Source organism: Pinus tabuliformis, chromosome 2_1 (assembly GCF_031772625.1).
Source record: "Pinus tabuliformis cultivar Carrire ecotype Pingquan chromosome 2_1, CPIR1, whole genome shotgun sequence".
Taxonomy (NCBI): Eukaryota; Viridiplantae; Streptophyta; class Pinopsida; order Pinales; family Pinaceae; genus Pinus; species Pinus tabuliformis.
Genome location: NC_142299.1, coordinates 294,329,001 through 294,401,089, shown reverse-complemented (window position 1 = coordinate 294,401,089; position 72,089 = coordinate 294,329,001).

Below are 72,089 nucleotides of genomic sequence, written 5' to 3'. Positions count from 1 at the left end.
GTAGTGGAAGGGTCAATGGGGAGAAGTCTTCAAAAGGATGTCTCCAAGATCACATTCAAAGGCATGTTTTTATTCAATAATGATCTTCCCCTCACACATAAACATTTCATCAATGATTCCATGGATATGGGAAACCCCACGGTCTGTGAATCATGGGAGTTCCTTGAATTTTATAAGAGTTTTCTCTACCCTCCCGCATGGAAGTGAACAAATCCAAATCTTATGTCTGCTTTCTTTAACACTCCATCAACCATCCAGGGTCACATAGCTAACATTTTGGGTTTCCAAAAATGAAAGGTTCCCTCGAAATATTTAGGAGCCCCACTAGATAATAACTCCTTTAGATGGGGATTATGGGAGGACCTCTTATCCAAAATCAATATTAATTTAGCAGGATGGGCTTCTCGCTCTTTAAATAATGCTGGTAGACTAGTCCTTCTAAAAGAAGTTCTCCAAGCCCTTCCCATTTTCTTGTGTTCAACATTATTGGGACCATCGTTGATAGTCGAGGAACATTGGTGAATCCAACACAAATTCCTTTGGGGGGGATCCAATATCGAACATAAATGTTCCCTAGTGGCATGGGACAAGCTCTGTAAGCCAAGAAGTAAAGGAGGAGTTGGTTTTTGTGATGCCACCACTATGGTGATGGTCTTGGGTGAAAAACGTTTGTGGAAATGGATCCAATGTGACCCTGATCTCTAGAAATGCATTTTTCACCATAAATATTCCCTTCACACACCATCAAATCTCTTGGTCTGCATATGCACCATTTCTCCTAGTTCATCTATATGGCCTTTATTAAAGAAAGGAATGCACTTAATCTAATAGAACTTATTTTGGGAAATTAAAGACAATTGCAATGTTATGTTCTGTGAAGACTCTTGGAAGTAGCTCCCAAAGGTTAGTGAAAATATACAACTTAATAATATGAGAGAAAAAATGAAAACTCAGGGTCTAACACAACTTGCAGGCTATTGGAACATAACTAAGCCCATCCAACAATGGTGTTGATGACTACCACCAACATCATGGCAACCCAAAATAGTAGAAGAAAAATCACAATAATTGTATGGAAGCCTTAAATAGAGGTTGATTCCTTGTTCAACTCAACTTGACATGATTCGATGTGGCTATGGTGTAGAAGGAACCTTATATATTCAGGAGGCCTACAGTTTGGAAGTAGGTCATGAAGGTCTACCAACAAAGAAGGTATGGGTTAAAATATGGAAACAAGACAGTGACACACCTAGCCAAAAATACCCTTCTTCCTGTAGTTTTTGGCTAAAAATAAAACTGATCTGAAAATGATGATCTTAGATTAGTTTTAAGGTATTACAGACTCAAGTGCATGGATTTACCTATATTACTTAGTGCAACGAATTGATAAGATTGCGAATAATATAGACAATTGAGCAGTTAGAGAAGCATAATAGACAAACACACATAAACACAACAAGTTTAATACGGAGTTCACCCAAAACTCTTGGACTACGTCTCCTGGTCCAGCCTTCAGTGATGACCGCTCGATTATGTCTTCAAGAGTAGAGTTTTACAAAATGTGAGCTAAAATTGAGTCTTAACACAAAGATACAAACAACAGGAGTTTGCTCGAGTCCCTCAAGCCTCTCTGAGTACACAGACTCTTTCTTTCACTATTTGTATCTATTTTCTCTCTGTCTCAGTACTGCTTCCTCTCTATCTCTGCCAGTCTGTGGCTTTAAAGCCAATCAACGTTGTCTGTTCATTTCCCCTTCTCAGGCTCTCTGGCTCCTGGCCTCTGTCCACTCGAATCCCCTTCTAAGTGTTAGAAATCATGGCATAACATCTTCAAGGAAGGTGGCCACATGTTCTGCAATGGAAGGGACCATCGAGCCTTTGAAATCCCCAAAAATACCATTTTTTGTTTACACAGAGAAACACTGTAAAACACAGGAAAAATCTGCCAAATCACTGCTCATCGAACTTCAAATATTATGAATTCTTCCCTATATTCCATTGGGTCTGCCTTTAAATCACTATCTCATATCCACCGTTGATCTGTGTTATCCTAATCCAATGGTTGAGATTCATTTCGTGCAGTGAAGGTGTACGAAGATTACCCACCTGAAAAGGCGGTTTTCTCACGCCACGTGTCGGCTAGTGGATGGGATTGGGCAGAGCCTATCCAATACCACATATCGCCTAAGGCCCGCCCAAAATCCTGCTCATTACAGAACTCAAAACATCTATATCTACATGTATATTTTTTTCGGGTCCAGATTCATTGCTTTATTCGCATTTCCTTTGCATTTCATTTATTTAATGAAAATGTGAAATACAAAGGAAAATGTCGTTTTTCGGATCTCAAATTCTATAAAATATCATCTATAACTCCATCGAGTCTGGCTATTGCAAGTCATATGCATATCGGCCCCGCTTCATTGTACTGCTCCGACACGATATTGTGATGCGATTGATCTCAATCGCATATCACATAAACCCCGGGCGATTCAGTAAGCGCTCCTTATATTTGCCGATTGCGATGTTGCGAGTTAACCTGGGCTGTCGATCTGCGTGCTTGATCGACGGTCCTCATTGACCCGCACTGATCACGATCGAACCTGTCACATGGTCACCTTCGATAGCCTTTGCATGTTACTACCGATTACGATATGTCGATCGGATCTAGACCGTTGATTCGCCAGATCTGACGGCTCCTGTGCAAAGTTGTTTTGACCTCCGATAGGTTCTATTTCTGTTGTTTCCTTGTGTTTTTCACTCCTGATAGTGTAATCCGTGATTTTTAAAGGTTCCTCTTATGCGATATTTTTCGATATTTGAAGACTTAGAGGGTGTTCTAGGATCCATTTTGGATCACGCCTTCCCACTGAAAAAGCTTTTGGACCACCAAAATTTTGTTTTAAGCATCAATCAAGTGAGGATATAGCATCCTTACTTTCCCCATCTCTATCCATCTTGCACTGCTTGGTTTTGAACCTTTGAGTCCAATTCTGAGGTACTCAACATCCCCTTTGTGCGTAGTTCTCACCTTCCTGTCCAAAACTGTATCTTCTTGTAACTCATTGATATATTCAGGCAACAGATCATCAATAGAAGCAACTAACTTTTCTCTTCGAGATCTTCAGTCAATGAAGGTTCATATAGTCTCAAGTTCTCTACATTAATGACTGAATAGATATGTATATAGGCTGGAAAATCAAGGCGAAAAGCATTCTCACCAATTTTCTGAAGTATCTTGAAAGGCCCATACCTTATTGGCTTCAGCTTCTTTCCTTCACCTTGCATTTTGTCTTTGCTAATGTACAGCCAGACTTGATCACCAACTTGGAAGCTATGCTCAATTCAACGCTTATCATGCCTTGCCTTGTACTTGGCATGGCTCTTTTCCAGTTGTTCCTGCACTGCCTGGTGAATTTCTTGGATTTGTTCAATGAACTTGGTTGCTTTGTCCACATCAATGTGTCCATCAACTTCTATGTCTTTTCCAAAGACAAAATCCAAGGGTGACCTTGGTGTAAAACCAAAACAAGTGTAAAAATGAGATCTTTATGTACAAGAGTGCTTAGCACAATTGTAAGCATGCTTCACATAACACAAATGTTCATCCCAAAGTTTGGGATGCTTGCTGCAAAAGCCCCTGAGCAACTAGATCACTGTTGACCACCTCTGTTTGGCCATATGTTTGTGGATGAAAGGTTGTGTTCTTCTTCAGTCTAGTTTGCATGAATTCCCACAGACTTGACCAAAACATGCCGACAAATCTGGAATCTCAATCAGATACGATGGAAGTGGGTAACTCAAAATGAACCCATACATGCTGAAAAAGCAATTTCACTGTTTGTTCAGCTATAATCTACTTGTTACAAGGTATTAAAATACACATTTTGTTGAACCTGTCCACAATAACATATAAATAGTCATGACCTTTTCTAGATTTTGTCAACCCCCCAACAAAGTCCATCAAAACACTTTCCCAAGGACGAGAAGGAACTAGTAGTGGAGTGTACAAGCATAATTTTCTATTGTTGGAATTGCTTTTAGCACACATGGTACACCCTTTAATATATCTAGAAATTGTTTCATGCATTCTTGGCCAATAGCAGAACCTCTGCAATTGTGCAACTGTTTTACTTACACCAAAATGACCTAATATAAGAGAAGTATGTGCTTCTTGGATTATGTTAACTCTTTTAGTTTGTGGAATGCATAACTTTCCCAAATGATACAAGAGTTGGTCCTTAACATAATAATCCAATTCTTCTACTTGTTTGCCATGACTTAAAGTTGCATATACATCTTTAAAATCTATATCTTGAGCATATTGTTCAATGTAGCTTTCATGCTTTATTGAGTTATGCTTAAGTATAGTAGATGCATATATGATTGGTCTTGACAGCATATCTGCAACTCTATTGTGTATGCCCCTCTTATATCTGATGACTAGATGAAACTATTGTAGAAAAGCCATCCACCTATAGTGTCTTGATTGTTGCAATTTAGTTTGTGAGTGCAAATATTGAAGTGGTTGATGATCTGTATGGCTGATTGTTTCTTTGCCCATTAAGTAATTTTTCCACTTTTTCACACTCTGTACTAATGCATACAATTCTTTATCATATGTGGGATAATTAACCACTGTAGAATTAAATGTCTCAGAATGATAGCATATGGGTTTATCATCTTGCATCAACACTACTCCCATGGCATAGTCATTGGCATCTGTTTCAATCTCAAATGGTCATTGAAGATCTGGAAATGCTAGTACTGGTGTTGTACTCATTTTTTCTTTCAAGGTGTCGAAGGTTTTCTGCTATTTTCCTCCCCACTAAAACACCTTATTCAATCCTGTTAAATCATGTAAGGGAGCTGCAATCAAGGAAAAGTTAGCAATAAACTTTCTCCAATATTGTGTGGCTCCTAGGAAATTCCTAACTTCTATAGCAGATTTGGGTTTAGGCTAGTTCATAATGACTTCAACCTTAGAGGGATCTATCTTCAATTCACCAACCCCTACAATATGATCCAAATAGTTTAAAGATGTTTTGCCGAATTCACATTTTGACATTTCACATAGAGATTTTCTCTTTTCAAAACAACTAAAGTCTGCTTTACATGCTTCAAATGTTCTTCCCATTTTTTACTAAAAACAAGAATGTCATCTAAATATACAATTACAAAATCATCAATAAAAGGCCTGAGTACATCATTCATAACTCTCATGAAAGTAGCAGGACCATTAGTTAAGCCGAAAGGCATAACCAACCATTCATACAGCCCTTGCTTTGTTTTGAAAGCAATCTTCCATGCATCTTGTTCTACTACTCTGACCTGATGATAGCCACTACGCAAATCCAACTTGGAAAAGTAAACAGCCTCTTTCAGCTGATCTAATAGATCATCAATGCGAGGAAGAGGATAACAATTCTTGATCGTTATTTTATTCATTGCTCTGTAATCAATGCACATCCTCCACGAACCATCTTTCTTTCTCACCAACACGATTGGAGATCCACATGGTGATGTGCTTGGCCTTATGAATCCTTTATCGAGCAGCTCCTGTACCTGCTTCTTGATCTCTGCATTCTCTAAAGTGGATAACCTGTACATTTCGATGTTAGGCAATAGAGCATATTGCTGCAAATGAATATCATGTACAATTTCCCTTTTGAGTGGCAGACCTTTAGGTTCTTGAAATAGGATATCATATTCTGAAACAATTTTTTCTAAATCAGCTTTCTGTTTAGCATCACAACCCTCAAATACATTGGTTTTATCAGGGTTATTTTCCTTTACAACCATTAGTAAAAATTACTTGCATGAATTTACATTTCTTTTCATCTGCCCTGAGTTTATGAGAGTGTAATTATTTTTGAGTTTATGAGCTCTTAGAATATATTCTATTCCATCTTTGGTGAGTTGATACTTATTTTCAGCTCTATAGAAAATGGCTTTTCTATCATACAAGTAAGGACTTCCTAAAACAATACCACATATATCCAAGGGAACTATATCTAACTCAACCTCATCTACAAATGTTGACCCAAATGAAAATCTAAGTTTACATTGTCTAGTCACTTGTAGCTTTTCTTTATCACATACCCAACCTAATAGATATGGCTTCTTGTGAGGTGTGGTTAGTATCCCAACTTCTTTACAGTTGCTTCAGAAATCAAGTTTACTTGTGATCCACTATCAAATAAAGTATCAATCTTTTGATGCTTGGAAATAAGTCTAATATGAAAAATCTCATGTATTTTCCTCTCATTTTCTTCATTATCAATAGATTGTGCAGAATTACTAGTAGATGCTTCAGAATTTTTACCTTTTATACCTATGGCTGTGACTGTTGCTTCATCACCTGATTCTAACCCAAAATCCTTCTAAATAGCAGCAACAGTCTTCTTCTTCTTGCCATCGAACTTCTTGGGTTACAGCTCCTGATGCAAAGACCAGCAATGTGCATAATCATGTCCATCCTTCTTGCAGTGAGTGCATGAAGGTTTGTCTTTCTGTACAATGTTTGCCTTCCTCTCTTTCCATTTTTAGTTCTTCTTTTCCTTGTGCTTGCTTGCAGTGGGTTTGATGATCCCCCAATCTTTGGGTTCACATTCTTGCCTCTAGCCTCTAGATGTGTAGCCTGAATGGATACCTCATCTATGCTAGTGGGTTTAAACATGAGAATAATGTGCCTCAAATAGCTATGCAGACCACCTATATACTTCAACAAAGTTTCAGGTGAGTCTAGAGAAATGCCTAGAATTAAAGCTCTTTTTCTAAATTCCTGGGTATAGATTTGTACACTTTGCCCCTTTAATTGGCGAAGAGTTTGCCAACTCATCATTGCTTGCTGCATATAAGCTAGTGGATAGAATTGTTTTTTAATGGCAGAAACAAATTCATTCCAGGTAGAAAGAATTTTACCATGCTTCTTCAAATTAGCTTGCGTCCTGCCTTCCCACCACACTAGGGTAGCTCCTCCAAGGCGAAGGCTAGCTAGCTGAATTTTACTCCTTTCTGAATCAATGTTCTACACCTTGCAATACACATCAATCTGTCTAATCCAGTTATCTAGCTTTTCTGCATTTAAGTCTCCATCATAGATTGGGAAATCAAAGTTTACATGTAATTTAATCAAAGATGTTTTCTTCTTTTTCTTTTCAGGGCTATAAGGAGGAGTTGACGGAGGAGGCTCTTCCCCTTTCCCTTTGCCTTCAGAATGGGCAACTAGAAGAGGTTCCTCTACTCCCTTGCCTTGTTTGGGTATTGAGGTTCTTTCTCCTCGATCCTTCTTAAATTCTCGATACATTTCTTCCACCATGGCTCTCATGGTCATGAAGCTGCCCATGAACTGAGATTCTGATTCCAATGGGACTTCTCTGTCCATTCTCCTCTGAGCGTAGACTCTTCAAATATTTGGATTAGTCTCAGCAAGCTCTCCTCCTCCTAGTTTGAGCTTTGACCTAGTTAGCATTCAACAATCCAGCACAAGCTTGTCTAACCTTAGCAAACCTAAATCTTTGATACCACTTGATCTGAAAATGATGATCTTAGATTACTTTTAAGGTATTACAGACTCATGTGCATGGATTTGCCTATATTACTTAGTGCAACGGATCGATAAGATTGTGAATAATATAGACAATTAAGAAGTTAGAGAAGCATAATAGACAGACACACATAAACACAACAATTTTAATATGGAATTCACCCAAAACTCTTGGGCTATGTCTCCTGGTCTAGCCTTCAGTGGTGACCTCTCTATTATGTCTTCAAGAGTAGAGATTTACAAAATGTGAGCACAAATTGAGTCTCAACACACAAATACAAACAACAAGAGTTTGCCTGAATCCCTCAAGCCTCTCTTAGTACACAGACTCTTTCTTTCACTCCTTGTCTCTGTACTGATTCTTCTCTGTCTCTGTCAGTATGTGGCTTTAAATCCAATCGGTGTTGTTTGTTCATTTCCCTTCTCGGGCTCTCTGGCTCCCAGCCTCTGTCCGCTCGAATCCCCTTCTGAGCATTATAAATCATGGCATAATGTCTTCAGGGAAGGTGGCCACCTATTCTGCAATGGAAGGGACCATCGATCCTTTGAAATCCCCAAAAATAGCATTTTCTGTTTACACAGAGAAACATTGTAAAACACTACAAAAATCTGCCAAATCACTGTTCATCGGACTTCAAATTTTATGAATTCCACCCTATATTCCATCGGGTCCACCTTTAAATCACTATTGCATATCCACCATTGATCTGCGTGATCCTGATCCAACGGATGAGATTCATTTCGGGTGGCGAAGGTGTACGGAGATTACCCACTTGAAAAGGCAGTTTTCTCATGCCACGTGTCGGCCAGTGGATGGGATCGGGCAGAGCCCGTCCAATATCACTTACCCCCTAAGGCCCACCTAAAATCCTGCCCATTACAGAACTCAAAACATCTATATGTGCATGTATATCCCTTTCGGGTCCGATTCATCGCTTTATTCACATTTCCTTTGCATTTCATTTATTTAACGAATATGTGAAATACAAAGGAAAATGTCATTTTCCGGATCTCAAATTATACAAAATATCATCTATAACTCCATCGAGTCTGGCTATCACAAGTCATATATATATTGGCCCCGCTCCATTGTACTGCTCCGAGGCGATATTACGATTCGATTGATCGCAATCGCATATCGCATAGACCCCGAGCTGTTTGGTAAGCACTCCTTGTATTTTCCGATTACGATGTTATGAGTTAACCTGGGTCGTTGATCTGAATGCTTGATCGACAGTCCTCGTTGACCCACACTGATCGCGATCACAACTGTCACATGGTCACCTTCAATAGCCTCCACCTGTTGCCGCCGATTGCGATATGTCGATCGGATCTGGACCGTTGATCAGCCAGATCTGACGACTCCTATGCAAAGTTGTTTTGACCTCCGATAGGTTCTATTTCCGTTGTTTCCTTGTTTTTTTCACTCCCAATAGTGTAATCCGCCATTTTTAAAGGTTCTTCTTATGCGATAGTTTTTGATATTTGAAGAATTAGAGGGTGTTCTAGGATCCATTTTCGATCAAAAACTCTAACATGGGACAACATTCTAAAGCATAATTATCAAGTGCCATCTATATGCCTACATTCCTTCTCCACTTGGAAATTCAAGAGCATCTCTACAACAACTAACTTTTCCTCCTTCCTTTTGGCTCACTTAGAAGAGCATCTTTATTTCTCAAATAGAGACCCCATCATCATTACTGACATTATTTCTAATTAGTCAAAATGTGTTTTGTCAAATCTAGTTCTTAATCACATTTGGATTATTTCCCCTTGTTAAATTCTTACGGAAATTTGAAAACAGCACAACTGAAGAACTTTCAAAGGACCATTTATGCCAATTAACACTATTTTGAAATTTGCTCTTACTAACATCAAATAATTCGTTATTTCCCTCTAATGGTCCCATTAAACTAGCGAGCTCAAGAAGAGGAAGCTTGACTCCTTAATCATCGAAATATCATTCCCTTTGCCTTTCTCCATTCTCAATCTCTTACGTACTCCCCTCCACTCATTGTTCCCTCTACATGGTCCCCTCCCATCCCTCTTTCCTCAAAGTAAATTTTGATGGAACTTTGAAAGGGAATATGGGTCCAACTAGATTTGGTGGTATATTCAAATACCAAAAAATCATTCCACTCTTCATATACTTAGGATCATTTAGTATTAATAGTAATAATGTAGTAGAACTCATTGGTCTAGTCACATGGATGAAATTGCACAGGTATAGGGTCACTCCAAAATTTTTATGGAAGCTTATTATCAACTTATTATCAACATTCCCACTAAGATACAAAATGAAATTGAATTTCATAAATTATCCAATAGTTAGTGTCTAGTAGGACTCATATGCATGACTTCTTCTATATTTTTGAATATCTCAATCATTGTTCCATCCCACAGTTAGTAGATAAGAAACGAAGTAATAGATATAACTAATCATGGATGTTTGGACTCTCTTATTAATGACAAGTGCTAAAAATTGATTCAACATGATACATTTTTCCTAGATGAAGTGTTTACAGTGCAAAAGTGGGGGAGGCATGCTACCATCACCTCATCTGGCCAAATGGCTAGGGATCATGGAAGCATTCACCCATTAACAATATTTATGGTGTTATCAGTCCTAAGGCTTCGCCACATGTGAGTTGATTGTAATTCACTTGATCTCATGTCTAATCATTACCATAGTCTTGAATACCCGACATCTTGCCAGGTTTTTTGCCAAGCCTTTACTTGTGTGATGATCATTCCTACTCGAACGCAATTTGTGGTTCACTTCTTCATGGTGCAATTAACACTTGGTGCAAAGTATCCATTTGTTGATGCAGATAGACATAATAAAGGAAATTTAGTCTTCTCTTGCAAAATTAACCCTGGTTTCGTACCCATTTCATGCCATCACCAATAATTTCTAAATCATAGTGATAAGCTCTATCCCCCAACTCTTGAGAATCCAAAACCATAATTTTTTTTTGATTTTCAAGAGGGACAAAATGAAATAAATTTACCACTATGTGAAAGTCAAAAGTTCGAGAACATTTAACACCAACAGTACCTACACCACCTTGTCTACTCACCATTCACTAATGAGGAGCCACAATGGAAGTAGAAAGAGAAAAATGCAAACAACTAGTAAGCGCACCATGACCAAAAAGGTAGGAAAATGGATGCACCATCGACCCATTGAAACCAGACTGAAATATAACTAGGTCATCCCCTAATCATGACGTTAGAGAGCCAAATAAAAGGAGGTTTTAAAGTTTAGAAAATTGCAAGGACATGAGACACCACAACTCCTAACATTGTAACAACCCTGGGTTAAAATTTCATGTAATAAAAGTTAATAAAAGAAAAATTAGAGAAAGGTCATTGGACGTGTATTTGAAGTTGAATGTTGGGAAAAACATGCTAGTGGGTGTTCATTTGGTTTATTTTAGCTAAAGGAAATTGGAAAAGGATTTGAAAAGGCAAGAGGCATTAATTGGCATCTGTTTATGAAAATAATGGAAAATAGGAGAAAAGGAAGGTGAAAGGTCACAGGTTCTCTGTGAGGAGGAAAATGAAGGAAAAATAGAGTAAAATGAAGAAATAGAGGCCTCAATGATAAAAATTATTTTGACGATCAATTCATGGACTTTTGATAGATTTTAGGTGGAGCTCTCTGTCCATTCTATCTCTCACACACTTAGAGAATTCTTGGAGCACTCCAACATGGAGGAAATAAAGGAAATGGAAGGAAAAGAAAGAAAAGGGAAGAAAATATCAAGCAAGGAAGAGTTGGGTCAAGCAGTTATCATGGGATTACTTGTAGGTATTGATTTTCATGTAGGATTTCCTTGCTAATTTTGACATGCATGTGTGTATTTGGTTCTCTTACTATCATTGGCCTGGGTTTTTCTAGGTGTGATAGTCGTTTTTACCATTTCCTTTCCATTTATGGATAGTCATAGTGTTATGGGGTTTCTCTTACGTGGTTGAGCTGGATTTCTGGATGGTTTCAAAACTGAGTGGGGTGGTCTCAGGAAAAATCACAAGGCCTAGGAATCGCTTGATCGTTAATGGGAAGATACATGGTAGAGCTTGTTTGTGATACACGTGTTGGGCCTAGAAATCCTTGACTGGTAAATGGCAGGATACATGGTAAATCCTAGAGGGTGGAGATGGAAAAATTCCTCATGGTTTAGGTGGAGATATCTACAGGCATCCATGCTTGTATAGTCCTAGTGATCTCTTGACTGGTATATGACAGGATTACAGTAAAGCATGTAGCGTATGTTTATTGTTTGGGCCTAGGAATCCCTTGGCTAGTAATGGCATGATACACAGTAAATCCTGAAAATCCCTGGTTGGTCTATTATGAGTCCCAGATTCATGCTTCAAATATGGCATGGGGGTGATGGCTGAAAAAAATTTAGTTCAACCCAATCTATGGTTTGCTGGTAGGTGGAAGTCCTTGACCTAGTTGAATTTGCATATGTTAAAAAGAGTTATTTTCCTCTTGTGTATGATGTGTAAATGTACTTGTTATTATGTGGCTTTAATGGTTGATCTATGATTGTTAATATTCTGGTTATATGCTAGTTATAAGCATGGTTTCATGACAAATTATAGTTATGGATTTTAGCATGTTTTGATTGGTAAATAAATTATTGTTGAATACATGACCTAACATATGTTATTTCAACTATTATGAGAAGGTATTATAACTTCTTGGTGATTTCCAAGTAAGAATCAGACCCTTATGCTCAAATATGCATTTATAGCTTGTAGATTACATGTTCATAGTCTGTTTGGAAAAATGTATGTCATGGTTAGGCTTGGTTAGGCCACGTACTTGATCAAATTTTTTGTTAGAAGTTTTATATTTGTGTCATTTATTGTCTTGGATAGTATCATCAAATTCTGGGTAGTGATCTGGAGAATAGCCCTTAAAAAGTGGCCCAAATGACGTGGTAGTAGGCACAAAACTAGCTAAAAATGACTCCAATATCTCGCTTGAAGGCTTATGGGAGCGACTAGAGGTCTACAGCAACATGGATACAAGATTGTGCATGCAACTAGTGTTTTTTTTTGTGAAAAAAATTCTGACTTAAGCTTTGGGCACCTGGAGTGGTTGATTAGCTCGTGAGGGTCCTATAGCACCTGAGGGAGTTCTGTAAAGTGTTGGTTCATTGGCTCCACATCCTTAAGGTGATCTAAGAGGTTGAATCATATCATAGTAACTCTTTGTCACATATATACCTCGGTGGACAAGTAAGCTTGGGTGAGTGTGGGAGGAGGTCATGGCAAACACCATTCGAACCTATGGAGACTAAAAATACCCAACATGACCAGAATAAGGTTACACCCACCAAGAGAAAATGACAAGATGTTTCTAGACCAAAAACAACAAATAATACTCTCTATCAACTTAAGAGAACCCTAATTCACAAGACCATAGAACTCCAAGACCGAGAAGTAGAAAGGGTGAAACAAAACCCTGAATAAATACTAATTCTATACTAACAATAGTAGGCTCCCCTCAACTTCAAAATCAAACTAAAAAATGACTTGTTTACCAACAACCACAAACAAGAACTTGGAAAGTATACGAAATACCTCTGTATTCACTATCTAAAGAGGGCGAGGTTGAATAGATGACCATCAATTCTAATAGAGGCCCAAGCTCTATGGAATTCAGATATAAGATGAAAAACATCGACTCCATCATCTCACCAACTTGAACTAAATCTCACATAACAGTAACTCCACACAACCAAATGTGAACTCATCAACAGGAAACCATAATCCAAATAAATTCATAGTGAAATAATTGAAGGTGCAAGAGGTAGAGGAATGAACCTCACCTCCACTCCCATAAGTAACGTACCTCTCCCACTTCATAGAAATGATAAAGCATTTATATCAAAGCAACTTAGAGTGTGAATACTGACCCCTCTCACCTACGCTCTGCCACACCATGCACCAGATGATACAAATGTACACCACACTCATTTTCCAAAATTATTGTATACCCAACACCATTCGCACCCCCATAGGGAATCAAAGTATCCTTCTTTAATATATCCCTAAGGAGATGTATTCCTTCCACGAGAATAGTTGGGGTCCAACTTTCATCCAATACTAAAGCTCTGGACTTACACCCTAAGTTCGCCAAAAAATCAACAATGGCATTTGGAGATCTTTTGGAATGCATGAGAGTTACATAGCCGAAATGCTGAAGAAAAACACTGACACGAGCTACAATACTTTCCAACCTTAAAAATTTAACTACTTTATCATGAGGTCTCCCATCTAATAACTAATGTAAACATTGTATAACAATTTGAGAGTCTTCATCCACTTGCAAAAGTCAATAACCTTCACAAATATCCATACAAAGACCCTTTTATAAAGTCAAAAATTTTAGCATGTTATTGCTCGTAAAACCACAACTTTGAGAAAAAATATGCAAAGGAGTTGAGTGCCAGCCACAAAGAAGACCCCCAAAATCAATAGCACTTGGGTTCCCTTTTGTTGCACGTCATTTTGTCACCACTAGGAAAATGTACCCAAATATGGATCCCTCACCATCCGAAGAACCCTACTTATTAATACCCTACAAAGTCAGAAGAAAAAACATTTTGAAGATCCAAATAATGTTGGATTACATTACTTAAAAACCCTAATTTTAAGAAATGTTGCACCTTTCCTAGACACAAACTGTGACACCTTAGGTTAAGTCATTAAGACCTGCTCAAAGTGACGCATTATTCTCTATTACAGAGTGCAACACCCTTTCAATATGGGTAAAAATAAAAAAGTGAAGTTTAGAACCTTGTTGAGGATTCCTCCCTCAACCAACTAGACCTCAATCTCCTACCTCTTTATACCTCATCCCAGGAATGATGGATCTCATCCACCTTATCATGGAACCAATCCCCTCTAAATGTGGATCTCATCCCTTAGAAGATGGATATCCAACCTCCTCTCCTATCCCATAAATTAAATGTAGACTAAAGGAGTAGGGTTTGGATTTTGAGGTACCTTATGTTGTCAAATTGAAGAGTAAAGGCTTATCATCGCAAGAGGAAGGATGGGAGATTTCTTGGAAGAGACCTTATGAAAATAAGGTCAAAATGGGTGTAATCTTGTCTTCCTAATGTTAATACAAAGTGAACTATTTTTCTCATCTAATGTGTTCAATGTTTGTATGTATATATATATACACGCACACGCACACACACACACAAACACTCCTTGATCTTTTGGTTAGAAAATCCTTGAATTCATATATATATATATATATATATATATATATATATATATATATATATATATATATATATTGTATGCGTTGATCTTGTGTTGTTTTTGTTATTGCATATTCCATTTCAGGGATTGAAAGTGGAGAACCATCTGAAGCAAACAAAGGATTAAAGGCTTATTTTGGTCATTGGGTAAGTTTACCTCTAAACGATTTAAATATTTCTATAGATCAATTAGTGTATCTTTTTATTGATTGTTACTAGGCTTGATTTCCAAGCCTAGGGAGATCTTGTTCTGCATGCAGAATGAGATTCATCTGGATAACACCCTTAGAAGTTCCATCAAAACTCAACTTAACAAAACCATAAGGGGAAAGTGAAAAGAAAGTATTAGAAGATAAAAGGACCTTCTCAGTGGTTTTATTAGAGAGAATACACATATTTTGTGATAAATTAAGGCGTTGCAAAATCTTTTTCTCAATGGCATCAACTCTCCAACCATCCTCTGACTAACAAAATGCTAGAATGGTCTCTCAAATATTTTGTAAGATCACAACAACTAAAGAGGGTCATTTTTGATCCCTACACCATGTGTCGCTTATGAAAATACATGCTATTGTATTTTATCTTATTATTAATTATCATTGAGCTAGTTTGATTACAAATAGAGAAAACAAATCAAATCATAATAAATATATAACTTTAATTATTAAAAATATTTGTTTGTTTAAATTATAAATTATAAACATGTTTATAAATTTTAATGAGGAGATTAATATTAAAATAAATGGTTAAATATCTTTATTTTTTCTATCAAATCTAATTAAAAATTTTAAAATAATAAATTTAATATCCATAATTAATATTTATAAAAAAACATCATTTAAAAAAATCTAATAAATAAATAAATAGATGAAAGATCATAAATTATAAAAAAAAAAAATTAGCATCCTTAAATGCTTGATGGGGTAGCCATTTCAATCCTTGTGAGTCAAAATTCATGGTCAAATAGATAACTAGAAATTTTTTATACTTTTAACTTTACATGTGGCAAAGTATATTTATCATTAACCTATGGCTTCAAAGGGAGGTTTTGGGATGTATTTGGTCTTTGTTTCACCATAATTTGTCTCATAGAAACTCGTGAACATGATCATTGCAAAACTCTTATGTTTGATGGTTATTTGAAGTTAGCAGTTTGGAACAAGGCAGCAGAAAATGGAAAAGGGTATGGGGGAATACTAGTTTTAGTGAAAGAAAAAGAAGGCCATCACATTCAGTTAATTAAAGAAGATGAAAATAAGCAATATTTATGGTTCAAAATATCAGAGAATGAGAATCACATGAGAATTTTAGCATGTTATTTTTCCCCTCAAGTCTTAAAAACTTACAAAAATAAGGGGCTAGACAACAAGGCTCCGTATGCAACTTTAAAGCAAGATATTTCTGTGTACTCTTAGCAGGGAGAAGTTCTTTTAGTGGGAGATTTCAATGATAGAACTTCAAATCATCAAGCTAGTATTCTTTCTTATAAAGAGGACCATAATCCTATTTGGCTCTTAGGCTTCTTGTCTAACTTACAAGAACCTCCCCCACTTCCAAAGCTTAAATATTCCCAAGTCTTATTTATTAATCAATGCAAAATTAAGAAATGGTTGAAAATATAGGTGTATGCTTACATTTGTTTTTAACTGATTATATGCCCTAAATTATGTTGTTGTGTTGTAAGTTGATGTGCTCAAACTGATATATAAATACATATAACAGTAAATAAAGCAGCAAAGACAATGTAGCAATAAAACACACATAGAACAACAATATTAATTAGGATTTCACCCAAAACTCTTGGGCTATGTCTCCATGAGCTCTAGTCAACTCAACTAGGCTCTCTGGGATTATGGTTTGAGTTCTTTTTACAAGCTCTTTGGCTCAGCTCCACTGGTTTACACAGAGTTCAGTGGCATTCGAACACCATATTCTCCTTGGATCTGAAGCTCTTGGCTTTCTGGCTCTCGGCTCTTGCTCTGGCTCTTGGCTCTGGCTCTTGGCTTTGGCTCTTAGCTCTGCCTCTTGGCTCTAGGTCTAGCTCTGGCTTCTTTGGCTCTATGTAATTTACAGCTCTATAGTTTTTTCCACTTGAACTCCAAGTGACTCCCTCGGTCACTCTGCACTTCAGCGTTTACTTTCTGCGTTGCTTGTTTTCGTTGCTTCATTTTTGCACTACTCTCTTTTGACTTAGCCTCCTACTTTGGCTTCACTCTCTTCACTCCTGTCTCAACACTGCCTATGCTCGGTTTCAGAAACAACTCTAACAACCCCCTTCTATCTCTAACATTCATGTCTTTTAATCCAATTGGCACTGTTTGTTTGTTTCCTCTTCTGAGTGTTAGCAATCATTGCACAACGTCTTCACAGAAGGTGGCCACTTGTTCTGCAATGGAATGGGTCATCGGGCCTTTGAAATCCCTAGAAACAACATTTTTTTTACACAAAGAAACACTACAAAACATGGGAAAAATCTGCCAAACACTGTTCATCAGACTTCAAATTTTCATAAATCCACACTATATTCCTATCGGGTCCACCTTTATATCACTTATCGCATCTCCACTGTTGATCTGGAAGATCTAGATCCAATGGCTGTGGTTCATTTCGGGCGGCTCTTTTGTACGGAGGTTAACCGCCCGATGAGGGTGGTTTTCTCTCTCCTTAGCCTGGACACGTGGCAGCCAGTGTACGGGATCGGGCGGAGCCCTGCCCGAACCGCTTTCTGCGTTTGGCCCTCCCAAAATTCTACTTGTATCGTGATTTCCCTTTTATATTAAAAATACATTAAACATTGGAAAATCTCGTAAAAAGGCCCATATCAAACTTGAAATAATATATAATTTCATTCACAAAACCTTTTAGGTCGGATTTTCATCACATCGACGCTTCCCTTCGTATTTTGTTTAATAAACGAAATATGCAAAATACATAGAAATTCGTCGTTTGACGGATCTCAAAATATATCAACTATCGCCTATAGCCCCATCGGGTCCGGCCATCGCATCGCATATATATATATATATATATATATATATATATATATATATATATATATATATATATATATATATATATATATATAATATATATATATATATATATATATATATATATATATCTATATATATATATATCTATATATATATATATATATATATATATATATATATATATATATATATATATATATATATATATATATATATATAACGGTCTCGTTCCTTTGCAATGTTCCGACGCGATATCACGATGCGACTTGTCACAATCGCATATCACATAAGTCCTGGGGTCTTCCCATAGGGCATGGCCTATGCCAATCGCCGATTGCGACCCACCGATTTCGGCGATCGCACCATTGCATCGGCCCAGTCCTATTGCGTCTGCCTCTGACAGCCTCTGCTTGCCACCACCGATTGCGATATGCCGATCGAATCTGGACCGTTGATCGGCCAGATCTGACGGCTCCTATGCGTTGTGCCTTTGACCGCCGATAAGCCTGTTTTTCCAATATTTCTTCATGTTTTTGCCTCCCGATAGCATTATTCGCCTTTTTTTTAAGGTTCTTCTTTTGCGCTAGTTTTTGGGTGTTTAGAAAACTTTGAAGACTTAGAGGGTTTTTAGGACCCATTCTTAGGGGATTTTGCCTCTTTTTCTAAAGGAAAAAGGGCAGCTTCATTTTGTGATAACTTCTGCATCCTAAGTCAGTTTTTTCCCATTCAAGTTGCAGTGGAATTAGAATGAGACAATCTCTGCAATGGGGCTAGTTCCAAGAACTTCCTTGGACTTTCATTTCTCCTCTGTGAGGAACACTTAGACTTAGGAGCCTATGCAAAATCCATTTTGGATCATGCCTTCCCACTAAAAGAACTTTTGGTCTCCAAAAGACTGATATACTGATCTGAACAGTAATGAGAGTGACTCACCCTCTTCTTTTAGCCTCCCCCTACACTTGCCTTGCATAGTCCCTATGAACCAAATTTTCTAGCCACTTCCCTTCTTGGATGGGCTGATCTTCCTGGGAAGAATTGTCTTCCTCCTTACAGTCCTACAGAACTCTTGCTGAAATGGTTATAGAAGGTAGTTTGAGCTTCTCTGCCTCGATCATTGATCCAAGGTGGCTCAAAAAAATGTGAAGTACATTTTCTCCACAAACTTCCATTTGTATCTATTTGACAAGCTGTCAACAACAACTGTTAACAACAGCAGAAATACAGACAACAACTGGATGGCCTAAACTCCTGCTTCAATAAAAGAACAGATTTCACATCTTGTGAACACCTCCATGCCTTACGTTTGCATACAAATGATGGACTAGGTAACAAGCCCACAAAACATGCCTTTAAGCAAATGACTCTTCAAGTCAAGCATGTAGAAAAAGACCATTAGGACTTTTTTCAAAAGATGAAACACTTCATTATTACCTCCATCTTGGAGACAAATCAACTTTTTCCAAGTTAATATTGCATTACATGCATGTTTACAGCAAAGCAATCAACCCTTCAAGTTAATTGCACATACATGTTCAAATACAAGGAAAACATTAACATCTCTGTGTTCATGCACATCATGTTTATGCATGCATTTAGTCCTTCAACTTTCAATTAAGCGCACTGTACTTTCAAAGCTGAAATGAAATATAATGTTGCAGCAACAAAGTGAGTCTCCTACTCAACTTCTTCCATTCACCTTCTTGCTAAAGCCCTACAACTTGCATCTCATCAACAAGAAATTCAAATAGATGCATCAATAGACATGCAACCTTAATTGGAAAAGAACTCTAACCATTTCTTACCAATCCATTTCAAAGGTCCTCCCTTTTTCTGCACATCAGCATCAACACGTGAATCATTCTGAGACACATCATTCATGGAATCTTCCTTTCGATTTCTGCCATATTCTCTTTCCACTTTCTTCAACTTTTGTGGAAGCATTGCGAGATTCAGAGTCCAACACCTTTCAGCAACATGCCCTTGCTTATGGCAGTAAGTACAACACATGTGCATCCTCTTGACAGCATGATTTGCCTTGTCCAATGGAACTTTGGCTTTTTTCTTCTTTTCCTTCAAAATTTTCCTGTATGTGGCCATTCTCTTGCGACATCTAGAAACATGATGGTTATCCAAACCACAAAAGTAGCATGCAATTATTTTCCCATGCTTATGTGGAAATTTACCATGCTTTGCAAAACCAAAAGGAATATGACTAGAACCAAATTTATACTTGCCTCTTTCACCTTTATTGCCCTCATGAGGAGGTGAAGCAGCTGAATAAGTGGCTCCCTTTGGAACACCCTCTATCTCTTCAATGCTTTCAGAGTTTCCACAACTCTCTGGTTCAAGTACGTACTTCTGAACACCTGCATCCTACAAGTAATGTTTCAAGCTACCGCATTCCTCCTAAATGCAACCTTCACACTCTTGCAGACCTGCTTTGTAACTTCTTATTGGAGCTATTCCAATGGCCTTCATGGCATCTTTGGAACTCTCTCCATAAGATTGTCCATAGCCAAGACCCAAATACTTAGGCCTTTCCTCAACCATTATTGGTTCAACAATACCTTGTGCATGCTTTCCCAAGCCCTTTCCTTCATTGCCCATGTTGGACATTAGCTTGGAACCTATGCCTCTAGTATGTTTTTCAACAGAACCAATATAAGAATTTTCTGAAGAATTTGAAGACAAAGTGGAATGGTTTACCTTTTCTTCAAGCTGATACTTAACCAAGGCTTCTTTGGCAACACAGAGCTCTGACTCCAACTCATGCATCCTCTTCAGGTTCATATTTGCAATATGAAGTTGCCTCTCCATTTCCTGCAGTCTGTCAGAAAGCAATTGCTTCTCTTCCTTCATGGAATTCAACTGCTCTCTAAGTATGCTGCTCTTTCTTCCATCCTCATACATTTATCTCACCTTGTCCATCATGATGAACAAGTCTTGATTCATGTCTCCATCAAAGAGTCTTGTGATGGAGAAGGAATTTGAGGATACACTTGAGGAATTTATCATTATACCAATGAACAAAGAACTTCAAACATGATTAATAAAGAACTTATTTAAGCAATATTTTGCAACAAACCTCTTGTTGCTTCAGGGATTGCATTGAGGTACTTTGGGATAGAAGAATGCCTTTAGCCCTTCTTGCTATTTGTCCTTCCTGGACTGAGCTATCAATAGATTTCCTTTCACTTCTACAAACTCAAACAATAGTCAGTCTGCAAACAAGCATACAATCAACCTCTGACAATTTAAACACCTTTTAGACAAGCAATCTTTGCTCTGTCAATCAAGCATTTTGATATAACCTCCTCTGAAGGTGGGTTTAATCAAACTTAGGCTCTGATGCCACCTGATTTGAAAATGGGGTTGTTAGGCTTCTTGTCTAACTTACAAGAACCTCTCCCACTTCCAAAGATTAAATATTCCCAAGTCTTATTGATTAACCAATGCGGAATTAAGAAATGCTTGAAAAGATAGGTGTATGTTGATATTTTTTTAACTGATTACATGCCTTAAATTTTGTTGTTGCGTTGTAAGTTGATGTGCTCAAACTGATATATAAATACATATAACAGTAAATAAAGCAGCAGAGACAATGCAACAATAAAACACACACAGAACAACAATATTAGTTAGGAGTTCACCCAAAAATCTTGGGCTACGTCTCCGTGAACTCTAGTCAACTCAACTAGGCTCTCTGGGATTATGGCCTGAGTTCTTTTTACAAGATCTTTGGCTCAGCTCCATTGGTTTACACAGACTTCAGTGGGCTTAGAACACCATATTCTCCTTGGCTCTGAAGCTCTCAGCTTTCTGGCTCTTGGCTCTTGCTCTAGCTCTTGGCTTTGGCTCTGGCTATGGCTTCTTTGGCTCTCTGCAATTTATAACTCTCTGGTTTTTCCACTTGAACTCCAAGTGACTCCCTTGACTGCTTTGTGCTTTAGCTTTTACTTTATGGGCTGCTTTTTTTCGTTGCTGCCTTTTTGCATTGCTCTCTTTTTCCTTAGCCTCCTGCTTTGGCCTCGCTCTCTGCACTCCTATCTCAGCACTGCCTATGCTCAGTTTCAGCAATAACTCTAACAACCCCCTTCCGTCTCTAACATTCATGGCTTTTAAGCCAACTGGCGTTGTTCGTTCGTTTCCTCTTCTGAGCATTGGCAATCATTGCATAACGTCTTCAGAGAAGGTGGCCACCTATTATGCATTGGAATGGGTCATTGGGCCTTTGAAATCCCCAGAAACAACACTTTCTATTTACACAGAGGAACACTCCAAAACACGAGAAAAATATGCCAAACATTGTTCATCGGACTTCAAATTTTCATAAATCTGCACTATATACCTTATCACATCTCCACCATTGGTTTGGAAGATCTAGATCCAATGGCTATGGTTCATTTCGAGCGGCTCTTTCGTACAGAGGTTAACTACCCGATGAGGGTGGTTTTCTCTCTCCTTAGCGGGGACACATGGCAGCTAGCGTATGGGATCAGGGGGAGCCCTGCCCAAACCATTTTCCGCCTTTGGGCCGCCCGAAATTATGCTTGTATCATGATTTCCCTTTTATATTTAAAATACATTAAACATTGGAAAATCCCATAAGAAGGCCCATATCGGACTTGAAACAATATATAATTTCATTCACAAACCCTTTTGGGTCTGGTTTTCATCGCATCGGTGCTTCCCTTTGTATTCTGTTTAATAAACTAAATATGCAAAATACATAGAAATGCGTCGTTTGAAGGATCTCAAAATATATCAACTATAGCTTATAGCCTCGTTGGTTCCAGCCATCGCATCACATATATATATATATATATATATATATAATATATATATATATATATATATATATATATATAGATATAGATATATATATATATATATATATATATAGATATAGATATATATATATATATATATATATATATATATATATATATATATATATATATATATATATATATATATAATATTCTTGTTCCTTTGCAATGTTCCGACATGATATCACGATGCGACTTTCCGCAATCTCATATTCCATAAGTCCCGGGGTCTTCCCATAGGGCATGGCCTATGGCAATCGCCAATTGCAATACGCCAATTTTGGCGATCGTACGATCGCATCAGCCCGGTCCTATCATGTCTGCCTCTGACAGCCTTCGCTTGCCACCATCAATTGCTATATGCCGAACGGATCTAGATCGTTGATCGGCTAGAGCCAACGGCTCCTATGCGTTGTGCCTTTGACCGCCGATAAGCCTGTTTTTCCACTATTTCTTCATGCTTTTGCCTCCCGATAGTGTTATCTGCCTTTTTTAAAGGTTCTTCTTTTGCGCTAGTTTTTGGGTTTTTAGAAGACTTTGAAGACTTAGAGGGTTTTTAGGACCCATTCTTAGGGGATTTTGCCTCTTTTTCAAAAGGAAAAAGGGTAGCTTCATTTTGTGATAACTTCTGCATCCTAAGTCAGTTTTTTCCCATTCAAGTTGCAGTAGATTCAGAATGAGACAATCTTTGCAATGGGGCTAGTTCCAGGAACTTCATTGGACTTTCATTTTTCCTCTGTGAGGAACACTTAGACTTAGGAGCCTATCCAAAATCCATTTTGGATCATGTTCAGAAGATGGAAAAGTTAGCAATCATTTTGGAGAGGAGTTGCTTACGCTGTGTAGGGATTTCAACTTAATTATTTTCAATGGTCTAGATAGATTGAAAAGGTCTAGGAACTTCACTTCCAACACATACAATGGGGCAAGTGTCGTTGACTATATGATGTGTTCAAAAAGCTTATAGAAAAGATAGATCAAGTTAAGATTGGAGAGCATATTTGGGACTTAGAATTAGACCCTAACCCAACTTCTATAAATATATCATGGTTAGAAGAAAGATAGAATGGGAGAAAACCCCAATGCTCTCGGCAATCACTATCAAGGGAAAATTCTTCTAACACAAGAAAATTGTACTATCTTTAAGACAATGTTAGGGAGATTAATTTAGAAGGATAAAATTGGTTTCAAAACTTTCAATAGTCATGAGTTAACAAATATAATCCAAAGTGCACTTGAGAAGTGCAAAAGGGCAAAAAAAAAATTAGGAAATCATAATCAAATTGTTTTCCTCTAAATGCTTGGTTTGATGAGGAATGCAAAATGGCAAGGAGAACCTTGAAAAAGGTAGGCAAAGAGAATATGAATGTAAATTTATATAAGAATATACTAAAAAGGAAAAAAGATGAGTTCATGTAAACAAGGCGAGAAGAGTTAATATATCTAAGCAAGAATAACCCAAAGCTTTTTTGGCAGGAAATTCAACAAAGGAGGAAGAAAATCGAAAATAATATTACAGCCCAACAATGGTTTGAATATGCAAAGAAACTCTATGAGAAAGAATCATAGGCGGAGCCTCCCTCCAGGATTAATACAACTATAAAGCTCTTCACGTTATAGGAGGTGGATATTGGAATTAAGAAGCTGAAAACAGGAAAGGCAAAGGACTTGGTTGAGCTTCAATCAGAGTATCTAAAATGGGGAATGAATACTCTTGCACTGCACATCATGGAAATATTTAACAACATCATTCAACAAGGATTCCCAAGGGACTCGTCAACTAGCCTAACAATACCCCTTTTTAAAAGTGTATACATTAATAATCCTTCCAATTATAGAAGCATTATGATCAATCCTTTGTTTGCAAAGATTTTCGGAAGCATGATAGAAAATAGAATTAGTAAGTGGGAAGAAGTAAAAGAAAAGAGGGCAAGAGGACATGCAGGTCTTAGGCCAAAGTATTCTATAGTGGATCATGGTATCACATTCAGACACATTGTGGAAATGTTTTGGGACGACAAAGAAGGAGCATTTTGCTGCTTTGTTGACTTCAAAAAGGCATTTGACACAGTCCCTAGAGATAAGTTGTGGCGTAGAATGGAAGAAATTAAATTCCTTTGCATTATAGAGCCGTTGTCCATAGACTTTGTGAAGAAGTGAAAGTCAAAATTAGAACCTCAGTAGGTATTTCAGAAAGCTTTAGAAGTCACATTGGAGTCAAGCAACATTTCCCTATATCTCCTACGCTTTTTGGCTTATATATTGATAAACTGGAAGAGTGGATAAATCTGCAAGGTGTAGATGTTGTTCGATTGGGGGAGTTTGTGATAAAGCTTCTTTTATATGCAGATGATCTTATATTGATTTCTAAATCAGCCCATGAATTGCAAATGCACCTATATGCCCTTGAGCATTTTTGTAGAGAAGTGGGGATGCAAGTCAATATTAGTAAGACCAAAATAATGATTTTCTCTAATAAAAGGAAGCATAACCAACATACATTCTTCTTTGAAGGAAACATTCTTGAAGAAGTAAATGAGTACAAGTGCCTCGAGATTGATTTCAACAAAAAACTTAATTGGGAGGACTGTGAAAAGAAGAGAATTTTAGGAGGATGGAAAGCATTATATGATCTTCAATACAGATGCAAAGAGTCATAGTTATGGGATTGGAAAATGAATAAAATGTTTTGTGGACTCCTAGTTTTTCTAGTGATGCTATATGGGTGTGAATTATGGACTAGAAGCACCCCTGTCTGAAAATAGAAACAAATTGAGAAAATCCAAAAATGCTTGATCATGAGCAAGTTCAAAATAAAAAATTCGGTATCTTATGAGATAATGTTGAGTGAAACAGGACCAACTCCCATCGAAGTGATTTCTATGGTGTGGCTCATAATATATCTAAAAATAATTGAGCAAATGGGAGTAGGTAGATGGCCTAATCTTATCTTTAATGAAGGGACGAGTAAAATAAAGAAAACATGGATGAAAATAAACTATATATGGATGCAAAAATGGAATATCTACCTCAATGCTTGTCCCACAAATAGCAAGGAGCTAAAGGATTTTGTTATGGAGAAGTTTCGTAAATGGTTATGGGTAAAAGAGTTGGGTAGAAAGCAAAAGTACTACATTGAGGAATTCAACCCTACGTGTGATCTACAACAAAAAGAGTTCATTGGAGCTAACATTGTATGGAGGGCAAAGCTTTTTATTGCTCAATTAAGAACCAACTCACATCAACTTCGATGTGAAACAGGATAGTGGAAAACACCTAAAGAAGCTTGGGAAGAATGGGTGTGTAAATTTTGCATGTTCGGGGTAGTGGAATCAGGAAAAAAAAAACATTTTGGAATGTGATGCATTCAAAGAAATCAGAGAAATTTATGGGAATATGCTAGCATCGGTTTCTTGGCATTGTATTTTCAGAGAGGGGACTGCTGGAAAGTTGGGCCAGTTGATCATCAATTTGAACAAGAAAAGGATTTAATTGCAAAACATGAAAAGCAGGGAACTAATAGTCCCATAGACTATTTTTAGCCTCGTGGACGTTAAAATATCATTTCATTTCATTTCATAATTGTGAAACTTATTTGTCTTGAACTTCTCCCTTTTTCTATGTGTGTGTCAACGTTGTCAGACTCTGGGCTCTTACTATTTGTTTCTAATCACAGTATGATAGTTGAAGGAGAAATTCTTGAATAAATAATTCATTGAATCCTTGCAGTCTCGGCAAGATGAGACATGGTAAACATCCCCATAGAGCCTGGAATTTTACACACAAACAAAACAAGGGAGAGTTTCTCCTTCTCTCATGCAATGGATTTAAAGAGTGATGTTTTGAATACCCATGGGAAAGATTTTGAAACTCCATGGGTGCCCACTCTGTATAAAGGTTAACGATTTTGTACCATTCAGAGAAAAGTGTGGATGTGATGATCTACTGAATAGAATACAAAAATTGGACTTGATGACTTGGTAATATGGAAAACTTTGATCCACCTTGCTCCTTTACTTCTAGCTTTATATATATATATGATAATAAAACCAATATATTTTAGATTTTTTATATATTTAAAATATTATGGAAAAACGTTGATCTCCAATCACTACTAATATCAAGAACTATTCCAGCTTGATTATATATATAGATATCGATATCTACATTTTAATTTATATACTACTAAAAGTGGGGAAAACAAATCAGTCCCATATACTGCATTGGAAATATACTAAGTAAATATAATTTTTCTATTTCCTTGAAATCAATCATTGTTGTAGAAAGCATAGTTACATAGTTGATCTTACTAGGATTGTATTGATGCTCAACCTTTGATAACACGTCAGCCATTCCATTTTTCTCCTTGTAAATATGGGCAGAGTAAACGTCAATGAATTTTTCTACCAATATTTTAATTCTCCACATTCAAAAAGTAAGAGAATGAGGTACAAAAATAGAGTGCTTCAAAGCCCATTCAATCACCACTTTTGAATAACCAAAGAGTGCTTCAAATCCCATTCAATCACCACTTTTGAATCACCAAAAATATCTAGTTTCTCAAGAGAAATCCATCTAGCATAGAATAAAACACTCCATAAACCAATGGCTTTTGCCCTAGAATTTGAACCAGCTAAAATGGGAATAATATCCAAACCTGATAACTATGTAAGGTCTACAACCACATGAATAATTGCTAGCAACCCCATCAAAAAAACCCACAACTTCTCCATATATCCACTTGTTGGATGTTTCTCATGTTTCCATAAATTATCACAAGCTCAATTTCTTTAAAATATGCACACATTTTTATGCATATGGCATGGATATCCAACAATTTATTTTCAAAGATTCTCTCATATCTACATTCTAGATACCCCCACATGATGTAAAAAGGAAGGGTACAAACAACCTTATCATCTTTTATCCATTCCTGGATACAAGATTCCATGTTGCCTTGATTTTAAAATTGTTTAATATACCAATCCATATGGAAACCTAAAAAGGGCAAGTGAGAAAAATGTATGCCTCCCAAACCTTGATCCAGGTGGATGTTGGTGGCCACCCACCTATCCCATCTGGACCCCCACAACTGTCCCTTTCAATTTTTCAGTTTCCTTAATTATAGCGCAGTTTACTATTTTTAGCAACTTTTCGGGTCCTAAACTTCCGGAGCCGTTTTGAGGCCCTAAGCGATGTTTTTTTGGGAAATCTACCGCCAGTGATTTTTCTGTCAAAAAATTGTCTTTTCCGTTGTAGTCCTCAGAGAGATCTTTCCAACGGGCTATCATGCACGTCAAACGGAGATAATACGACCAATTCGCGACCCCGGGAAGTTGATGTACCAACTTACCCAAAAACGGGGCCCACAATTTGGTGTTTCATCTTCTAGGGTTAGGTTTTGGAATGTGAAGGGTTTTCCATTGTTTCTCAACAATAAATAGGCCTTCGAGCCTCATTGTAACACAGTTCAGAACAGTTCATAGGCATGTAGACGCAACATCTCTTCTCAGAGATAAGCTACCATCGCCCTAGCTGGTTTATTTCCATTTCTGTTTGTAAGCATATTTCAGTATTTTGCAGTAATGAAATGAAGTATTATTTCCACTGCATATCTGTCTTTATGGTTATCTCTGTATTTTATTGCGTTCCTGTTTAAGTTCGGACCATTGGTTTCAGAGCGGTCTGCTTTTTCTTTGTTTTTCTTTGCGTGTCCCCAACGAGGTCGGGATATAAGGAGTTAAGGCTTGAACTGGTCGAACCTTTGCAAGACCAGCCTCGCGAATCTCGACAACCACCCATGGCGGATGAGAAGAAAGACAAGGGGGCAGGAGATCCTATCAAAATCTTGCTCGAAGAAGCGCTCGAGTGGCAAAGGAACGCGATGATGGATAGTTTTGCGCAGATCCTTCAGTGGCTACCCAGAGGCGATGCATCGGCTTCCAACAGCGACTCTGGAAACGCCACACCGTTTAAGGTACAAGTTAATTTTTAAATCCCCATCTTCGAGGGTCAAATAGACGCAGATGTCGTAGATAAATGGTTAAATCTGCTAGACGGGTATTTTTCTGTTCATGAATTTTCAAGTCGGGAAAAGATTGTTTTCGCTCTTCTCAAAGCAACCCCCTACGTCAAGGACTGGTGGGAAACCTACTGCGAGCAGAAGGATGAAAGTACAAGCTCACTATTTTCAGCTGCACCCACTTGGAATGACTTCTGGGATGCCATCAAGGAGCAGTACTACCCTGTCAAAAGCTATGAGGACAAATACATCAAATGGACCACACTGCGGCAGAGACGAGACCAAGATGTGCCGAAGTTCACAAACATTTTTCATACCCTTCGCACACAATTGGGTATCAAATATTCTGAGCTGCATCTGGTACTCAAATACTATGACTGCCTACATAGATGCATCCAGGAAGAGATGGAGTTCTTGAACATCTCCTCACTCGGCACAGCATACCGATACACTATTAAAATCGAGCAAAAGTTCAAATAGAAGAAGCAAGACTTTGGATCTACAAATCCGAAGCCCAAAGGACAAAGCCAAGGTGGGGTGACCCAAGACAACCCCTCGAAGCCGCAAGAAAAGAACACCACCAACAAGCCGAAGAAGGACACAGAAAAGTGGTGTGAGTTCCACTAGAGTTCCACTCATAACACAAGTGAGTGTCAGACCAACAGTCGCTGGTGGCCGAGTTGAAGGCTTTCGAATCAGATGCATGTTCCGACCCTGAGCTAGAACCTGACAAGGGGAATGGCAAAGGGAAGCAAATCATTGATTCGGATCCCAGTGCCACTGTTGCCACTGCCAAGATCTAGAAGAATGATCCTAAAGACCCAGACGAGGGGGAACGTTTTTTCCACTCACAGATGTGGGTGAAGGGTTCGCCACTGCAATTCATTGTCGACAATGGTAGCCAAAAGAACCTTATTTCAGCAGAGGTCATGAAGCGGTTGGGTTTACCGACTACACCACACCCACAGCCGTACAATATCGGGTGGCTTCATGAAGGACGAGATCTCAAAGTTCGCCAGTAGTGTCGCCTTCCCTACAGCATCAAGCCCTTCACAGACGAGGTATTATGTGATGTTACACCTCTGGATGTTTGCGATGTACTATTAGGCCAGCCATACTTGTGGAGGTGACATGCTGTGTATGAGTCAAGGCCTCGCGCTGTCATTATTTCTTTGGATAATTCATTATACAGGATACCGGAGGTAGCCCCACCTACCACAACCTCTTTGATCACTACCAAGAAAGGAAGCAAGCTCATCTCCCAGACTAGGAAATTCATTTTCTGTCTGGTTCGCTCCCAAAGTAAGGGGAAGATCGTTGCTACATCCATGACCCCCGCAAAGGATTCCTCCACACAACAGCAGTAGCAAAGGGATACGGTCATGACAGAACACAGGAACAACTTCTCCTCACCCACAGGGGTACCACACAAGTTTCAGGTGGGCAACAAAGTTTGGTTACATCTGCAGAAAGAACGCCTTACCAGAACCCATCAGAAACTCAGACCACTCCGACATGGTTCTTACACTAGTACCAAGGCTACGAGAAACAATGCTTGGAAGCACAACATTCCTCCGTTCCTTCGCTTGCACCGAGTGTTAAATGTGGACCGTCGTCGACCATGCTTCCCACCATTTCTGGACACATCAAAGATTGCAGAACAGCTCACCAGAGACCCAGCTCAGTAGAAGCTTCCTCATCTCAGGGAGGAACTCAACGCAATGGGGACCATTGCTTCCTAAGGGGCGATGAATGATCCAGGTGGATGTTGGTGGCCACCCACCTATCCCATCTGGACCCCCACAACTGTCCCTTTCAGTTTTTTAGTTTCCTTAATTGTAGCTCAGTTTACTATTTTTAGCGGTTTTTCAGGTCCTAAACTTTCGGAGTCCTTAGAGAGATCTTTCCAATGGGCTATCATGCACGTCAAACGGAGATAATATGACCAATTTGCGACCCCGGGAAGTTGATGTACCAACTTACCCAAAAACGGGGCCCACAATTTGGCGTTTCATCTTCTAGGGTTAGGTTTTGGAATGTGAAGGGTTTTCCATTGTTTCTCAAAAATAAATAGGCCTTCGAGCCTCATTGTAACACAGTTCAGAACAGTTCAGAGGCATGTAGCCGCAACATCTCTTCTCAGAGATAAGCTACCATCGCCCTAGCTAGTTTATTTCCATTTCTGTTTGTAAGCATCTTTCAGTATTTTACAGTAATGAAATGAAGTATTATTTCCACTGCATATCTGTCTTTATGGTTATCTTTGTATTTTATTGCATTCTGGTTTAAGTTCAGATCAAACCTTCAAACATAAAATGCATCTGCCAGGACCCATGCTTCCCCATAGGCACAAATTATCCCAAGTAAGTTTTTCTTTTCCGAAACACTTTAGTTGTAGAGGGATGTTCCAATGCCTAATTTTATTCAACCAACCATCGTTGTAACCTCATAACAAACTTGTATGCATCATTGACCTGGATTTGATCCTGCACAATATTCCCTTCCCCAATGAATTTATCCCCAATCCCATCTAGAGTAATACCAACCATAATTAAATGTTGAACGTATCTATCTAATTCCTTAGTCAAAACCCGATATAAACCTAAATCCTTCATGCATTTCTAGATGGGATATTGGAAATATGGTCTGATTGATATAAAAATGCCCAGATTATGGATATGTTGAATGAGTGTTAGATGTAGGATATGGTTCCCAATGAAACCAATAATAGGATCCAATTCAACCTCCACTTTAGAGCCATCACCAATCAACCATCGCAGATTGTCGATCAACCACTTTTTAATTTTCATCACCCCATTCCAAATGTATGAAGCTAAGCAAGGATTCTCGGCCCCATCTTTGATCCATTTGGACAATGTTCTATTTCTAAGATATTTCTCCTTTATTATAATGCCATATACCGAAACCAAAGTCTGCCACAAACTTTTGACACCAAATGCTCAACCAAATTTTTCTATGTCCATAATTCCCAAGTCACCCTCCTTTTTCTGTTTTAAAATGTCGTCCAACGTAGCACGATCTATTTTTTAACATCATAGGTGTCAACCCAAATAAATTTAACAATGATAGAATTAATTCGCTTGATAATGGAGTGAAGTAAAATGTATAAGTAAATCCAGTATATAGAGATGTTTTGCAACATTAATTGAACTAATATCATTCTACCCTAATATATATATATATATATATATATATATATATATATATATATATATATATATATAAGAGGAGGTATTATAAGGAGGTGAGAACATTACCAAGATAAAGAATTAATCCTCATGAGTTTCAAAATGAAATTAGGCATTGGTCAATTCCCAAACAGATTGGGAAGAAAGAATTTGTTTCTTTTGCCATACTAAAAGGGTCATTTTCTTGGATGGCTACTCACATCCCTTTTAGTTTTCAAAATCTTTGCCAGATTACCTACCTTCTTGACTTGTTAAGTCAACAAAACTATGGTAAGCCACCCTTCTTTCCAATCATAAAAATAAAATATTAAAAATTATCAATTAATTTCTTAAAATGAGATACACTATATTAATCTCAATTATCATTATCATTATCGTTATTTTTTTTGTCATTTAAATTTCAATATTTAGCTATAAATATTCCAAAAATTACTAACAAAATATAACTTGTTCCCAAATTTTACATTAGTTTTTTAAAATTTATTATTTTCAAAAAAATGATAACGTTGAATGAAATGTCATTTTCAATGAAAAAAGAGATATAAATTATATTTGGAAAACCACTTGTCAAGATTGTTGGCAGGTTTCTTACCCGTCACAAAATAGTTAAGAGTATCCTCTATATATTTAGTAATTAAATTATTGCATGATGTATTTGTAAATTTAGGTAGTAAAATCATTATATATAGATGAGTGTTCCTTATGGCACAAATAAAGAAAATATCTCATATGTTTTATTTTTTTCTTTAAATTTTAGGAAGATTTATTATAATTTAATTATTAAAATAATATGGGAAGATTTATCATAATTTAATTATCAAATTAATATAGGACAATTATTATTGATTTGGGATAAATTATTACTATTATTTAATAAAACTATCTCATTTAGAATTACTACTTATAATCGGTAAAGTACAGACTTTCACTCCTACTAAATACATATAAGCCTTGAATGGTTAACCCATTTTCTTAAATTCCAAAAAAAACAAACTCTTATCCCAAAATACATCAAATCCATCTCCTTTGCAACCACCTTAAAATAAATTATTATTATTAAAAGCTCAGATAAAAGCGTGGAATTATATATGACCCGCACATTGCGTTTGCACGTTGACGAGAGATTTGGAATGTTTTGGATGGCCACTGCAAAGAATTTGAAGGTTCATTATTGAATTTATCCACTTGATTCAACCATAAATTTGGATGGATTTCAAAATTGCCACGAGAAAACCCTGTTACCATATGGTCACATCGCACTTTAACCAGAAAAAAAGCAAAACTAATTAGAGATACCTCCACTTGAACGGAGAGCAACTGACGGAGAGATATAGTAAATAGAATACCATGAATTAATATGATATCTCATTTTAAATGAGATACATAAATTTGATTCTGCACAATCTTCCTTTCACCAGTGAATTTATCCCAACCCCATCCACAGTAACACCAGCCATAATTAAATGGTGAATGTATCGATCCCATTCCTCAGTCAAAACCTCGTATAAATCTAAATCCTTCATACATATCTAGATAGGATATTGGCAATATGGAACTATGGTCACCTGGATCTGATTGATATAATAAATGCCCAGATTATGGATGTAATAAGGAGTGGAGGTAGGATATCCACAGTGATATTAGCCATAGTTAAATGGCGAATGTATCGTTCGGATATTGGTAATATGGAATTATGCTCACCGGGATTTGATTGATATAATAAATGCTCAAATTATGGATATGAGTGGTGGAGATAAAATATGGTTTCCAATGAAACTGATAATAGGGTCTATTTCAATCTCCACTTTAAAGCCATCACTAATCAACTTTCATCATAATAGGGTCTATTTCAATCTCCACTTTAAAGCCATCACTAATCAACTTTCATCATCTCATTCCAAATGTACTGAGCTAAACAAGGAGTTTGGCTCCCATCTTTGATCCATTTGGACAATGTTGAATTTTTAAGATATTCTCGTTTATTATAATGCCGTATTACCAGAACTAGAGAAAGAAGACCACAATTTTTTGATCCCCGATGCCCAACAAAATTTTTATATGTCCATAATTTCCTAGTCATCTTGCTTTTTGTGTTTTAAAATGTCTCCCAATCTAGCAAGATGTATTTTTTAACATTAGAGGTGTCAACCCAAATAAATTTAGAAATGATAGAATTAATTCGCTTGATAATGGAGCGAGGTAAAATGTACAAATGCTTAGAAATGATAGAATTAATTCGCTTGATAATGGAGCGAGGTAAAATGTACAAATTCTTTAGAATGATAGAATTAATTCACTTGGTATTGGAGCGAGGTAAAATGTACAAATGTATCTAGTATATAGAGATCATTGTATAGCCTATGGAATATATATATATATAAACCATGGATCTAGTGAGAATTGAGAGGGATCAAATTTTTTAAGTTCCAAAATCTTTTTAGATTGTAAAATTTGGAAAAAAATAAACCTCTAGATATTTGATCTCTCCTAATATCTATCTATATCTATCTATATATATATATATATATATATATATATTTGAATGCATAAATTGATTCAATGCTTTGAAATTTTCCAAGATCATTTTTGTAGACTACACAATTTAACTTGCAATTCCAACAAATTTTTGCTACATTTTAAACAAAATATAAGGAATCAAAATGTAGAATAATGAAACTACTTAAAATATTTTAATCATACCAATTTTTTTATTAATATTAATATTTTCCTAATGGAGCATATTAAATTTATATTAATACTTGAATGGTTTAGGCATCACCCTTTTATCACTTTTGTTAAGAAGTAATAGCATTTCTTTTACTTTCAATTACTTCTTCTCTTTGGCCATTGAATATATTTTTTACACGCTCTCTCTTTCTATTGAAATAAATTAGTTATTATAGATATCCAATGGCCAACTCTGGCCACTAGAGGCAACTATGGTTGAGGATGGTTGACCATGGTGACCATAGTTAACTATTTTCGTGCATACCCATGGTGGAATGAGGTTGGGAAACTATGGTTGAGGAGGGTTGACCATGGTGACCATAGTTAACTATGGTCATGCTTACCCATGGTGGAATGAGGTTGACCATGGTCGACTATGGTTACCCATGGTCCACCATGGTTGACTAATATTAACATAGTTAACTATGCTTCATTATGCTAAACCTTGGTCCGCCATGATTAACAATTGTTTAACTTTAGGTTAATAGGGTTGGTTCACAATATTTGTCTATGATAGATTATGGATGTTTGTATACATAATGGATGATCATGGTAACTATGCTAGAACCATGCTCGACCATAGTGACCTTAGTTGCAAGAAAAAAATTAAGACCTAATATTTGCAGGTGGGCTACTTTCCATGTTTTTTCTAAAATAAAGATTTGTCGAATTTCTATTTTTTTAAAACCATTCAGCCATATTTTATGGTATAAAATTATTTTAGTATGTAGGTTCCACATTCATAATTATGTTGATATTGAGAACTTCTTATGATACTGTGTAGTATAGCTGAAGTGTTTAAAGTTTTGGGTGAACCCTTCACCCATTTTAAAGGATGAAAACTATATTACTAATACTAAAAATGCTAAACCATAAATAAAAAGATTAAAAAATCAAAAAATTATTTTACTTAAAAATTAAAACACTTTGCCCATCTTCAATTATAAAAAACTATATTACTAATATTAAAAATACTAAACCATGTATAAATAAAGATATAAACTCATCAATTCAATCTAAATTTTACTAAATTTAAAAATATATATATTAACACTACCTTATTACTCTTGTTATATGAATTATCAAAATTCTATATACATTATTAACATCGACTATCTCCGACTCCATCTGTCGCGCCCCCAAGTCTACGGCAATTTTTTTGACCGTGCCCGGCGGGGTGCGGCACCACCAAACGCTCCCTTTTTAACAAGTTAACGTTTATGGACTACGCCTTAACCAATATAATCAGCTTTAAACCGATATAAACATGTCTTCACTTATAATCATAAGCATTAATCTTCATCAATCTTCATAAACCATTCTTAACATTATCATATGCAATTTAACCAAATAACAATTGCAAAACAACCGAGAAGAATGGGAGGGGCAACTCCCGAAAGTCTGCCCGAATATATTATGAAATCTTTTTTCAATAATACAATCGTACAAGTGTGTCGGGCCAATCCCACGACCAACACTTAGAAATATTACAACAAGGCATAAGAAACCTTTACAAAGCATATGCTAACTTCTTCAAGGTAGGAGCGTGCTCAATCCGTGCACAAAATCTCCTCTTTTAAGCCCTGCATAAACCGAGTTCAAAACTCCCTCAACCGAATCTTTACTTCACATAACCAAGCCTCCAAAATATGCGAAGACCCTTTATTCTTCATGCGCATGAGGAATGCGCATTCCTTCAAGTCACCTCGCACTTCCTTGTCCTTATGCGAAGGAGAGATCTTGAGCGAAAGTCGATGGAGCAAATGAGCTCCATCTCCACCAATTTATACGTATGCTTCCTTATGTTTTAGGAGGGGTGCCCAATTCATGGCCGACTCCTCTTTTGAACACATAAGCCCACGCCTTATTAAATTACATTATATTTTATGTTTAATTAACCACACATATTAACATATGTGTACATGCCTTCGTATAATATGTTTATGCGTTCATTTTTGGAGAGGGGTGTCCAGCCTTAAGGCCGACCCCCATATCCTCCACTCAATGTCCATAACCCCATATTAACATGTCGGCCCTGTTCATACGTAAGTCCTCTATCGTCATAGTATAAACCTCCTGTCGTTTTCTTTTGCTTTCGCACTAAGTGTCATTCTTAGTTCCTTCGTCGCAAATAATCGTCACAAGTGGCTCGTCCTTATGTCGCATATAACGTCGCATGGCAACCGGCGTCCGCCCGCTGTAATGTCGCACTCAGCTCGTCACTTCGTCGCTCGCTGCCCGCCATTATTCTGCCGTCCGTCGTATGCCGCGATCGTCTATGTTGTAACGCACCCGCCCATCGAACCGAGCCCGCGTCCACACAAATGTGTTGTTCATCGCTTGGCTCATCCGTCCACCGGGTGCGGGTTGCCCATGGGTCGCCCGCTACGCGGGTCGCCCATGGGCTGCCCATTCGTCGGGTCCACCCATCGTCGGAGGTTCGCCCATCGCTCGTCGTCGTGTCAAAACGCACCTGCTATCGTCCACGAGGGCGCCCGCCCATCGTGCACGCCTGCCCGAGACCCGAGGGCGTCACACTCTCCTCCACCCGAAAACGTTGTCGTCCCGACAACACACCATCTTAGTGACTCTCCACCAAGACTAGTATCGACCATAATGTAGACCCCTCCATATAAGGCAACCATCACCGCCATATATATAAGGCTCATCTCCATCAAGTCATCTCCATGTGCAAACTGCCCATGTATAAGTGCTACACATCCGGATCATATGTCAACACCCATAATCCATGCTCAGGTCCATGAAAACTCCATCCATCTCATCTGCAACATGCTGTCCATGAAGTGTTGGTGTCAATGTGCTAAGTCTGCCACGTCTATCCCAACATCATCATGTGTGAAAAGTGGTTGAGTCTCGGCTCAACACATGTCCAAGTATATCCACCAAGGCACCATCATCATCATCGTGACCCCATCACCTCAAAGTGTCTCATCGACCCTCCTCATCAAGTCACCCTTCCAAGCCATGCCCATACATGTACTTTGGAAGTATGCATCCCATACTACATCAAAGTCTCTCGACCTCGGCTCCTCAATGCATTAGACCTCCAAGTCCACCATGTATGATGTCCCGAAAGTCACAATGATCTCATGTCATCATGAGCTGCTCCACCAAAGGTCCACCAAGACTATCTCTTGGTCTCGGCCATGAGAAGTCCATCTAAGCATCATCATCACGAGTCCCTTCCATCACAGCTTCTCTACCAAGGTTTCCATCAAGACTATCTCTTAGTCTCGGCCGTGAGAAGTCCACCCAAAGGTGTGCCCTTCAACCTATCCATGAGTCATGCCGGGCACTTAGCCATGTGGCTAAAGCATGACCCAACCATCCATAATGTTCATCAAGTTCCACCCTTGTCACGGGCCCTTGCACCTTCAACCATAAGGTCACAAGTAACCCCAACAAGTCCTTCAGCAGGTAACAACCCTTGCTTCTCCATACAAGGCTCCATCATAGTCATCCATGGCAATATCCTCCATAGCATAGGCAAACTGATTTTGCCCTTCACTACACACGGTCCATCTACCAAATGATCAAATGAAACACAAGTATCCATACTTACTTTATCAATATGAGGCTCCTCCATATGAGTGACCTCACCCATCCATGTCGATAAGCTGCACGATCCTGGTTCAACCTGATCACCTTCAAGTTCTGCCTCCATCGAGTCCTCATCACCATGCTCCATTGTCCAACCAAGTTGAAGAAGCTCTTCTTCAACGTTTTTCTCCAAGGCTTCAAGTTCTTCTCGGATTCGGGGCCTCTCTTCCTTCAACCTTTTCAACCTGCATAAGGTAAGCAAGAGCTTCCCTTCACCTTCTCCCAAACCTGCCATGCCTTGTACTTTGTCATCATGTGATTCTTCCATGTGAGTGTCCATCCACGCTGCCAAACTATACGATCCTGGTTCAACTTGATTAGACTCAAGTTCGGCCTCCATCATATCCTCATCATCACATGGTCCTTCCATATGAGTATCTTCTTCGGTCCATGTCCATGAGCTGCATGATTCGGGCTTAGCTTGATCATCTTCAAGTCTAACCTCCATCATAGTTAAGTCTTCAACATCTTCGGCCATCACGACTTCCTCTTTCTGGTCCGCAACCTCATCTATTGCCTGACTGATTTGAAGAAGTCCATCTCGTCCAAGCATTACATCAATGCCATCTGTATTTATCACCACGAAGTCCAGCTGACCTCTACATCCTTCCAACTGTACAGGTACATCTCGTATCATGCCTACTGCCAAGTTCCACGAGGTTATCTCCCAGTTCTCCATAGTAGATATCAGCCCCACTTCTTTTATTAACCGTGCCGATATAAGGTGATATGAACCACTCGTGTTTGCCAACGCTTGAACATCCCTGCCACAAATCTTCAAGGTTACAAGACCTCGGTTGTTCTCCATACCTTATCTTCACCTGTCAACTGTCACGAGCAACCTTGCTCACCAGCTCTGACCGAGCTCTGATACCACCTGTCACGCCCCCAAGTCTACGGCAATTTTTTTGACCGTGCCCGGCGGGGTGCGGCACCACCGAACGCTCCCTTTTTAACAAGTTAACGTTTATGGACTACGCCTTAACCAATATAATCAGCTTTAAACCGATATAAACATGTCTTCACTTATAATCATAAGCATTAATCTTCATCAATCTTCATAAACCATTCTTAACATTATCATATGCAATTTAACCGAATAACAATTGCAAAACAACCGAGAAGAATGGGAGGGGCAACTCCCGAAAGTCTGCCCGAATATATTATGAAACCTTTTTTCAATAATACAAGTGTACAAGTGTGTCGGGCCAATCCCACGACCAACACTTAGAAATATTACAACAAGGCATAAGAAACCTTTACAAAGCATATGCTAACTTCTTCAAGGTAGGAGCGTGCTCAACCCGTGCACAAAATCTCCTCCTTTAAGCCCTGCATAAACCGAGTTCAAAACTCCCTCAACCGAATCCTTACTTCACATAACCAAGCCTCCAAAATATGCGAAGACCCTTTATTCCTCATGCGCATGAGGAATGCGCATTCCTTCAAGTCACCTCGCACTTCCTTGTCCTTATGCGAAGGAGAGATCTTGAGCGAAAGTCGATGGAGCAAATGAGCTCCATCTCCACCAATTTATACGTATGCTTCCTTATGTTTTAAGAGGGGTGCCCAATTCATGGCCGACTCCTCTTTTGAACACATAAGCCCACGCCTTATTAAATTACATTATATTTTATGTTTAATTAACCACACATATTAACATATGTGTACATGCCTTCGTATAATATGTTTATGGGTTCATTTTTGGAGAGGGGTGTCCAGACTTAAGGCCGACCCCCATATCCTCCACTGAATGTCCATAACCCCATATTAACATGTCGGCCCTGTTCATACTTAAGTCCTCTATCGTCATAGTATAAACCTCCTGTCGTTTTCTTTTGCTTTCGCACTAAGTGTCATACTTAGTTCCTTCGTCGCAAATAATCGTCACAAGTGGCTCGTCCTTATGTCGCATATAACGTCGCATGGCAACCGGCGTCCGCCCGCTGTAATGTCGCACTCAGCTCGTCACTTCGTCGCTCGCTGCCCGCCATTATTCTACCGTCCATCGTATGCCGCGCTCGTCTATGCTGTAACGCACCCGCCCATCGAACCGAGCCCGCATCCACACAACTGTGTTGTTCATCGCTTGGCTCATCCATCCACCGGGTGCGGGTCGCCCATGGGTCGCCCATTCGTCAGGTCCACCCATCGTCGGAGGTTCGCCCATCGCTCGTCGTCGTGTCAAAACGCACCCGCTGTCGTGCACGAGGGCGCCCGCCCATCGTGCACGCCTGCCCGAGACCCGAGGGCGTCACACTCTCCTCCACCCGAAAACGTTGTCGTCCCGACAACACACCATCTTAGTGACTCTCCACCAAGACTAGTATCGACCATAATGTAGACCCCTCCATATAAGGCAACCATCACTGCCACATATATAAGGCTCGTCTCCATCAAGTCATCTCCATGTGCAAACTGCCCATGTATAAGTGCTACACATCCGGATCATATGTCAACACCCATAATCCATGCTCAGGTCCATGAAAACTCCATCCATCTCATCTGCAACATGCTGTCCATGAAGTGTTGGTGTCAATGTGCTAAGTCTGCCACGTCTATCCCAACATCATCATGTGTGAAAAGTGGTTGAGTGTCGGCTCAACACATGTCCAAGTATATCCACCAAGGCACCATCATCATCATCGTGACCCCATCACCTCAAAGTGTCTCATCGATCCTCCTCATCAAGTCACCCTTCCAAGCCATGCCCATACATGTACTTTGGAAGTATGCATCCCATACTACATCAAAGTCTCTCGAACTCGGCTCCTCAATGCATTAGACCTCCAAGTCCACCATGTATGATGTCCCGAAAGTCACAATGATCTCATGTCATCATGAGCTCCTCCACCAAAGGTCCACCAAGACTATCTCTTGGTCTCGGCCATGAGAAGTCCATCTAAGCATCATCATCACGAGTCCCTTCCATCACAGCTTCTCTACCAAGGTGTCCATCAAGACTATCTCTTGGTCTCGGCCATGAGAAGTCCACCCAAAGGTGTGCCCTTCAACCTGTCCATGAGTCATGCCGGGCACTTAGCCATGTGGCTAAAGCATGACCCAAATCATCCATAATGTTCATCAAGTTCCACCCTTGTCACGGGCCCTTGCACCTTCAACCATAAGGTCACAAGTAACCCCAACAAGTCCTTCAGCAGGTAACAACCCTTGCTTCTCCATACAAGGCTCCATCATAGTCATCCATGGCAATATCCTCCATAGCATAGGCAAACTGATTTTTCCCTTCACTACACACGGTCCATCTACCAAATGATCAAATGAAACACAAGTATCCATACTTACTTTATCAATATGAGGCTCCTCCATATGAGTGACCTCACCCATCCACGTCAATAAGCCGCACGATCCTGGTTCAACCTGATCACCTTCAAGTTCTGCCCCCATCGAGTCCTCATCACCATGCTCCCTTGTCCAACCAAGTTGAAGAAGCTCTTCTTCAACGTTTTTCTCCAAGGCTTCAAGTTCTTCTCGGATTCAGGGCCTCTCTTCCTTCAACCTTTTCAACCTGCATAAGGTAAGCAAGAGCTTCACTTCACCTTCTCCCAAACCTGCCATGCCTTGTACTTTGTCATCATGTGATTCTTCCATGTGAGCGTCCATCCACGCTGCCAAACTATACGATCCTGGTTCAACTTGATTAGACTCAAGTTCGGCTTCCATCATATCCTCATCATCACATGGTCCTTCCATATGAGCATCTTCTTCGGTCCATGTCCATGAGCTGCATGATTCGGGCTTAGCTTGATCATCTTCAAGTCTAACCTCCATCATAGTTAAGTCTTCAACATTTTCGGCCATCACGACTTCCTCTTTCTCGTCCGCAACCTCATCTATTGCCTGACTGATTTGAAGAAGTCCATCTCGACCAAGCATTACATCAATGCCATCTGTATTTATCACCACGAAGTCCAGCTGACCTCTACATCCTTCAAACTGTACAGGTACATCTCGTATCATGCCTACTGCCAAGTTCCACGAGGTTATCTCCCAGTTCTCCATAGTAGATATCAGCCCCACTTCTTTTATTAACCGTGCCGATATAAGGTGATATGAACCACCCGTGTTTGCCAACGCTTGAACATCCCTGCCACAAATCTTCAAGGTTACAAGACCTCGGTTGTTCTCCATACCTTATCTTCACCTGTCAATTGTCACGAGCAACTTTGCTCACCAGCTCTGACCGAGCTCTGATGCCACTTGTCACGCCCCCAAGTCTACGGCAATTTTTTTGACCGTGCCCGGCGGGGTGCGGCGCCACCGAACGCTCCCTTTTTAACAAGTTAACGTTTATGGACTACGCGTTAACCAATATAATCAGCTTTAAACCGATATAAACATGTCTTCACTTATAATCATAAGCATTAATCTTCATCAATCTTCATAAACCATTCTTAACATTATCATATGCAATTTAACCGAATAACAATTGCAAAACAACCAAGAAGAATGGGAGGGGAAACTCCCGAAAGTCTACGCGAATATATTATGAAACCTTTTTTCAATAATACAAGTGTACAAGTGTGTCGGGCCAATCCCACGACCAACACTTAGAAATATTACAACAAGGCATAAGAAACCTTTACAAAGCATATGCTAACTTCTTCAAGGTAGGAACGTGCTCAATCCGTGCACAAAATCTCCTCTTTTAAGCCCTGCATAAACCGAGTTCAAAACTCCCTCAACCGAATCCTTACTTCACATAACCAAGCCTCCAAAATATGCGAAGACCCTTTATTCCTCATGCGCATGAGGAATGCGCATTCCTTCAAGTCACCTCGCACTTCCTTGTCCTTATGCGAAGGAGAGATCTTGAGCGAAAGTCGATGGAGCAAATGAGCGCCATCTCCACCAATTTATACGTATGCTTCCTTATGTTTTAAGAGGGGTGCCCAATTCATGGCCGACTCCTCTTTTGAACACATAAGCCCACGCCTTTTTAAATTACATTATATTTTATGTTTAATTAACCACACATATTAACATATGTGTACATGCCTTCGTATAATATGTTTATGCGTTCATTTTTGGAGAGGGGTGTCCAGCCTTAAGGCCGACCCCCATATCCTCCACTCAATGTCCATAACCCCATATTAACATGTCGGCCCTGTTCATACGTAAGTCCTCTATCGTCATAGTATAAACCTCCTGTCATTTTCTTTTGCTTTCGCACTAAGTGTCATACTTAGTTCCTTCGTCGCAAATAATCGTCACAAGTGGCTCGTCCTTATGTCGCATATAACGTCGCATGGCAACCGGCGTCCGCCCGCTGTAATGTCGCACTCAACTCTTCACTTCGTCGCTCGCTGCCCGCCATTATTCTGCCGTTCGTCGTATGCCGCGCTCGTCTATGCTGTAACGCACCCGCCCATCGAACCGAGCCCGCGTCCACACAACCGTGTTGTTCATCGCTTGGCTCGTCCGTCCACCGGGTGCGGGTCGCCCATGGGTCGCCCATTCATCGGGTCCACCCATCGTCGGAGGTTCGCCCATCGCTCGTCGTCGTGTTAAAACGCACCTGCTGTCGTGCACGAGGGCGCCCGCCCATCGTGCACGCCTGCCCGAGACCCGAGGGCATCCCACCATCAATCCAAACTAATGCATGTTAAATTTGAAGGAAAAAGAAACAATGATTTTCAAAAATCATTTCATTATTCGATCAGGGCACTGCATTTTCATTACTAAATTAAACTACTACATTATTATATAGTAATAAAACAATGAAATACGAATATGAATTTATTTTTATTTATATAATGTATTTTCATTATTTAATTTCTATTTCATTGGTTGACATTTTCAAACTAAAAAACCTTTATTTTATAATTTAATTTTCTTGGTTAAGGATATTGAAGAACATCGTTGGTGGGATGTTATTTTCTTTATCACTTATGCACGTGATTATAATATTTAAACGTGGATATTCCAAAAGCACAGTACGACAAAATACGACTTGTTCCAATTGTTTAAGTTAGTTTTTTCAAAAAAATATTTGTTTTGAAAAAAGGATAATATCCGTAAATTAAAGGTCTTTTCTCTATGAAAAAATGATAATAATGTTAAATGAAAGGTCTCTTTCCAATGAAAATAAGATGAGAAATATATTTAGCAAACGCTTAAAGATGGAATTTCTTCTTTCTTCTTCCAGGAAAGGATAAGGTTTAAGAGTATGCCTTTTTTTATTCAAATTTTATTAAAAAAGAGTATTTATATTTTTATAAATTTTAATAATCAAATGAATAAATAAAAATAATTTGTAATGGAGTTTTGGATTGACGGTGAATGGGTGCACTGTTAAAGCACTTTTTGCAATAGATCATTAGTTTAAATCCCCTGTAAGTGCTTACCTATCAAAAAAAATTCAGTTTTTGTATTTTAAAAATAAAAAAACAACTAAACAAACTATTAATAAATATTATTATTATTAAAAATCCAAAAAGCCAACTACCACCCACACATTGCGTTTGCACGTTGACCAGATATTTGGAATGTTTTGGAAGAAAATTATGTTAGGTTATAGTAATTGGATTTACCTAGGTTATAGTTACGTCTTTACATAGAAAATTATGTATGCGGATATAATGTAAACTATTTTCATTTTTAATAAAAAAATGTTGGATTTTTCTTCCCCTTAAAAACCCTTAAATGTACAGTTTTTTAATTTTTCCAGTCGCCATGATAATCATTAGTCACTGCTTGCTTTAATATTTAATGATCATTACGCACTGCTTCCTTTCAAGTTTTTAATGTTTTTTCTCCACTCTTAATTTTCTGTTTTACCGGTCAATAGTGAGTCTTTGACAACGTACTAGTTTTAATAATTATTTTTTAGTTACGTCTGTGCCGAAACTAACCGTTGGACGTAATTTCTTTAAGAAATAGGTAATTACGTATGTGCAAAAATGAACCGTTGATGTCACGTTTAATTAGGTTGTTATTTTTGTTTTTTATAATATTTATTAAATCCTATAGTATTTTTAATAATTATATTAAATATCAGAATACAAGTTTTTGTGATTCATGATTTATAAAAATATTTTATAGAAAAATTATATATCAAATATTAAAATATTTTCTGGAAAAATTATATATCAAATTTTATGTGTGCATTCGAATCACTTATTATAGTTTATTATTAATCCTTCTATGGTCTGATCCTTCTGCGGTCCGATTCCTTCTCGTCTGATCCGGATCATTTTCTCCAGTCGAAATGGATCTGTGAAGCAGTGCTTGAGCTATAGGAGAATTTCAGACGGGTTACGTCGACGGTTCGGGGTTTTCTGTGTCCGTTTTCTGGGACTAAATTAGCAGTGCTCTGTCCTGGCAGCCAATTGGACTTAGCCGGGATTTGGGTACTGGCTAGATTTGGCAGCTTTTTCAGAGTTGTGCTGATCTTTGACGAAATCGCATCTCCCTGTAGGTTCTTCCCATGCACACTCGCAGGTTTAATAATTCTGATCCGCACTCGCTGTTTAGGTGAGATCTGGTCACAGGCATCTGAAAATTTTGAATGAATAAGTTTGTTTGCACATTTTGGGTTCTAGATCTAATCTTTTGCGGCTAGATTCAGATCTAGGCTCCTAGGTTTTAGATCTAATCTTCTATGGCTAGATCTAGATCTAATCTTATCTTCTGCCTTATTTCTCTGTGGCTCGGTTCTATGGGCAAGTAAAATATGGCTCCCAGCTTCACGAAAATAGTTACTGGCTCATCCGCTTCTGGAGGGCAAGCTCCTACCCATATCGTCAGTGAAGCCCCAGCTCCCACTGTCCAGGTGGTCCAGGCCTCACTCGATGAGGCTTTGAAGTTTTCCGAAAGTGCCCTAATCTATCGGTTCAATGGTTTTTGTCCGCGGCTGACAGCGCTCCACAATTGCATCTCGAAGGTATGGAAGCCTGTCATTTCTGATGAAATTAATATCTACCCCTGTTCTAGGGTTTTCTTTATCATAGATTTCAAAAATCCCGAAAGCAGACAATGTATTCTAGATTCTGGCCCTTGGTTTTGGGAAAAATCAGGCCTATTCATGAAGCCATGGAACCCGTCATTTGATCCCTCTACAGCAGTCATAACTTCAGCACCAGTTTGGGTGAGATTGCCAAGCCTACCCTTGCATCTCTAGAATCTCTCCTCGCTAAAAGCCATTGGAAATGCAATTGGGAAATTTTATTGCAGGTACCCAGAAACAGAGGAATATGCCAGAACCACCTATGCACGCATTTGTGTGGAAATGGACTTCAGCGCTGGATTCCCAGCTGAAATAAACCTAACAAGTAAAGACTATGTGTGGAACTGAAAGTGTCCTCTTCAGATGTCGATCCTGCTTTGAGACAGGCCATCTAGCCAAAAATTGCTCAAAAGCTTTTTCTAAAAATTCTGCTAGAAAAAACCACCATAGATCTACATGGTGGGAAGGAGCACAAAAAGAACACTACACTGTCATCAAAGAAGAATACTCTAGAGAAAACTATGAATCACAAGAAATCGGGCAAAAAAGAAACAACTCTCAAGACAAGCAGGGAGAAAGCCCCGCCCAACAAATCAACAGTTATGAGGATTCGAATACCGCACAAAATAAATCTTCATTTAACAGCAAAGCAGATCTCTTAGACCAAACTTCTTCTCCGACTATCTTCAAAAGGACGAACACAATAGATTGCGAAGCTAAGACACCAATGTCCCAAGAACCAGAAGAGATGAAGGAGATGCAAGATAAAGGAAGTTGGAATACCGTATAAAAAAGAAAGAAAGCTACAACAGCAATCTCGCCAAGAAAGACGAGGAGCCAGATAATTAAAAACTAAGAAAATTATAGGTCCGATAGACCAATTTGGTCTCAGTGGACGTTAACCACCGTCATCATCATCATCAACATAAATAGATTGAAATGTAACCCCTAATTTTCAACATTTATTTTTTAAAATTTTTAATTAAACAATTAATTTTTTTTAAATAAATAAAACTAATATATAAAATAATATATAAAATAATAATATAGAAAAAAAAATGAAAAACAAAACTCAAAATTAATTAAAATAATAATAAATAATAAAAATAAATAAATTAAATATAAAGTACAAAACAAAATTACTAAAATATATAAAAAGTTGAAAACACAAACTAATGTATGAGAATAATTTTAAAAACAACTAAAATTATATGAGAATAATAATACATATTAAAGTCATAATACAATTTCTATTATAAAAATTAAAATTATAAAAAATTAAAAAACATAAATTTAGATTATTAATAATATTAAAATAAGTAAAGGAATACTAAAATAATAATTAAAGAGAAAGAAGGCCAATCAAATGTTAACAACATAAAAAAGAATAGGGTTAAGAAGTAAGAGGAGGAGGGAAATAAAAAAGAAAGAAAGAAAAAAAAAAAAAAACTAAGAAGGAAAAGAGGGAGAAAAAATAAAAAAAGATGACTTAAAAAGAGAGGGATCCCACAACTTCTTATCTTTCAACCATCATCTCTAGTTAGGGACTTAGACTATTTCTCACTAGCAATGACCTCCCTAATCTTTCAATGGTGGAACTGATTAATCTTGACAATGACATGGGAATCCTCAATATTAATGTGGTTCATATCCATCATAAAAAGTGGTTCAAAATGCCTCAACATAAAATTTGATATGTGAGTTCTCCACAAAATATTTTTATAAAACAATGTTAAATATTAAAATTAAATATTTTTATAAAGCAATGTTAAATATTAAAATTATATGGAAAAATTACTTTGCAATCAAAATTGATGTTTGAAACTAGTAATTGTGTCACAATATATTATATGGGAGAAAACCATTATTGAATTGAAAGAAACATAAACAACTATCAAAATGAGAAAATCTTTAACACTATGCTAGAAAAAAATGGTTATGAAAAATATATATGATATTGATATTGTTAATGATTAGAAGATATCTTTTCTAGTGAAATTCATGTCAAAATGTGCTTCACTATCATTAAATTTAGTAAGTAATTATGTTTTTTCTATTCTTTTAATTAAATATATATGTGAGATTTATTTCAAAAATAGTTATGCTTTTTCTCTATTACTTATTACTTAGCTACCAACCTAATTTAAAACGTGCACAAAGTTTGGTTTTGGATGTTTACCTAACCATGATTGTAACCATGATTGTGAATTGAAGTATTGTCTAAATAACCTATGGTTGGTTTAAAATGATGAGTAATTTTTCCAATGTTATATTATGTATATGGAAATAATAGATTTTGGTAATCTTTGTTCAAAAGTATTTGGATACTTTGATTATATTATGTTGGATTGTAATTAAAAAAAATATAAATAAATCTTTACTATTTCTTTGTGTTATTTTTAAAGATAAATTATATGTTCCAGTATTAAAAATTTAACATTTTTATTGCACATTTCGCCCATCATCAAGATAAAAGAAGTTATAAAATATATCAAAAGATAGTGTCATGATTTGGATTTATAGAGAAAAATAGTTGTTGTGAGAGAGATAAAATTTAAACAAATGATAATAAGACATTACGTGGAAATCATTGTGAAATTTACTATACAGGATGATTGCGTTCTCAACCTCCTTTCATCTTCCCCATACAAACCCATCCCCAATAATTATGTCAACCAACTTAATTACCAATACTATCAATCCTCCTCCTTGTATCCCAACATCTAAAAATGTCTTAGTCTCTACAATTCTCAAACCTATAGGATATGTGGGCAACCTACAATCCATAAAAAATATGTTGCTACAAGTCCTATAGTTGGTGCTTCAAGACCACCCATGCATGCCCTCTCTTAATTCCTTGCAAATAAAATTCAACCCTTTGTTGGGAAAACTCCCCTCATTATCAAAGTTTCCTTCGCTCTTAATCACAAAATTCATCATCTTCAACTTGATGGAAATAACATCATAGTCAACTTCAATGCCATCTTCTTATTCACCAAAATTTATGTTCCTAAGAACTTTAGCATTATCTCGAAACTAGTCAATCCAAATCTCTTAACCTCATTAACATCTTCCTTACATAAGTTTTCTTCATTTTTAAAGAGCTCTTCTATGATCAGACTGAAGGCATGGCCATGTCATCTTTCTTATGATCAATGATTGTCAATACTTTATGTAACGATTTAAAATCTTAGACTTAAACAACTTTTATCAAAAGCCCAAATGTTGATATCATTTTTTTGAGGATATATTTTTTGTTCAGTCTCATGGGAAGCCTACCCTAACCTCTTTCTTCAACCATCTTAATACAATTTCCCCCATATCCAATTTACTATGAAAATTCAAAAGGATGATTCCATTACCTTCATAGGAAACCTCATTTTGTGTTCCATTATAATGCAGCCTTTACACATCAAGTATACAAGAAAAAGACACACATTGATAGATAACTTCATGCTTAGTAGCATAATCACCCCACCTAAAAATCCATTATCCTTAAAACCCTGGTCACCCACGCCTTTCAACTCTCTTATCCCTAGCTCACTAAAAAAGAGAAAGCTCATCTTACAAAATACTTCAAGGAAAATGAGCAATCAACCACTCAAATTAATAGAGCCTTCCACCCCATCAACACTTCTAAATCCACAAATTCTATCTCTACTTTCCCTACATTCAAGAATATTAACCTTATCTCAAAGGTTCTAACTAAAATGAATATAATAACCTTATTTAAATCCTACAAAACTCTTACACATCTATTCATGACTACTAAACATCTATTTAGCCCTGATTTGTACTAGATTTTGTGATCTTACGGTGAATCATACATTGGGTAAACGAATTGTTCTTTTGAAGCTTTCCTCAAAATACATATAGTTGACACTTTCCATAATAATATTTCCAAATTAGTTATTTTTCAATACTCTCATAACTCTAAACATTTTATATGCTTTGACCAAACCAAAATTATGGCTTTTGATCTTTATTGTTCCTCTCACAACATTTTTGAAGAAGTTGAAATTGAAGAAAAACACCGACATGAGCAACAATACTTTCCAACCTCCAAATTTTAACTAATTCATCAAGAGGTTTCCCATCTAATAATTGTTGCAAACATTGTATAACAATTTGAGAGTCTCTCTAACCACAAAGGATTGAAGGCTTATTTCATTCATCAGATAAGCTTTCCTATGAATGATTTTAGTATTTCTAGAGAAGAATTAGTGTATTTTGACTTGACTGTTACTAGGCTTTATTTCCAAGCCTAGGCAGATCTTGTTCTATCCGCATAATGGGATTCATCCAGATAACACCCTTAGAAGCGCCATAAAAACTCAACTGAACAAAACCATATGGGGGAGGTGAAAAGAATGTATTGAAAGATAAAATGACCTTCTGAGGGGGTTTATCATATAGAATACACATATTTTGTGATAAATTAAATTGTTGCAGAATCTCAACCTCAATTACATCAACTCTACAATCATCCTTCAACTAATAAGCTACTAGAATGGTCTCTCAAATATTTTGCAAGATCACACCTTTGTAGAAATAACTCGAAATTTGCAGTTGTTAATGAAATCAAACTAGAATCAACAGACATAAATTTCTTCTACTAAATTTCATGAAAGGAAAACTGACAATAGAAACACATGCAATCATTCAATAATAATGAACACCATTTTTCTTACTTGGGAACCCAGCTAGGACTAAAACCTCCTATGTTTGTATTATATCATATGAGAACAATGATTTATTATAATGGTTGCTTCAATTCTTGAAATTCCATCTGCACTGCAATATTGGTCTGCTCGTCTATCTACTCTAGCTAACACTTAGCCAAAATAGGCCTCCCTCTTCCTCATTTTTCCTTGCACAATTATTGTTCCTAAAGAATAGGGAAGCTCCCATTTACTTGTGCAATTACTGAAGGAATTAACTCACCTATTACATGAAAACATTGTACACTCACTAGTATACAATAATGATTACATTATGCCTTTTCTCTCCAACTTCACTAGGCAATTCAAATTGCATGCATGACTAGGGCTATTTTTAGTAAATTGACTAGTTAACTGAGAGTTAGTTGAGTTTACAATAGTTACAACTACTCAACTGAACTCATACTGACTCTATTATAGACTAGACCAGATAACTGACTTTCACTTAAGATAACATCTCTAGATAGCTAGATCTTAGCCACTAACTTGCACACAACACTACTTCTAGCCTACAAACTCGAATTAACTGAATTAACTGGGTGATTTGGCCATGTCACTCTTGCTAACTATTTGCCACCTCATCCTGCTGAAGTGGAAATTCAAATTTCCTTATTTGACTAAGACATAAGTCAAATAAAGTCTTTTCTTGCTAAAATTTAATAACCTTTAATAACTGAAGCCGGTCATTTATGATCCTACACCATGTGTCACTTATGGCAATATATAATATTGTATTTGATCTTACTATTAATTATCGTTGAGCTAGTTCGACTATAAATATAAAAAAGAAATCAAATGATAATAAATATGTAACTTCAATGATTAAAAATATTTGTTTGTTTAAACTATAAATTATAAACTTGTTTATAAATGTTAATAGTCAAATTACTATATAAAAAAAATTGGTTAATTTTTTTTATTTTTCATATTAAAGCTAATTAAAATTTAAAAAATTAATAAATTTCTAGGAAGGATTTTATATTGCTATCAATGTTTTTTTTTTTTAATTCTTCAAGCCTTCTACATTTCCTTCCTAGAAATACTTGTTATGTAAATTCGTCTAGTCTCTTATGTATATGTAGAAGAAGATGCTTTAGTTTTCTTCCTTGTTTTTAGAGTATATGATGTGTTCCCAAGTATTTTCATGAAGAATCAGAAATGTCAACATATTTCTGATGAGCATTACAACTATGCGTAGCACCAAAATATTAACTTGTTAGTGAAGTTTGTTATGTAATCAGTAGAAAAAGTGAAGTTTGGATGAATTCCTTGTAAATTTTCTTATGTTGCCTCTATTTCCATTCCTACACTTGACTTTTTTCATGTAGCGTCTTCCTAACTATATGTTATAGTAATTATATTTTGCCGTTATTCAAAAGAAAATAGGGATCGGAGAACTGTATATCTCATATTCCCATAATTTCTTTATACTTATCCTTGTCCACTTATTTATTGGTCTCCTATCATTTTTATCTCCTTCTCTTACTTAACAATTACTTCTGAATAAATATACAAATTTATTTTCCCCATACTAACAAAAATTAAAACTCTGTCAATATTGAGTACCGCACTTAACACGCTAGCTTGTCACTTAAATTTCTATCGTATTTTTGTTAATAGTAACTAAAACTATTGTTAGTAGTTTACTTGCAATATAGAAATAGATTTCAAATTCATTGTTATGAAACCAGCTCACAAAATAGAAGAAGAGATAAATCAACGAATTCAAAATTATCCTCTTCGAGGGGGAAACCTCCTTTACATTACATAAATGAACAATTCTTCGATGATACAAATGAAAAGACCTCCTTTATATATATAGGACTCTAAGTGGTCCCAATATAATCAGAGCCTATAACAATAATATTGTAGGGGCACAATAATAACAATAGTGGGCTTCTATGGGGCATAATAATAATGACATGGGAACTACATGGGCACAACAATACAATAAGAGGATTGCACTAATAACAATAAGGGGGTACACTAGCAGTATAGGGACCTAACATGCCCCTCTCCTCCAAAATAGTGTTGTCCTCAACGCTTGAGTAGTTCTCGATGTTTCTGTATAAAATTATCATCTTCCCATGTGGAATCTTCAACAGGTAATTTCTTCCACTTGATGAGATACTCTGAAATTGATCGATTTCGTAGCTATCAGGTTCTTGATCCCATGATTGCTTCAAGTTCCAATATGATTTTTCCTTCCTCGTCAAGTTCCAATAATATTGTTTGAACTGGGAGCTTGTCACCTATAACCTTCTTTAAGCATGAAACAAGGAACACTGGGTGCACTCGGGAAGATGCCTGAAGCTACACTTTGTATGCCATAGTATCAATCTTTTGTAAAAGCTTGTAAGGACCATAGTATTTTTGTGATAATTTATTATGCTTCTTTGCTCATGTGAGGGAAATTTGTTTATATGGTTGTAGCCATAAAAATACCCAGTTACCTACATCAAAATTTCTTTTGCTGCGATGTTGACTTTCCTGTTGTTTCATTCTATTTTGCGCCAAAGTGAGGTTATCCTTTAAGAGTTGGAGAACTTGTTGTTTATGCTAGATGTGATCTTCCATTGCTTGAACCTTAGAATGATTTTCCAAGACTTTTTGGAGATCTATAGAAATAGATGATTTAATTGTTTGAACATGTAGTGAACATATTATGCCCCGTTGTTCTTTCTTTAAAAGCCTTGTCATGCCATTAGAGTTGATTATATTTCTTGGTTTTCTTTTCATACCCCTTAATTCAACTTCCTTTCCTTCCCAAAAAAATTTCAAGAAGAGTTCTTGAAAATTGAAAGCTATCGTCCCCAAAGATTGTAACCATTTGGACTCCTAGTACAACATCAATACCATCCATTGGAATGGAAAGCATTGGACTATTCAAGACATATTCTCCCATGGATAGCTTGATATTATGGCACTTTCCATAGCAATTTATGGTTCCTCCATTTGCAACCATTACTCGGCGCTCTGGTGTTGGATATAGGAAGCAATTCAATTCCTTGTATATCTTACAATGAATAAAACTATGGGTACTACCCGAATCAAACACTATTATCTTTTTCTTATTGATATGTCCTTGTATCTTGAGAGTTTGAGGAGTGGTCATTCCTGTCAATGCATAACAAGATATGGTCATATTCATTTCTTCTTTCTCTAGGGTTGGTTCCTAGCAAATATCCTCTTCTTTTGACATTTCTTGTTCCTTTTCCTCCTCCTCTTCCCCATCTATGTAAATTAATTTCTTCTTAGCACACTTATGACCTTTAGTTTATTTTCTATCACAATTGTAGCAAATTCCTTTTGCTTTTTTTTCTTCCAATTGTTGTGGTGTCAACCTTGTAGGTTGTGGAAGGTTAGGAGCAACAACACTTCCATATTTATAGTTATGAGTGGTAGGCTTCCTTGTTGCCATAATTTTGCTTTCAACTTTTCTTTCCAACTTGTATGCCTTCTCCAATGAATCGGGTTCCCAAATGTGAACCTCATGTTGGATGTTATCCTTTAAAGTCCCTATGAAGACATCAATCCTCTACTTCTCTGGAATATAATTTACCCTTATATTCAATTTTTGGAAGTCCTTAATGTGATCTTCCATTGAACCCTTTTGTTTGAGATTTATCAATTGGCTACAGAAGGTGTTTCTCTTTGTATCCTCATAATGTGCTATCATTTCCTCCATGAAAATTGACCATGTGACAAGTGCTTTACGAGAACAACGCCCTATATAACACATAAATTGATTCAGTTCTGAATATAAATATGCAATACATAACTTTTGTAACATTCTCACATCATGTAGATCAAAATATTGGTCCATCTGTAGTATCCAAGTTACTGGATCCTTGCCATCAAACATCCTCATATCTCTTTTTCTTTCTTTTAGGAGCTCGATCTTGAAACGACTATAAATATGTAATTTCAGATCACCAAGTTCTAAAATTGTGTACTGTGGTATCCCCATGAGTCCTCTTTCTAACTCCATAGGTTTGATCGAGATTGGATTCTCCAAGAAAGAGTTATGCCCAATTTCCTACGATGACATAATTATAGACTAGTTCAGTAGAGAGAATTTGTACAAAGTTCCACATGTCACTGTTTCAACCTTCAGCCCTGAAAATGATTCACAAAAAACTAATGTATGTCCCCTTTCTGTGACTTTTTACGCAATTTGAATCCAATACTCAGAGAGAATGTTATGACGATTTTCCCAAGGTCACCTATTTGAGATGGAATTCGGGAGCCTGTAAAAACCCTAACTTCTTTGGATCATATCTACGAAAATATAGTGAACCAAATTCTGAAATTCATACACAAAGTGCATAACGATTTCAGATCAAATGGGTTTTAATTTCATCTTCCCAAGCTTTGTAGAAAAAACAATTATAGCTAAAATGCCACAATGGCCTATTTGAGATGGAATTCTGGAGCCTGCAAAAACCATAACATCCTCAGCTCATATCTATGAAAATATAGCGCGACAAGATCTGAAATTCAAACACAAGGTTCAAAATATTTCAACTCAAATGGATTTAATTTCAACTTCATAAACTTGGTCGAAAAAAAGTTATAGAGAAAATTCCATGATGACCTGTTTGAAGCAATGAAACCCTTCAATCCAAACATCTGATACCAAATGTTATGAAACTAGCTCACAAAATAGAAGAAGAGATAGATCAACGACTTCAAAATTAGCCTCTTCGAGGGGGAAACCTCCTTTTCATTACACAAATGAACAATTCTTTGATGATACAAATGAAAAGACCTCCTTTCTATATATAGGAGTCTAAGGGGTCCCAATATAATCAGAACCTACATAACAATGATATTGTAGGGGCACAATAATAACAATAGTGGGCTTCTATGGGGCATAATAATAACAATATGGGGACTACATTGGCAAAACGATACAATAAGGGGGTTGCACTAATAACAATAAGGGGGTACACTAGTAGTATAGGGACCTAACATTTACATAACTATATCTACCATCATATAGTACGTGTATTCAATTAGAATATTAACTCAGTATTCAAATAGAATCACATTTGGAATCACTAAATAACCACATCTACACCTTAGATTAAAATTCTAGCAAGTAAATTGGTATTATTAATAATTCTGGAATACAACATATGTTTATGTATGTTCATGTTAAAATAATAAAACAAAATATAATCAAATAAACTAAAATTAAATAAAGACACATAACAAAAATAATCGAACCTGAATTGTCGATAGGAAATCACTTGGGAATCTCACACTTTGTACCACCCAACCTTGAACTGAAATCCCCCAGTTCACCCACGAGCTAAGAAGTTATTGCCAGGGTATCAACAACCTCTATTGATCCCTTCAATAAGTATTTTGTACATTTCTTTCATGAAAAATTTTCTTTTAGTGATATCCTTCTTTTCTGGTCCATAACGTCCAATTGCCTAGGCTTTTTCCTTAAAATCTCACCTTTTTCTCCCACTACACTTTACGCTTATCCAAGCTTAGCATCTTTCCCCAACGAAGAGATTTAATGGAATTTCTCTCCTATCCATCAAACCTTATCTAGAATCTTATCTAGAATCTTTATCATGAAAGAATTATCCATATCTCATTTACCAATGAGATTTTTGTTTTTCTTTTTTTGGCAAGAATCTCTTACATCGGTGTCACATTCCTAAGTAATTTCAATCCCATATATTTACTTATCAATAAAATTATTTATTTACATAAGCATTTCAATGTACTTCATGGATTTCTAGTCATTACTACTAACATAACTCAGTTTGAACAAAGAAACACACTACAGTAATGAAGGGATATTATAGATAGATAATGCATCTAAAAATCTCTAATATCTTGGGTAAGCGTGTCATTTGCATCTCTATCATTCATACTTGTTGGGATAAGTTAGCAAGAATCAAGCTATCATTAAATCATCAAAAATATGAAAAGTTCAATAATATCAAATAACACCTCTTTCCACTTGTTCCATAAGAAAATAAAGAAAAATATATACATAAACAAATTAACATTGATCCAAAACTATACGATCCTTGGAATCTTACTATTATCTCTCAAGATAGCTCTCTAGGATATGTATGTAAGGATATTTTTAGTAAAAAGGGATTCATCCCATCCAAAAGTAAACTTTACAAGGGGAAAAAATTAGAAAACAATATTGAGGACTCACAGTTGCTCCCATTTCTGGCACTAAGGCTTCTAAATTACTCAGTCATTCTAGTGTTTACAATGAGTGGTTATATTGTTCACCACAATTATCAATGTACATCAAACCATAAAGTAATAAATGTTATATAGGTTGAGATATATTCCATTAGATTTATGTACTATATATCATTATTAATTTATTTCTAGGTGCATAATGTTTATCCCTTCTCAAAACATTTTATAAAGTGGACCCTTTATCAAAAGAGTTTTCATGCAGGGTGTCCATGAGTTCTTTCTATTGATGGATTGCCTCGTCCTCTTTGAACTCTATATGTGAAGAATTAATAGATGGATTTACATGATAATTATGAACTCCATTGTTTCTTGATAGAAAAAAATGCAAGTCTCACTGAGCGTAGATGCCTCTACACGGTAATTATCAACTCCATTATTTCCTGATAGAAAAAATGGCACGTCTCCCTGAGCAAGAAAGTACCGTCGTTGACTCAGTGCAGGTTCATCTATGTTGGAACATGTGGCTAACTCAGCGCATCCAGCAATGATTTCTTCATTTAATTTAGAAATCTGAAAGAAATTGAAATATAATGTTGATAGCTTACACGCTAGCACAAGTAAAAAAAACTTGTATTCACCTTTTAGTGAGTACAAGTGAAAAGTATCTATGTCACTTTTAAACCTTTAGGGTTTTTGGCTACTCCATAATAGATTAAAATTTCAATTTGCATGTGTGAAATTTGAGGATTTAAATGTCATTTTGTTGAACAATAAGAAAATTATATTTTTTTAGACGGAAAACTTGAATTAAATATCTTATACTGATTTATTCGTTTTTCTATTTTTTTATTATCTCCTTGTTGGGTCATAGAAAAGGTATGTTTGTACCCTTACATTACTTAATAAATCACTTTATTTTATAAATTTGTCTTGATTTTTAGAAAGGATTTAGAAGAAATGATTGTGAAAGTTAGGTAAAATCAATCATTGACAAGTTGCAAGTTTTTAGCATGAAAAGACTAAATTTTGCTTGCTTTTATGCACAAGAAATCAGGATTGGACAATTGTTGTTCAATTGATAAAACGACAACGCTATACCAGGAGAAGATTGTTCCTTGACTATACGAGCTAGAAAAATATATGAAAGAGAATGTTAATTTGACAAACAGAAATCCGATCATTTAGCCGCGAAATCTTGAGGATCTCTCGATCCTCAAGATTCGCTTTCATCCATTAGTTTTCCATTAGACTATATGATACCGATGGGTGAAAAGGATCGGGGACGATTTGACTCTTACCCGTTATTGTATCTTTGTATTGAACAGAGCATATTTTGACATTACAGTAATTTTGTACTTTTATTATTTCAATTAATGAGAAATACAGAGATTCTCTCTTAATCACGTTCTGAGCTTTATCAGCAGTAACTTCTGGAGGCTTTGGGCCCGATCACTAGAAGATTCATTGCTCCTTTGTGTCATAACTATTTCCTTATTTTCTGCAATTCTTTATTACTATTCTTTTATAGAATCAAGTTATTCTTTATATCTGCATTTGAAATAGATCTTTAACGTTGTTGCTTTAATATTGTTCTTTTAATGAGTTGCGTAGAATAAGCTGAGTGTTACAGTTGATTGATGCTCTTTCTGATTCATGTTCAAGATTGAAGTAGTTACTTATTGTTTATTGTTGTAGTATTTCTTTCCATTTACTAGATTAGATAGTAGCCCATTATATATGGTTTCTTTTAATGCATCTACTTAAAATTCATTTCCTTTTCAAAATAATTACGATTGGATTTAGATTTATGGTTTTTTTTGTCTTTGATTGAACTTCAAGAATTAAGGATTTGTTAATACATTCTTGCAATGACTTGATGAAGTATTAGACTCATTTAGTTATGTAACAACCTCTGACCTCTATTGCACAGATACTGACGACATCCTTGAAATAAATAGGTGAATCCGAGGTTGATAATGTAATGTAGGAATTAAGGTTGATTTAAATAGTCATCTTAGTGCACCAACATTTTGGCATCGTTGCGAGGGATGTTGTCAATGATAGTGGTTAATTTGTGTCTCTTAAGGAAATTGGGTATTGAAAATGGGAGGTAAGAACCTGCGTACACAACAAGCAAAAAGCTTACTCCTATTGCCTGCTCTCAGAAGATACACAGAGGTTGTATAGGAACGAATGACTAGCGGAAAAAAGAGACCAATGGATCAGAAGACACTACCAAAAACCACCAACTCCCAGGGATCGATGACCCTTGGGAGACCAACCTTCATAGATGAAATCATTTGGAAAGTTGAATCTCAGGCGTCAATAGGACCCCAGAAGGTATCTTTAAAATCTTTAAAATTTCTGTGAAGGATAATGAAACTCTAGAGGAATATGTCGAATGGTTTCAATATAATTTGCAGAGATCCCATCGCTCCACATTACCAAAAGTAGTCCTGAATGCCATTTTAACAAAAGGGATGAAAGAAGAATGGATATAAATTTTAAATCTGATGGGGAAAGGTGACATTTCTCAAGAATACTATGACGAAATTGTTTTGTTGTGTATCAGGTTTTCGTGAGGTAGCACACACACGGGGTTAGGAAGCTGCGACTCCATGACTAGAGGAAGCAAACCGCCCAATGGAGGAGTGATGACAGTAGAGATCGACAACCTCCTGGAAGACTTTAAGACAAATATCTTAGGCACACTGACTACACAGTTAGATGTTTTACATGGTAGGCAGAGACAAGCTGAGGCATAACAGATGCTCGCCATATTCTTCCCACGATGCCGAAAGAAGCACAGTCAATAGGAATGTCCTTTGGACATGATCCAGGCGTGCTCTATATGCACCAAGGACCATGCCACGGATCAGTGTCCATCGCTTTTGGGGTTAAAAGCAGTATTCAAGGAAGCTGAAGAAGGAACAGAGCTGACACAATTAATGGCACAACATCGACAATGGCAAGCATGAACCTCAGGTATGCCGCAAGACCCATCCTTGATTTTTCCTATGCAATATCCTCAACAGAAAAATATTGGAACATCATGGCAAGGTCAACCACTTTTCTTTGCCTGGCAATTGCAACAGTACTCCATGTCACCCTAGTTGAACCAACCCTTCCCAAAGGCTGGCTGGCCATATCCGCAATACTCTGCCCCTTTCTAGAAAAGTTCAGCTAGTAATCCTTACCATTCACATTGGGTTTCTTCCACCTCATAGAACCCGAATTGGCCTCAAAACTGGCAGCGCCCTATTGGGATGAGAAATTTACCCATGGGAGTGGGTTCTCAACCTGAACCCACATTTCCTAGTCCGTTTTAGAACCCTTAGCCTTCAGTACGCCCCCAACTACCAACTCAACCAAATCTAAATTCTAATAATAATAGACCAATCAAATATGTACAAATTCTCGAGAGTTTGGATAATGAGACAAAACTAGCAGAATGTAATGAGCTTCAGCTAAGATTAGGGTGCATTATTTCCACAAAAGAAAAAGAAACTGAAAACGAAAATCAACCTGAAATAAATCCATCGAGTGTGATTGCTACAGAAATAAAATAGGGAGAAAACACAGTCGAGTAGCAGAATTTAGAGAAAATTATAATTTCCTCTCCCCCATTCCCCGAAAGACTAGAAACAATTAAACCTATTGTTTATCCTCATTTTGATATATTAGGGGAATTAAAAAAATTGTGTATAAAGATCCCTCTCCTCTAGGCCATAAAAGATATCCCGATCTATGCAAAAACAATTAAGGAATTATGTGGGAAGAAGCCTTGGAGGAAATTGAAAAATACACCAAAAGTACACGTGGTAGGGAGTTTATCTGACTTTCCTCTAGGTAAACAAGAGCTGATTAAATACGAAGACACAGGGAATCCTGTAGTAACCATTCAAATACAGGGTTGCACCTTTCCAAACACATTAGTAGATCTTGGAGTAGCCATTAATATTCTAACTACTAAAACCTACATGGTTTTGGGCATTATAGCATTGGAACCCACTTCGACCTTATTAGAACTTGCAGATAGATTAGTAGTCAGACTTGAAGGGACCCTACAATATGTAATGGTTTCTGTTGATTCCTGTGAATATCTTGTGGGCTTCTGTTGTGGCCAGCAACACCCCCCCCTTTTTCATTTAAGTGTTGTCCGAAATACTAAACGAAAGGGGTCCCTTAGTTAAAATTTAGGAAAAGCAAGAGTTTCCTTTCTTCAAAATAAGGTTACCATCGTAAGCTTAGGGAGATCCTTTGAATACTTTAAAACCTAAGTCTATGATAAGGGAAAAATCTTTAAAGTCGCGTTGCATAAAGTGATAGAAAAACACTTCCATTTGAGTATAATCCCGGTATGTGCAAGATTCTCGTACTAAGCTATATATCGCATCGCAATAAGGTAATGCTAATGAGAAAGACTTCAAGATTTTCCGATCCGCGATAACACCGATCGCAAGATCACATATCGTAGAAAGTGAGCTAACAACATTTGGCAAACATAAAACTTCTGCGATCTGCGATGTTGCGATATCGCGATAAAACGATGGTAGCAACTCTGCGATAGTGCGATAGGGCGATAACGCGATGTCACGATCTGCGATGTTGCGTAAGCAAATTAAAAAAGAAAATCATTTCATCGCGAATCCTTCAGGCACACTATTCAATAAAAAGCCACTTACCATAATCTGACTCGAGATCATGTGCTTTTAATGATAATAAAGGAATTAGTTATCATCTATTAATGAAATGTAGATGCGTGCTTTTGCAAAGAATTACTTCACGTAAGGTGGCATATTTGATATATCTGCTGCATTTAAGACTCTCCCATCACCTTTCCTGATCAGTCATTTCCATTTCACTTGTGAGCTGCAGGAACGGAGAGCGAAGGACGATACAAAGCCATACGCAGGAAGAAATGGGAAAGAAAAATAAAGCTCAGGGTTCTGAGGTGAAGGAGATGGCACCTTTATATACAGACACAGCTTGTAGCAGAGACGCGGGGATATCAACGTGGGAAAGCATGTACAGACTGCTTGAAGAAGAAAACCCCAGAATAATGAAGGTTACCGCTGTCGCAGACTCACAGGGCTCTTCCGAAGCATCCTTAGAAGAACTAGCGTGCTCATTCCTTCATCGGATAGCAGCAAGGCCTAAAATTCTTCCATATACGGATATGATCAAGTGGATACTTGACAATGCAGAAATGAACGACAGAAAGCTCAAAATTCAAGGACATGGACTCATCGGGTCATTCGCTGCACAAGACTTAAAGCTCATGTATCATCTTCCTGAACCACAGGCGACTTACAATGCACAATTCATTAAAAAATTTGTGGCAGAGAACCCAAACCTATCAGAGACCACTAAAGATTGGTCCAGGAAGGATGAGCCGCTCAAAAAGGATAAAAACGGTATGTACAGCACTGGTTCCCTCACCTCTCCGTATTGTTTTGCTGTGGCCATGCTTTGTAGATTATTTGGGATGCCAAATATCAATAAGTTTTCGTCTGAATGGTTACCATTGATTGATGCTGCCACAAATGTCGTTATTATAGATTGGGCCAAGATCTTTTCTGATAACCTATTCACGGCTATTATCAATTACCGGTCTAAAAGATCCTTGTCTCAAAGGATCTATCCTCCTTTTTACCTATCCACATATGTTATGGATTCTATTTGTTATGTGTCTAAATTTCCCGCTATGGGTTGGAAATGGACAACTCAGGACCCATTACCCATCCATGTTTATCATAAGATATTATGGGATTCTCAGTTCATTCCACATTTCTATCAAATTTGTCACGGGCTTATTTTACCCATGTATAGAATGATGTATGATGAAGAACCCCCGAGGTGCTCACCCGAGGCACAGATAGATATCATCCCCATCGCAAGATGGTTTGGAGAAGAATGGTTCACCTATATTAGGGTATTTGGAAGCACCGTCCCTCCCCATGTCCTGCCTTTGTATATTCCTGACAAACTGCTGGCTCGAGAAATTGCATATCAAACCTGTTCAGAAGGCGGCCTAACTAAGGACCTAAAAGACAAAAAGAAGGCCATATGGCCTCAGTTTCCTGTAGCTTGTGGGGCCTTTTCATTGTTCGATGTAGGTCACGCGTTCACCAAAGTGGAGAATGTGACGTGTCTACAATTATTCAAATTCCCGGCAAGGCCATTTGACCCAAATGAAGTTGCCCAAGAGTTCACAACGAACGTCAAAATAAAAGTATTCATTGAAAAGAAGGATTTATTTGATGATTTATTTCAGAATAAAAGCTCACTCCAGGAAATTTTGCGGGAAGCTCAATCGCGATTGTCTCCAGATGACCTCCAAAGATTCATGGTATACAGGGAAAGAAGACTAGCCACTGTTCCTCTAGAAAAGCTGCAACTACCTGCCAGAGAACCTACTCCAAGCGTTAGCCTCAGTGAGAATTCAAGCACTTCCGGATCTAAATCTAAGACTGCGCAAGGAGTACCTGAACATTCTAAAAGGTCTGGAAGCGACCAAGGAAAGAACGAAGAAGCAGCTAAGGACACGGCTCAGTCAAGTGAAATGGCGCAACAGCAAGTTATCGCCTCCTAGCCAAGAGATGTCCCCCCTCTCGTCATTGAAGCTCCACCCGTCACAACATAATTGGATAAGGAATGGGAAACCTTCAATGAACTAATCAATCTTGAAGGGCAAGCCCCAAAAACACCTGTGAGCAATACACAGGTATCACAAGAAGTGGTCTCAACCATAGTCAGCAATGTCACAGAAACCGAGCATATTCCTATCGCTCCATCTTCTGAGCTTCTACTGAATGTAGAAGAAATTCCCCCACTGGACGTATTTTACAGTCCCCAACATAAAGCAGTAGTAAGAAGGCAAAGGAAAAGGAGGAAGTTAGAAAATACACTTTCTCAGGATGCTGAGCAATTGGACGTCTTATGGAAAGACCCCAACAATAACCCAACTGAAAATCTCACTAAATTGTCTCAGATCGCAGGAGCATACGCTTCTACAACTATTGACAAAGCATCAGAAGTTTAGCAACTGCTGAAAGAACAAGAAGATCAAATACAGCTACTACAACGACAATTGCAACAAGCCAATGCTAATAACGAGGCAAGCAAACAACTTGAAAAGTTGCAGGAAGACTTCCGGCAAATGCAAATAGGTTATCAAAGAAGTTTGGATGAAAAGGGAAAACAGTTGCAGGATGTACAGGACATGCACAGAGACGACCCCAAACTTACAGAGTTTGTTTCAGAGTCTATTGCCTTGAATGAACAACTACTGCAGCAACAGGAAGAGTTGGGATGAAAGGTATCACAGTGGAGTTATTACTACGAAATGAGTGATAAGATCACCAATCAAGTGGTCGACTTGCGAAGTGACTATGATCAGATTGACAAACGAGTGACGGAGTACTTGGCTTGGCAAGATGAAGACGAGGGAAAAAGAGCAGGCGCACCCAGAATAAATGAGAATCATAAAGACTTGCTCTTCAACAAGTGGGACGATCAAATCAGGGAAGCGGAACAAGCAACGGAAATAGCGGCCACACAAGCGAGCATTCTTATCGACTGTGTAAATGAAAATTTGCACAGAGCAAACTTAATCCCAGAAACCACCCCGGGGTATTTACCAAATAAACTACGACTAGAAGCAAAATGGAAGCAGAAGGCGCAGGAAAAGGGAAAGCGATCCAAGCATTAAACAGGTTAAATTGGGAGTGTTACTGGGCATACTTGGTCAAGCCGCATAGTCAATCTATGACTGTGAAATGCATCATAAACACGGTCGAAAAAGTAGTGCCAGCTCTCATAGATTCCGCTTTCGCAGCCCAGCTCAAAGCAGAAGTCAGCCAACCAGCTCTTCTTAAACCAATGATGAATACATGCAGCTTTAAGGATCAGATTCAGAAGTAACTTTATTTAGAATGTTGTTTTTTCTTTAAAATTAGATTAGAAAAAGGACGGTCATTTGAAAACCGCATCCTAAATTTTGTAAATAAACTATTATTAGAATTAGGAAGTAGTATTTTAACCCTTCTCATGCATTTAGAGAAGGGTCAAGAAATTTGTCAAAAACTTGTCCTCAGAACATGCACTTCTGAACCCTCAGAGGAGGTTTTGATGAATGGATGGATCGAGGTTTATTAATGTTTGCATTTGATGTCTGCTACTGATGTTGCACTTCTGTACTCTTAGTAGATATTAGAACAAGTAGAGATAAATCATTGTTGCTTGAAGCTTATGAGTAGAAACAGTCATAAATGGTACTTTTATCTCTTGGCCATTTCTGTTTATATTCTTAAAGTGATATACAGTTTTTAGTTGTTTATATGTTATTGCATGAATGTGTGAGTTACCATTTGGCACTTCTGTACGGTGGAGCCATTTATTTATGTCTGATATATGAATAACTTATTATAAGATATGTTGTTCACAACTATTTTGCCTAACTTTTTATGCAAAGTGGTTCATCTTAATTGATTTCCATTCTTATGATAGCTGAATGATCTTTATTACCAGTTATTATCTGAAATCTCTTTAGATCACATAATAGAAGAAATACATCCCGGGTTAGCATAGATTAGATGTGTTGTTTTCATTATATTACAATAAAGTAGCTTAGATTAGAACTCTTAGACCGGCAACATCCAACTCTGCACATACACACACCCTTAGATTGGGAAATTGGTCCCATTATCCCCAGTCGGACCCGCTATACCAAACGGATAAGGAGCTGCCAACCAAGGTCCGGACCGGGCAGGTATCCCCCTTGTTGTCGACCCGATTTTCGGGGCTTCAACATATTTGGCGCTAGAAGGAGGGCCTGAACATAGTGTCTGTTGGAATGGTTTTCAATTGTAACATTTGAATCAGGATGGATGCTCACAAACTTCCCATTTGGAGTTGCATCCATGTTCATGCCTCTTCCAACACTCCACCTGAGGTGGTTAGACTCTTGTCTCAGGTAAAATTTAATGGTAAGAATAACTCTTTTGCTTTTAATCATGCCCTTCAATTTATTCAAAGAGTTTCAAGTTCAAACGTTCAAAGAATTGATGAAGGCGTTTTATGCAGAATTTTTACTCTCACATTCACGGCGGAAGTTAGAAAATGGTGTAGAACCCTCCCAGTTGCCTCAATTCACAGCTATGACCAATTTGTAAAGGCTTTCATTTGTAAATTTGATTGCTATGATTATGATCAGGTATATGATGAGATTGAGTATCTACGAAAAGAAGATGAATCTGTTAGGGATTTTAATATGCGATTTCATCTTGATTGTCTAAAATATGATCTTGAAAATGAACTCATGAATGAAGAATCTTTAGATTATGCTGAGTATTCCCTGCCTCCTATGCCCGATCCAGCATAAATTAGTCCAAGCTTTGTTCCATTTTCTTCTAATATGAATGAGAATTCCAATTCGAATATACAAATCAACCATGATGAAGAAGGTTCCCAAATCTTAGGAGACATGCATGCTCTAATGCAAAAATATAAAAGCGAGAAGGTTAGAAGAAAGCCTGCCTTGGAACCAGGAGATGACTTTGAGACAAGGTCAGATAATATCATTGCAAGTCAACAAATGCAGATGCCAAGGTTAGAACAACAAACTAATTCTCTTTCGAAAAGTATCAGTACACAAAGGTATGATCTAAAGCCCGATGTCAATGATGAATCTGATGAACAAGGATTTTTTTACGATGATAGTTTCAACTGCATTGTTCCATAATCGCATTTTTCTCTTTATCCTGATGTTTTTAGTGATGATAATTCTTAGGATATTCCGACACATAGGATATAGTTAAGTTCAACTTGGTCTAGTTTAGAGTTAGGTAAAATGTGTTTCTTTACCGTTGTACATATTGTAACTTACAATCCGACGGTCACGATATGTAGTGATCCGACGGTTCACTCTCACCTCGGTATTATCGACACTTGATCCGTGGCTTGACACCCGATTGGTCCATGAGTTCTATTTAAAGCGCATGGAGGGTCATTGTTCGGGTAATCCGTGCATGAGAGAAGCTTATGTAAATTTTCATTCTTTGATTAATAAATTGCCTGTAGTACCCACGTTGGGACAGGCCGTGGACTGTTTCCCTCCTTGCACTCTGAGGATTTTAACCACGTCAAAAATACTGGTGTATTGATTTGAGATCTGGTTCTGAGCGGTGTCCTTTTGGTATTCTTTCTGAGGAACTTACCCTGTAAATTCCTACATGGTATCAGAGCTATTTGAGGGCCGCGTCCGTTGGTGATCCAAATCTGAAGCCGGTAGAACTGCATGCGGCTGTTGTTTCCTAGATCTGCTATTTCTGACTGCTTTCGGGCCGAGAGGACTGCCCTGTTGCGTTCGGAGCATCTGTTTCAGTGAGGAACCCCTTTCGTTTCACGCGAAAAGGTTTCCGGTAGCCCTAGCTGCGTCATTTTTCAGATTAGGAGGTATACAGTGTTTTTTGCAGTTTACTGTTATTTTCTCTCTGCTTATTTCAGTTTCGGTTTATTTAGCCTTTTTTTTTAACCGGATCTATACCTTTCATTTCTGCGTATGCTCTTTGCCCTGCGACTCTGTGCGATTTGGGCAAATCAGAAACAGAAAGGAAGGATTTTTCTCATGCGTATGCTCTTTTCCCTGCACCTTAGTGTGATCTCCGAAAATCAGAAACATTGAGAAAAATATTTAGTTTTTCGGCTAAAGCTAACTTTGAGATTTTTTTTAAAAATTTCTAGTTTTTTGGCTAAAGCTAACTTCGAGCCGCAAGGTTCGTTTTTCTTTTCATATTCGTGTTGGGTTTTGTGTTTTGTGTTTTGTAGGGAAAAAGAGCTTTCTCAAGTTAGTATTCCCTGCCTCCTATGCCCGATCCAGCAGAAATTAGTCCAAGCTTTGTTCCATTTTCTTCTAATATGAATGAGAATTCCAATTCGAATATACAAATCAACCATGATGAAGAAGGTTCCCAAATCTTAGGAGACATGCATGCTCTAATGCAAAAATATAAAAGCGAGAAGGTTAGAAGAAAGCATGCCTTGGAACCAGGAGATGACTTTGAGACAAGGTCAGATAATATCATTGCAAGTCAACAAATGCAGATGCCAAGGTTAGAACAACAAACTAATTCTCTTTCGAAAAGTATCAGTACACAAAGGTATGATCTAAAGCCCGATGTCAATGATGAATCTGATGAACAAGGATTTTTTTACGATGATAGTTTCAACTGCATTGTTCCATAATCACATTTTTCTCTTTATCCTGATGTTTTTAGTGATGATAATTGTTAGGATATTCCGACACATAGGATATAGTTAAGTTCAACTTGGTCTAGTTTAGAGTTAGGTAAAGTGTGTTTCTTTACCGTTGTACATATTGTAACTTACAATCCGACGGTCACGATATGTAGTGATCCGACGGTTCACTCTCACCTCGGTATTATCGACACTTGATCCGTGGCTTGACACCCGATTGGTCCATGAGTTCTATTTAAAGCGCATGGAGGGTCATTGTTCGGGTAATCCGTGCATGAGAGAAGCTTATGTAAATTTTCATTCTTTGATTAATAAATTGCCTGTAGTACCCACGTTGGGACAGGCCGTGGACTGTTTCCCTCCTTGCACTCTGAGGGTTTTAACCACGTCAAAAATACTGGTGTATTGATTTGAGATCTGGTTCTGAGCGGTGTCCTTTTGGTATTCTTTCTGAGGAACTTACCCTGTAAATTCCTACATGGTATCAGAGCTATTTGAGGGCCGCGTCCGTTGGTGATCCAAATCTGAAGCCGGTAGAACTGCATGCGGCTGTTGTTTCCTAGATCTGTTGTTTCTGACTGCTTTCGGGCCGAGAGGACTGCTCTGTTGCATTCGGAGCATCTGTTTCAGTGAGGAACCCCTTTCGTTTCACGCGAAAAGGTTTCCGGTAGCCCTAGCTGCGTCATTTTTCAGATTAGGAGGTATACAGTGTTTTTTGCAGTTTACTGTTATTTTCTCTCTGCTTATTTCGGTTTCGGTTTATTTAGCCTTTTTTTTTAACCGGATCTATACCTTTCATTTCTGCGTATGCTCTTTGCCCTGCGACTCTGTGCGATTTGGGCAAATCAGAAACAGAAAGGAAGGATTTTTCTCATGCGTATGCTCTTTTCCCTGCACCTTAGTGTGATCTCGGAAAATCAGAAACATTGAGAAAAATATTTAGTTTTTCGGCTAAAGCTAACTTTGAGATTTTTTTTAAAAATTTCTAGTTTTTTGGCTAAAGCTAACTTCGAGCCGCAAGGTTCGTTTTTCTTTGCATATTCGTGTTGGGTTTTGTGTTTTGTGTTTTGTAGGGAAAAAGAGCTTTCTCAATGCAAGCACGCAAATCAAGGCCCCCCCCCCCTCTCTTGTTGACATTATGATTCAAGTGTTGTCCTTGATGGCAACTCACTCAGAGGTTGGTACAGGTGCTCAGAGACTGGTACAGGTGATGGCAACTTATCTAGTGGACAAATCTCAGTACAGCAGGACAAGAAAGAGATATACGCAGGTTCAGCAAGGAGAATCAGCGTGTACACGCAGGTTGGCTTCAGTAAAAGCGCGTACATGTGAAAACGTACCTTTGGTCAGTGGCAGTTAGTCCTTGGAAGTTGTGCCTATGGTTTTGGACCATGGCGTCTCGACGGATGTGTTGATCCCTAGTTTTGAGGTTGATGGTATTGTGTTACTATGGTTTTGGCTCTTGGTATTGAGCAAGGCCTAAGGCTATATAAGGAGAAGATCACTAGGCCAAAGTGTGTAAGTGTGAGTGATGAAGATCTGAGAAAGTGTGTGATCCAAGTGCTGGTTATGGGTTGGTGATCTGAACCAAGGTTTCACCCATGTGGAGGATGATGAATGATGGAACGAGATCTCAAGGCTTGGAATGATTATCTTCATATGGTTTGACTCTGGATCGACTAGATCTACTGACGCATGTTTATTATTATGATCTGGGTATGTTTTGATGTCTGATATAGCTGCAGAGTTGTAAGGTTGAATTTATAGATCTGTACGCGAGTTGGTTTTGGTAAAAGAGCGTATACACGCAGGTTGGGGTCATCCAAGTAGCGTATACAATGTGAAGTATGATATTTGAATATGGAGCTGGATCTGGTTGTTGCTATGATTGTCTGGTTATTGTTGACAGGGTTACAGTGATTCAGAATTGGGTGTTTCAGTGATTGATGATGCAGGTTGTACTACAATGATGATTGTCTTATGGATCCAGTATGAAAATGTATGAAACGTGGTCCCGGGAAGATCGTAGGCCGGCACCTACGTACTGGTAAACATATCAGCCAGTACAAGAGCCAAGGGGGTTGTAGCTCCCTTCCAGGAGCAGCTGGAAAACGAGTGAAGGTTGTAGCCTTCTGTAGGGTTGGCACCTACGTACTAGTAAATGGATCGGCTAGTACAAGAGCTATGAAGGTTGTAGCCTTCTGTAGGGTTGGTACCTACGTACTAGTAAATGGATCGGCTAGTACAAGAGCTAAGAGGGTTGTAGCCCTCTGCAGGTTGTAGCCTGCGTGCTGGTAAAGGACTGCACCAGTACATTGTAAAAGAAGTTCTCATTAAAGAAGAAAGAGACAAATTGCAGCAGGTGGTTTTCACCCACATTGGGTTTCCACCTTATATCATGGTGTTCATGTGTGTGGCATTTGTGTGATGATCTGTTCTGTTATACTGCACCTGTTTACTGTTAATATGCTTAATAATGTTCTGATGCATTTACTGAAGATAAGATTAACTGAATCATAAGATCTCTGGATATACGCTAGTTGCATTAGACACAGTCGCGTGTACACGCGGGTTCACTTAACTGAAGTCGCGTATATGTTTCTGAGTATGAAATTGAAAAGTTTTATCTGATCTGATAATACTGATTCACCCCCCCTCTCAGTATTATTTCCAACATCTCTCTCTCTCTCTCTCTCTCTCTCTCTCTCTCTCTCAAATTTTTTGTATAGATCAATTGGTTCAAAGCTATTTTAAGAGAGTAGAGGTCTTGGGTTCAAGTCTCCATTTTGTGGGGGCGGATTTTTTCATTCCCGCACATTCGCGCACTTTGCCGGCATCGTCAACAATTTTGTTTAAAAAGCCATAACTTCTTCATCCGGAAGCCTTTTTCAGAGCCGTTTTTTTTAAAACCGCCTATTTTTTTGAGATCTATCCATTGGACCACTTACTTTCAGCATCTTCAGCTTCAGTTTTTCTTCAAAAAATGGAAAGTCCATGCCAAGTCATTCTTGACAGCACTAACTACTTCCAATGGGTAGCCTACATGGGAGATTTACTTAGAAGTAAAGGTCTCTACAGAATAGCCACAGACCAAGAGAAGAAACCAAAAGATGAAGACAAGGCGGCAAAATGGGAAAATAGACAAGATCAAGCACGTGGTTTGATAGGGATGTCTGTTTCTCCTGATCTTAGATTCCACATTGCAGAACTTGAGACTCCTCATGAAGCATTAGAAAAACTTGCTAAAGTTTTTGGAATTAAAAATGAAATTAGAGCCCATCAACTTGAAAATGAGCTGCTTACTTTGGATCCTAATAATTTTTCTTGCATTGAAGATTTCTTGTCCAAATTCAAGACCCTTAGATATCTCTTGGAAGGTGTTAAAGTTAAGAAAGAAGATGGTAACCTTATTTATTCCATCCTTACTAAGTTGGGACCAGCCTACTCTGTATTTGTTTCCACTTTCCATTCTACAAGGGAAGCTTTCATTTGTCAAGGACAAGAATACAAGGCCCCTTCCTTTGACTCCTTTTGTGATTCCTTAATAAGAGAACAAGAAAAACTCTTACACCTTGGTCTTCTTAATCTTGGAAACTCTTCCACGAAAGCATTAGCCGCCCAGCAGCAACCAAATTCAAAGAATCCTAAGAAGTCATATCCTCAAAAGAATGGTCCTAAACCATCTCAGCCTCAAAATGAAAGATCA